This window comes from Mytilus edulis, chromosome 4, assembly GCF_963676685.1.
Source record: "Mytilus edulis chromosome 4, xbMytEdul2.2, whole genome shotgun sequence".
Taxonomy (NCBI): Eukaryota; Metazoa; Mollusca; class Bivalvia; order Mytilida; family Mytilidae; genus Mytilus; species Mytilus edulis.
In genome coordinates this window covers 83,932,310-84,004,398 of record NC_092347.1, presented here as the reverse complement: position 1 = coordinate 84,004,398, position 72,089 = coordinate 83,932,310, and the positions used below count along the sequence as shown (strand labels likewise).

At 32.5% G+C, this 72,089-nt stretch overlaps 2 protein-coding genes across 2 annotated transcripts; one reads left to right on the top strand and one right to left on the bottom strand.

The window, feature by feature from the left end:
- Positions 1–9,665: 9,665 nt before the first annotated feature.
- LOC139521573 (jerky protein homolog-like) lies at positions 9,666–11,581 on the bottom strand. The gene is made up of 2 exons (XM_071315049.1): positions 10,290–11,581; positions 9,666–9,934 (listed from the first exon to the last, which is right to left on the bottom strand). Exons 1-2 carry the CDS (start codon positions 11,419–11,421, stop codon positions 9,666–9,668), a joined length of 1,401 nt encoding a protein of 466 aa, XP_071171150.1. The 5' UTR covers positions 11,422–11,581.
- Positions 11,582–23,225: 11,644 nt separating this feature from the next.
- LOC139520784 (uncharacterized) lies at positions 23,226–44,375 on the top strand. Its single transcript, XM_071313727.1, has 10 exons — positions 23,226–23,330; positions 28,395–28,481; positions 29,636–29,710; positions 30,465–30,969; positions 31,975–32,060; positions 33,379–33,868; positions 35,658–35,700; positions 37,182–37,611; positions 39,667–39,845; positions 40,543–44,375. The coding sequence occupies exons 2-10, from the start codon at positions 28,397–28,399 to the stop codon at positions 41,929–41,931; spliced, it is 3,282 nt and encodes a 1,093-aa protein (XP_071169828.1). The 5' UTR covers positions 23,226–23,330; positions 28,395–28,396; the 3' UTR covers positions 41,932–44,375.
- The last annotated feature ends 27,714 nt before the right edge of the window (positions 44,376–72,089 follow it).

Genomic DNA, 72,089 nt, shown 5'->3' with positions numbered 1-72,089 from the left:
GACATGGTGGAGGACTTAAAAGGCTCTTATTAGCGTAAATATTGCTTTTATTTGTGATATAATTTTTGGTGAACATTATTTTTGCGAACACGTGGAAGTGGACAATTTTGTCAGCGACAAGTCAGCTACATATTTTGATTAGTATCTCATAATTATTTGGTGATAAAGTATCGCCAGTGCATGTCTCAACAACTCAGCAATCCGATATTATCCGTTTTCGTTTATTTAGGAAGGAAAAATGATGCATGCATAGACAGGGTGATAATAGTATCGCCAGTATTATAATATTGCATTCCAAATTAAATAAATGTGCAGTAAACAGTTTTGAATACGTGTGTAGACATATAATATTTTCGATGTTCCAATTAATACTTGTTTGGTGATATTTGTATCGCCAATGAGTTTCAAGTAGTGCCTATTGTATCCATTCTATTAACATGAACACAAAGTTTTGTACCGGTAAATGGTGATTATGTCAGATGAAAATTCCGAGCCTTCTATAGAACACAACGAATATCAAAGCGATTCAGAAACGGACAGTAACATACAAAGTTTATCTTCTAGATCATTATTAAGTGACGGATTCCTTGAGGATAACGAAATTGTAGGACTAACAGAGTTTGATTTACAAAATGTAGGTGATGTTAATTCTCCAGACAACACTGCAAATTTTGAACCAGAAATAAATGTGTTATTAGCCGAGGCAAGTCCAATTACATCTACCCCACAACCGTTAAATGTAACAGAAATCCCCACAGAATCGGTTGATCTACCTATTAAGATTCAGACTACTTCAATAATGAGCAAATTAGTCAGGTGTCGTGAATTTTCAGGATACCCCCAAGATAATGCGAAAGGATTTTTCAGTGAATTTGAATCTTACGCACTTCTCCATGAATTGCCAGAAACAGACAAAAGACGCATTGCAGCATTTCATTTACATCTAAAGGGGCCTGCGTTAACTTGGTACAATTCTTTGAGTGACGAGTCTAAAAGTTCGTGGATAACAATTTGTGTTTTGTTCAAGGAAAAATATATAAATTTTAGTTGGCAAAGCGCAAGTTATAATGGAAAGTGAAATTTTCCAAAACATGGTATTATCTCCGGGTCAGTCGTTAGAAGATTATTTCAGTCAGCTGTCGGAAAAAGCTCAAATATTAAGAAAGCATGACCACGAGTTAGTAGCAAAATTTATAAGTGGGTTGCCCGAAAAAATGTCGTTTTTTGTACGTGCTGGTCAACCAGTCGATGCACACCATGCCTTAACTTCTGCAAAAATGGCGGAAGCCTGTGGGTATAGACAACACGGAGACTCTATAAATGCTCTTAAACATGAAAATAAACATGCACCTCGGCAGTTGCCAGGAAAATCAAACAGTACTGATTCCAACCAGAGCGAGGTTATCCGTGATTTACAAAATCAGGTTGCTATTCTTACCGACTTAGTTCAGGGTAAACGCAAGGAGCATGTTCAGAGTGAACCATCACGTTCTGATGTTCATGACATTAGGGATCAAATCGGACAGTTAAGCGGTCTGATAACTAGTATGGCAGTCAGGGAAGTACCCCACAAAGAACCACAAAGACCTGAAAATACAAGAACGAATAATGCAAATACGTCTCGTTTTGACTCAGCTGAATGTAGGAGATGCAAAGGTCTCGGTCATTTTCAAAGAGTTTGTAACTGGAACGGGTATGGTCAATTTCAACCGTCTGATCAATGCCAACTGTGTAATCAGAATGGCCACATTGCTCAATCTTGTACCAAACTGGAGTTTTATGCACAGGGAAACAGAACCAACCCGGGTGTGGGGCACAATCGTCCGGGTTAACTTCGTCTATTGGTGCCGATTTTGATAAAAATTCAACTAAAGATAAATTTTTGTACATAACTGTTTTATTTGGTGATCTAAGAATAGCTGCATTAGTTGATACAGGGAGCTCTATCAATGTCATTTCTAAATCTTTGTATGATTCGATATCCGATCGTCATAAACTTTATTTTGAACAACTAAGTGAATCGGAAATTCGATTAGCCAACAACGATAAAATCAGAATTAACGGAATATCCAAACTTCAAGCCACAATTCATCAGAAAAATGAAATTATTGAAACATATATCATTCCCAAAACATCTCATCCTTTGATTCTCGGTACTGAATATTTACGAGAAAATAAAATTGTTTTAGATTTTAGTGATTTTAGTTGTAATCAGAAGACTGTGCCAGTTAAAACAGTTAAGAGGATAGAACTTGAACCGAATACAGAATACTTGACTTTTGGGAAGTTACCAAATTACGTTACAGTCGGATTGCAAGGGATATGCGTAAACAGCAAATTTTCAGTTAACCACAAGTTTTTAGTTGCCAAATCTTTAGTTGTCGTTCCTGTCAATCGCAAAGTTCCGATTAAATTATTGAATGCTAGTAATGTGAAAATAACGATTCCAAAAGGCAAAAATATTGCTGAATTTTCAACATTATCGAATGAGTACACCTATGTTGCAATGTCTGAAAAACCCGAGATACCCGAAGTGCAGAATATTCAGTTGGTTGCTAATGAAAATGGACTGCGGACCGATAATTCCGAACAGCAATGTGACATTACAGACAGTCCCGACAGGCAAGAAATTTTGACCAAGATTAAGACAGATTTTGATTTATCCGATCATTTAACACACGATCAAAAATCAGAATTAGCTGAATGTTTGTTGGATAATCTTGATTTATTTGTGACGAAAGAAAATCCAAACCTTGGATATACTCATTTAGTGGAGCATAAAATACATCTGAAGCCGAATGCTGTTGGTAAACATCATAAGCCGTACAGGTTACCCCCTTACAAACGTGAGGTTTTGCGTGAGCAACTGGATAACTTGCTTGAACAAGGAATAGTTGTGCCAGTTAGTGAACAAGAGGAGCTACCCATTACAAGTCCGATAGTATTAGTCACAAAGCGAAATGAAGCGTCGAATAGTAAGACTTCAACTCAAAGTTATAGGTTTGTTTGTGATTTTAGACATTTAAACGCGCAAACAGAAGATTTTAAATATGTTATACCAAACTTACAGGAACTGACGGAATCCTTTGCTGAAATAGTACCAAATTATATAACTTCGATAGATTTATCTTCCGGATTTTTTCAGATGGGCATATCCGCCGAATCTTCAAGATATACCGCTTTCAACACATGTTTTGGAACGTACAAGTTTTTAAGGCTGCCAATGGGGTTAAAGACGGCACCTAACACATTTCAGCTTCTAATGGACAAGGTACTGCGTGGTCTAAAATTCAGAACTTGTTTGTGTTATTTAGATGACGTATTGATCTGCTCTGAAACCTTTGAAAAGCATTTAGACGATATAAAAGAAATCTTTAAACGATTTCGAAATGCAGGACTAAAACTTGGACAGAAAAAATGCCATTTTGCAAGTGAGACGTGTATTTTTCTTGGACACGAGATTTCTAAACATGGGATAAGACCCCCAAAAGATCGAGTGAAGGCTATTGTCGACTTTCCAGCACCACAGAATATAAAACAACTTCGTCGCACAATTGGATTATTTAACTGGTTTAAAAAGTTTATACCAAATTTCAGTGCTATAATTAGTCCACTCACTAAACTTCTAAAGAAAAATCAAAAATTTGAATGGAAAATTGAACAATCTACAGCATTTCAAAATCTTAAAACTCATCTTGTAAATACCGATAATCTCAGTTTCCCCCGTTTCGATTTACCGTTTATATTGGCTGTGGATACTTCATCAAAAGGAATAGGGTACATGCTTTATCAGAAGGACCCAACAAAGGAAAAACCAAATATCATTCGTTTCGGATCAAAGTCTTTATCACGATGGCAGCAGTCGTATGGTCCTACGAAATTAGAGTTGTTGGGAATGGTCACTAGTATTCTTGACTGTGCGGACTATTTAAGGGGTACACAATTTATCGTGGAGTGCGACTACCAAGCACTCCAACCATTGTTTATGAAGCAATTCAAAGGAGCTATTTATGAGCGTTGGCTTGCCATTCTCCAGCAATTTACATTTGAAATTCAATATAAGCCTGCAGAACAAATGAAAGTCGCTGATGCGCTCTCAAGATGTGAAAATCCCCAAAACATTCCGATCGAAAGCCCTGATCCGTTTTTCCCCTTGGTAACAGAAAATACAGGAGAAATACGTTTACCCGGTGGAGTGAAATTTGTTGATTTATTTGAATCGAATGATAATACCGACGTTGTTGTACAGGCTATAGACATAGTAGCTGACAAGCACATCGATTTATACAGTGTAGAAACTGACGAGCATGACTCGCTAAATGATCCATATGATGCCGATACGGACGAGTCAGACTCTTATGTACATAATCGCAAAAAGAAATTTGGCAGAAATAATCAGAACGTTGAACAACTTGCTAATACTTTGCGCGATTTTCAAGTTGGTGCAAATACCTCTAACATCAAAAAGTTACAACGGAAAGATAGCGATTTAAAGAAAATCATTGCATATTTAGAAGATGATGTTTTGCCAGATTCACAAAAAGAATCTCGCCGTATTTTATTGGAGTCGTGTGATTTCATTTTAGTTGACGATGTGTTATATCACCGTAGAAAGGCAAAATCAGAAAGGACAAAGAACATGAGTGAATTTCAACTTGTTATTCCTAAGCAATTGATTTCGCAAATTTTAAAAATTACTCATGACTCCCCATTAGGTGGACATAGTGGAATTCAGAATACTTTAGACTCTGTTAGAGAGCGTTATTATTTTGCGCGAATGGGTAAAATAATCAGTGAATACGTGCAATCTTGTCATGAGTGCCAGTCACGTAAAGTTAGCAATTTAAAAACGAAAGCAAAAATAGTAGCATATCCTACTCCTAGTGAACCATTTCAAGTATGGCAAATGGACATTTTTGGACCACTTGTTTCATCAAATAATGCCAATACATACGTTTTTACAGCAGTTGATGCTTTCAGTAATTTCTTGTTTGCTGTGCCATTAAGAAATAACGATGCAATATCAGTTTCTCAGGCAATTTTCAATTTTTTCTGTAATTTTGGTGTGTGTAGCACGGTTATTTCAGACCAAGGATCAGAATTTATTGCCAAATGTACAATGGAAGTTTGCAAAATGTTGAATGTAGAGCAAGAATTTACACCTAGTATGATGCATCACTGTTTGGGTCGCTGTGAACGTACACATCGTACCTTAGCGGAGCGTTTAACGCCTTATGTTTTAGACAATAAACAATGGGAAGAAATGCTTCCTGGAATAGTATTCTCAATCAATAGTTGTGTAAATTCAGGATCAAAATACTCTGCTTTTGAAATAGTCTACGGGAAAAGGCCAAATTTTCCGTTATCGCCTTCTTACATAGTTGATTTTAAAGACATTCCGAAAGATGTAAAAACATATATTGAGAATTTGGATGCCCGTTTGAACATTATTCGAGAGCATATAAAATTGAATACCCTTGTTGCTCAACAGAAAATGGTAGAGACCGAAAATAAAAATGCACATGAACTAGATTTGACTGTAGGCGACAATGTTTATTTATCCAGAGAGCCCGTTGGACAAGGCAGGAAATTTCAGCATATTTATGATGGACCGTTTACTGTAACATGTCTTCCGAGTGCACATCTAGTTTTTTTAAGAGATCCAACAGGAAAGAGAAATTTTCGCCGTCCCGTGCACATCAATAGATTAAAGCTTGCACATATACGGGTGCCCTTACCAGCACCTTATTTTAACCTACAAACCGATGAAAGTGAAAATTCTAGCAGTAAGTCGGATAATAGTTCTAGCTCCGTTGACAGAGACACCTCGGAGAATTCTAAGTCTATTTCTACAAATGTTACGACAGAAAGTGACGCCCCGGATACAGATGTGGTTTCTCAACATGATACTACAAATTTAAATAGACCAAGAAGGAATATTCAGAAGCCTGTGCGGTACCGTGATGATAACTATATAGACCCCGATAAAATAGTGGATTCATGCGAAAACAATCAATTGAAAGTAAAACGTATTCTTGCCAAGCGAAAAGACGGTGCAAATTTCGTTTACTTGATTCAGAAAGTAGGAGAACCAGCACAGAATGCAATTTGGCTCCCTTTATCCAAATTACCACCCAAAGCACAAACCTTGCTACTTTCAAGACCACCGCCGTTGATTCAGTAGTTATATTTTTAGTAAAATTTCGCATGGTGATGATTGCATCGCCAAACGATTAGCTCAAGTCAAATATGTCATATATTGAAAAGTTATTCCAATGAAACAATCAGAGTGCCGTAGATGAAATTTCAGAAATCGGTTTAATTCCTTGTTTTGGTGATGATTGCATCGCTAAACAGAAAATGCGTGCGTTGTAAAGTGATGATTGCATCGCTTAACTGAAATTATACACTTCGTTTAAAAATAGCATTGATTGGGTGTCTTACAAAATTTAGTTGCGACCTTTTTAAAGTGATGATTGCATCGCTCAATTTATTTACACTTCGTTAAGCAATACCTATGGTTGGACTTTTGAGGAAGATAAATATATATATATATTGTTGTTTTGGTGATGATTGCATCGCTAAACTAACATAACATTCGATTGCGGGATTTACACAGTTTATATGAACTATGCAGAAGGACATAATCTTCTTGATTTGTGACCTTTTTTTTTGGTGATGATTGCATCGCTCAATTTATTTACACTCCGTTAAGCAATACCCATGGTTGGACTTTTGTTCTGCTGTTTTGGTGATGATTGCATCGCTAAACTTACATACCTTAGATCGCGAGATGTGAGCAGTTACAGTCATACCCTGATTTTCAGCTATGGACTATACAGAAGGACATAATCTTCTTGATTTGTGACGTTTTTGGTGATGATAGCATCGCTTTAATTGAATTGCACTAATGTACTTTTATTTACTGTTATTTTCGTATGATATTACGATTGATTGTTTTGATTTTTCTTAAAGATATGCATTTCTATCAAATGTTTCATTCAAAAGGTATATATATCATGAAGCTAGAAAAGGCATTAATTGAACTAGATGTGTTACATGCAACAGAATTGAAAAGTTTTTCAAATACTTGCGAAAGTTTTTCTCAGTTGAATATATAACGGTGTACAGAGTGTTAGTGTCTGCTGGAGTGAAAACCTGTATATTTTCTATAACACTGTTTATTGAGGCTGAGAGTGTATGTATATATGTCTATCAAAATTATTTTCATGAAACTTCTGGCTACTTTATAAGTGTGTGTGTGATAATGTTATACTAGATTGTGTTATTTAAAATATTTATATTAAGAGTTTCTGGTCTCTGCTAGCAGCACTGTGATTAGAGCACAAATTGTAACCAATATATAGCAAACTTAAGAGTTGAGTCAACTGTATGAAAGTTATATTCATCTTATATATGATATAGTATATATGCAAGTACAAACAAAACGGAGTCTGAGACGGAGTCAGTGTTGATGCCAGAGTGAGAAATGGTGTATACAAATTTGAAATGTATTTTTGTTTTGTTTATTGTATTGTTTTATTGATGTCTGCATTTCCAGTGACCAGACCAAAATTTTTCAAATTTTATATTTGGGCGGGGGATGTTATATACCTCTATTTGGTATTTCTGGTTACCGGAAATGTAGGACATAATTTAGCCTGTTTATTGTATTTTACGGGACTGTATACCTTTTTATGCTTGTCGGCGGCGAACAGTTAGTGTCGTCTGTCACCCATGTGTTGTGTTAGATGGCAGTAAAATAAAATTTGGAAAACGAAAAGCGTGACTTCAATCCCATAGTCCCCCCAGACAACAAAAAGGATTGAGGCCCACGACACATGGGGGAAATTCGACCATTGGTCTTCAGATCCATACATGTCAAGACAAACATAAATGGCTCCGTGTTGAAGGCCGTACTTTGACCTATAATTGTTAACTTTTTATACATTGTGACTTGGATGAAGAGTGAACTTGTCTCATTGGCACTCATAAACATCTTCTTATTTATATTCTTAAAGTTTCTATTGTTGAATAAACTTGTTCATTGTTATGTATTAGCTAATATATGAAAAGGTGAAACTGGTGTTTCTGAACCTACTGACATACGTGACAACAGTTTGATGCCTGCTCGTACAGGTACACCTTCGAGCCAATCTTTAGGCAAGGCCATTTTTGATATTCGGGAAAGGGGGGGGGGGGTTGAAAACCAGTATTTGGGCCTGATAATTAATTAAACTGATTAATTAGCTCAAGGCAGGTGGAAAATAAAAAAAAATACAGGTATGCAAAAAATGAAGAAAAAAAAGTTATGCACCCAACCTTCCTCGGGACACTCCAGCTTTCTTCTCCAATTAATACTGACATCCACAAAATATTCCAAGCGTGTACACAGGGGCTCGGTTAGCAGAAATATTTTTTTTATCAATAAGAATGAAGAATGAAAACGGAAAGTGTCAAAGAGACAACTCGACCAAAATTTACAAAACAACTCAAGGCCACCAATGGGTCATAAACATAGCGAAAAATCCCGTACCAAGTGTACAGTAGGGCTTGATAGGCATTTTTTTTTTATATCAGGATTATTTGTATTAACACATTTCACTTTTCCCGAATGTGACCTACCGAATTATTACCAGTGTTGTACTAACATGAGCAAAACGACGGGTGTCAAATGTGGAGCAGGTTCTGTTTACCCAACGAGCACCTAATATAAAAAAGAATATTTAGTGTAATTGTGTGAGACAACTCTTCACTCTTCACAAGAGACCAAATGACACAGAAATTAACAACTATAGGTCATCGTACGGCCTTGAACAATGAGCCAATCCCATACCGCATAGTCAGCTATAAAAGGCCCCGAAATGACAAATGTAAAACAATTCAAACGATCGAGAAAACTAACGGCCTTATTAATGTACAAATAAATGAACGAAAAACAAATATATAACACAGCAACCAACGACAACCACTGAATTACCTAAGATCACCCATTTTTTTTTTTGGCAGTGTATTTTTAAGTCTCGTTTTCTATTTTTTTTTTGTTTTGTGTACTTTTGTTTGTCTGTCTGTCTGTTTCTTTTTAGCCATGACATTGTCCGTTTGTGTTTGACTTATGAGTTTGAAGTCCCTGTGGTTTCTATCTTTCGCCTTTCTTTTATAACCAACTTATCAATCCATGAGACAGCAACTATGAAACAATGTATTAACATTCCAAGAGCATCTAGAGGTTGCATTCTGCTAAATTAAAGAGACGTCTACGTAGCTACATGGGTATCATGTATATTATGAAATAATAGTTCACATGACAACTGGTAATTTTACAGATTCCAATAGTATGAAAAATAGTTTTAAAAAACACCGTGACCGTATGGTATTGGCATGTTTGGTCTTGTTAGAGAGTTGCCTCATTTGCAATCGAGCATCTTTTTACTTTTACACATAAATGTAAATTACTCATGGTTGAAGACAGTTCATTCACCGATTAATCGACAGTACTAAGAATCTTATTGTTCTACTCATTTATGTGTATAAAAAACATGTGAAAGATACCAAGAAGGGGTTCAAACTCATCTAGTTTCTAGTAATATAGATAGAGAATATGTTATTGCTAAATAAATTGAAGTAATTATGGTTTTGTATTCTTGTATTATAGCATTATTCTACTATTTCATATTTTGATTTTTCAGCACTTTCTTGACTTCTTTCTTAACTTCTTTCTTTTTTTCCTCAGCTTTAATTTTTCTGTTTTCCTTCTCTCTTTCTTTTCTTTGTTTTTCCTCAAGTTTCTCTCTTTTTATTTGGATAACTGCATCACTAGTCAGAATTCTATGTGATGTAATTGAAGATGATGTTTTAGGCTTTTTTGTAGCAGGAGGGATTGTAAAAATGTCCTCAATCTCTGAGTTCCAGTTTGTATCTAGCTCAATTTCCTCTACATTAAAAGTGTGTAATTTCCATTATCAAGTACATGTAACAAACTTTCAACGTCCGCGGCGGGTACATTAAAATCGGACTCTTGACTATTAACTGATGCGTTTAACTCATCATGGACATCCACTATGCATGTAATTTGGCTTGATTGTTGGTCAGAAGATGAAGCAGCAGCAGCATCAGCTAATAAATTTAACGACGAATCCAATGATTCGATTTCATCCATTTCAACTGATACCTCCGCGATGCTCTGTAAACCGTTAACTGAAGCTGTAGGTGGCATTGGTTGATTGAACGGTTCTGATGGGAGATAAGCGCTGTCAGGTACTGCTGACGGATTTAAAGGGTATATATGCCAGTTGCTCTAAAGCCACTCTTTATGTTCTGGGGTGTGATACCTGCTTCCCAAGCCTTCTTGAAAATTCTGGGCCATGTTGCTTTATTTATCAAATGGTCAGGATGTTCTGCCATAAATTCTGTGCACTCCCTATCATACGACTTTGAAAATGGCCCAAATACGCTCTTGTCAAGCGGCTGGAGGTGGTGACTTGTGTGGGGTGGTAATGCCATTACAATTATGTTCTCCTTTTTTGCTTCATCTAATAACCCTAAGGTTTCATGTGACCCGTGGGAGTCCATGATGAGTAACTGCGGCCTTTTAGGACCACAATTTTTAAGGAAAATATGCCTGAACAATAACTCCCCAAGGATGTCGCACATCCAAGCTTTCTCCTGATAGGTCCATAAGGTACCATCTGGGCCATCAACTGTTGCCACTGATTCCAGAGATTTTGTTGTTTTTCCTTTTACAACACACAGCGGTGGTAATTTCTCACCCTGAGCATTGACACAGGCCAAAATTGTAATATTTTCTCTCGAATTTCCCGTGCGACCAGGAATGTTCTTAGCACCTTTTCTTGCCACCACATTGGAAGGATTGTGCTCGAATCCCTTGCCAGTTTCATCTGCATTCCAAATGACATCACTTTGAAGGTTGTTTTCAGTTATCATTTGACCTAGCTCTATGAAGTAGTTCGACACTACCACTCTATTCATCATACGAGACCTTGAAGTATTAAGTTTTTCAGGTTTTCTGAGTGTAACTTCGGGGTGTCTGGACTTAAACTCCCGCCACCAGTCATTTCCTGGTATATTTGACTTGAAGGGCGTTTTAATTCCCTTAGCATTACATAGGCGTGCTATTTTGATGATAACTAGCTTCTTAGTTAAACCAAACCCTTTCTCAGCTGCAGTCATGATTTGTGTTGCTACAGGATTTTCGACCTCAATCGGTATTACAGGTTTACGGCCTGGTTTAGAACCTGGTTTTATTTTGCCGTTTACACGGTCCATGATTGTAGTTTTAGGTATGCTATATGTTTGACTTGCTCTTCTAAAACTCATCCCATTGTGCCTTACTGCATTTACAGCCCTTTCTAGTGATTCTGAAGAATATTGTTGATATATGTTTTTAGATTTTCTAGGCATTTTTTAGTCTACAAAAGGGAGAAAAAACGTTATAATGGTTATAAATTATTGACCCTCAGAAAGTTCTATTTTTATACGAGTAAATTTTCAGTTACTATATTGGTTAGATTTCCTGTTTGAATTGTTTAACATTATTCATTTTGGTGCCCTTTATAGTTTGCTGTGCAGAGTGAGCCAAGACTCGGTGTTCAAGGTCGTACTTTGACCTATAATTGTTAACTTTAGGTACATTGTGACTTAGACGGAGAGTTGTCCCATTGGCACTCATACCATATCTTCTTATTTATAAAAACTGTTTTGCTGGTACTGTATATAAATACTTATAAATACTCTATTTATTTATTCAATTATATTTATATTTATATGGCACTTTGATATATATATGCTTTGGTGATACCGAGAAAAACAACGTCAACACTTCAGCCGATGATATTTCCTTTATTTTATTCACCAAAAAAACATGACACAACATTATAGCTGTTTTTTAGAACGACTACAAACTTTCATTTTTTATCACATCAATCAAGCTCTCAATGTGATCAGCATTTTTTAGTTCTATGCACTCAAAGGAAATAAGTCTTCTAGCCACAAAAACGACACTAGGTACATCGGTATTGTTTATGGTTTGTATGCAATCAAAGATTTTCTCGGTAACAGTTCTGTCTCTAGTTAACGTATAAAGTTCTACGACTAATTGATGGAGGCAATCATGATCAAAACAGAACTCTCTTTGAAAAAGTTTGTCCAATTCTGTTTGAATAATGTTTCGAAGAATTTTAAGAGATTGATCTTTTCCGGAATTTTCTCTAGCTGCGATCAATTTTACATGATTCATAGTCGATTTCTGAAAATGAAATGGTGCTGTCGTTGAAATGGAAGGACAGATATTTCATTTTAAAATAAATATAACAATCATTCTAAAAATATTTCACCTATTCAGATTATTTTATATTTCTTTACAGTACCGTTATGCATGTTTTTTTCTTATTGATTTTTCAAGGTTTTTTTGTCCAATAGTGTGAGTCAATATCCGCTTTTTCAGTAAGATACAAATTTAGGTAAACAATTTGATTTTTATACGAATAAAAACTATACATGTAAAAAAATAGTTGCTTAAAGATGATAAATGGCAGTAAAATCTAAACCAGACACAGTCTATGAAATGTTATTTTTCTGGTGGTCGAAGTTCCCCCATACTCTCTTTTCTTACTATTGGTAACTTCGACCACTTTTTTACTTGAAAATAACTTTATTCTGTTGATGTTTTTGTTAAAACAAAGGTTTTTTGTATGCTTAAAACATTAAAGAATGTGGTTAAACTAATTATAAGGAGAAATCTTAAAGTATGTATCGTAAATTGAAAGATTACTTACCTACAGTGCAAATTTAATCTTTTTCAAATTCTACCGCTTCTTTAACTTTTATGAACTTGGCGGTAGGAAAGTCACGTGATTTCTTCGGAAAAATACGGTTGAGCTAGTCGTAGTTGTAACCGATCGTGGGCGAAATATTCTTTTTTTTTATTAAGGCAGAAAAACGTTTATTGATACGTAAACCATTACAATGAAATAAAGATTATGGCCGATAATCCAGAATCCGGTCGATTTTCCCCCATGGTCGAAATTGCACCACCCTACGCAGAGACATGTAAAAAAAGGCCACAGTGCGATGTGAAATTCAAATTAAATATATGAAGTCAAATTATAATAATAAATAATCCTTTCAGTAATTTTATCTCATCACCATCAGATTAATCTTATTCCTTATGAGATAAATATCAATTAGAATAGTTATACACCACAAAACATCAACTTTTTTTTTATAAAATTTAAATTCAACATACCAAGATTAATGCTCGACGAAATCTGCAAACCGCTGGAACCAGGTAATGAATTCTTGGGATCAGTGGTTCTCCTTCTTTTGAATCGCGTTTTCCTTGTGCATCTTGTGCTGTGTGGAATTCTAAACGGGGCTCCTGATGTGAAGATTTTGTTCTGCCATTAAATTGATCACCGGTCATTGAGCCACTGACAAATTGGAAGCTGTCCCTGTCATTCGAGCATTGTATAACTTTTATGGCGAAGATACATTAGCTAAATTGTTCTATAATCTTTTCACATCTAAACATGGCGTGTGGTGACAGTTCGATTTAGGCAGCAACCATTTGATTTTCTGGGGGGGATGGGGGGGGGGGGGGGGCTATGGTTTTTTTTTCTGTGCAAACTTTTTTTTTCGCCTTCGGCGAAGAACAATCTATTTTTTTAGCGACAAACCGAAGACATTTGTTTTCTTTCAATTTTAGCATTACATATAGTGGCAGCTGAGGGTGAAACAAACAATTTTTTTTACTCAGGGTCCAAAACAAATTATTTTTTTCACCAAAACCTGGAAACAATCTTTTTTTCCAAAAAAAACCATAGCCCCCCCCCCCCCCCCTCCCCCCAGCAAATCAAATGGTTGCTGCCTTACCTTTTAATTTCGTCATTTGCTGACCCTTGCAAATGAAAATCCTTTCTTGGAGAATTACTATGTCTCTTCAATAGTTTCATATCAAAATATTAGAATATGATATGCGGATGTCAATGATTTTTTTTTTACGATTACATTTTTTGAAACTTTTACATATCTACAAGATTGGCAAGTGCAATGTAATGCTGACGAGTCATGTGACGTTGATGTGCGGGAAACGAGAACCGGATCCGAATGAGGCAGTAATCATTTCTCTTTAATTAAATTGGATTATCTTATAAATGAGATAAACCGTATTATGAGTCTCCGAGGGTATCATTACCTCAGAAGTCATTAGCTCGGTACTGATATGATTTATTACAACCTTTATAACATTGTCTGTTGATAAATTTAGAAATTAATAAGGTTTTAGCTCCATCAAGAAAAGTTAAGACTAGATGGACCTGACTTTTTATTAGGTCCTTTATGGTCATATGGCTCATTAACTGTTTCGGATCTTTGATACTAACATGACCTTATAACCAAATTTTCATAAACTTTATATATATAAAGTCTATTTATACATTTTGACATTATGAAGAAGCCAAGGATTCAACTCTCTCACGCAAACGTTTGATGAATTGACAATTTGTAGGTCTATATTGATCATATAGCTTTTCAGTTGTTTTTTGTTCTTGGTGATAGTTGGTATGGTCACAACCCTAATTCAGCTGTTTATAAAACTTTGATTTTTATGAAAAACTAAAGGTTTTCACCCAAGGAATATATTTCTTTTTTCTACATTTTCCAAAACTGTCGGAATTTATGGTCCTCAGTGCTCTCTAATTTCGTATTTTTTGGTCTTATTTTTACATTTTGTATTCGAGCGTCACTGATTAGTCTTTAGTTTAATAGACGAAACGCGCGTTTGATGTATCAAATTTAAATAGTTGTATTATCTATGCAGAGTTTATTTACAACCACTGGGTCTATGCATGGAAGTATTATACTTCCATGGTCTATGCGACTGCTGATGGAGGTACCTCCGCGGGACATCACCAGAGCAGACCTTCTGTGTTGACCTCAATTATTTTTGATAAGGTCATAATTGTTAATCAACTGTTTACAAAACTTTTAAATTTCCGACAGAATTAAGGTTTACTATCCAAGGAATACGTTTTCTTACCTGTATTCAATAAAAGTTTTCATAATTTTGGGGTTCTAACTGATATTGAAATTGATAATTTATACGGAAGCGTATTAGCGCCACACAACTTTTTTTTTCATATTTCTCCCTATGTTTGCATTAAACGCAAACCTTTGCGTTATAACGCAAACCTTTGCGAAATAAAGCAAACGCAAACCTTTGTTAAATAAAGCAAACTTTTGCTTTATAACGCAAATATTCAAAACAAGTTGTGTGGCGCTAATACGTTTCCGTAATTTTATTTGGCATTTTTATGTTATGTTGTTTTTTTTTCTCGATTCGAGCATGACTGATGAGTCTTTTAGGAACGAAACGCACGTATGGCTTACCAAATGAATTTTATTCACCAAGCAAATGAGACTCAAAATCTGTAGAGGCTAAAATATGTAACTTTTAAGACAATAAGACCATATTTAGACAACAACAAAAATATGCCAAACAAACAAAAAAAAAAACACTGGGTGTAGGATTATCTGGCTGTGTTGAACTCCAATTGGTGTTTTCTGCTCTTTTGTTGTGCACTCTTTGACACATTCCCCACTTCCATTCTCAATTTAAATTAAAATCCGATTTAGTTAACTTAACCTGGTGAGTTGCATCGCTATTTATGAAACAATTACACAAGTTCAGTTTGCACTTTGATATCTAACCATATTGTTTTCCATCTCATGTGTTTTTTTCCTATTTTGAATTTCGATCTTTGCTGATGAGCATTCCTGGGGAAGGGATTTTTTCTTGAGACGATATTTTGCTATACCTTAATTTAAAAAAAAAATGTTTGTTTTAAGTATAGGAAGACTCACACCCATCGACAATGGTTAATTTCAATAGGCTTGAAAGTCATTGTTCTCACCATCTTTTTTTTTGCCAGTCGTATTTGATCGTTTTTGTGAAAGGTAGTAAAAAATGAGAGATTTGAAAGTAGTAATCCTCATGCCAACTTGACGCTTTGAATCATATTTAACTTTTTGCAGTTTTGCTTTATTTATAATCCTAGTGGTCGCATGTATTTTGTGCATATGGCGCTCGGGTTTTTCGCTTTGACTGTTTCAGACATATGTTTGTATTTTTTTTTAGTTAGTTTTATTGTCTCGCTTGACGGAGTCAAAAAGCGAGACAAAAGAATGCTGTTTCCGGCGATGGCGGCGTCAACAATATATTAGTTTGTGATAAGATCTAGTTTATGGTGAACCTCAAGCGGTAGGTCAATCATATTTGGTATGCAGTTGTCTGGGTATTGGCACATTTCATTTCCATGGAGATTATTAGACTCTGCCCCTCAGTCATGGTCTATTGACTTTGAATCTTTTGCTTAGTTTACCTGTATTAGTTTGTGATTAGATAAACTGCTATGTTAATTAAGTATGATATTTGGTATTCAAATTTATTGGAATCTGCAAGTATCGTGTCCATGGAGATTATATAGCCCACTCACTTTTCATGGTTCATTGACTTTGAAACTTTTACATAGTTTACAAGTTAATGTTTGTGTTTTGGTTTGTTTTAAGGGAACGACTTATAATAAGTCAATGGTATTTGGTATGCAGTTGTATTAGCATTGGCACATTTACAAGGAGATTGTTGTATAAGGAGGTATAAATCCCAATTTTTCCTGTTTAATTGAAGTCGTATGTCTTATACCAAAATCCAAGGTAAAGGCAAATAGATGAGTCCGTAAAAACTCGCAGTCTCGCTCAACTAAAGCAACCAGGGGAAACACTGGAAAACAACTATCATCTTCCTGACTTGTTGTATGCATTTTTTGAAGAAAACGTTCGTTATCACTTGGTCGATAGTTTTGTTTTGTTTTGTATCTGATGAAGACGTATACATACAATAATGTGTGCTTTTATATTGATATTTTTTTCAGCGATGAACACGTTTTGTATTACTTATTTGGTTTTATTTCACAAGCCAAAGATATTAAGAAATCTTATCTCATCAACCTGAATATTCATCTCTTTGAGTTGAATATAAAAATAAATTCTCTTTCGCTCTTACTTACAAATAGTTTTAAGCGTTGTTAGGTGAAATACAGAGCTTTACCATCCTATAAAGTTTGCATCATTGTTATCCATTTACGGAAGCAAGTAAACTGCGATATTCTGCAATCAGACCTATCATATCCGTGATTTTTTTCTCTTAATCGATTTGTGACTTATGAACAGCGGTATACTAATGTTGGCCTTCTTAAGACAAACAGACATTAGTATAGATTTGTGTAGACGAATGTATATTTATAAAATCAGAGATTCCCTTTTGGGGAACAATCGGAACGATGCTTCAATAATTTTATGAGTGTTTTCTGTTCGTTGGAAACATTCTACTGATAAATTGTACAGCATACATAAAATATAAGTAATAAATTCATCTGCAATAGAATGTTACTTGAATAATTCATTCAGTGGTTTAAATAATTCTTCATATAATGATTAAATTCATGTGAATTGCAGATTAATCGATCTTATATATTATATAGATTCATTCTACAATCAATAGTTTCGGTTTCAAAATCGGATACCGTTACGATTCGGTTAAGGCCTTTAATGAAAATATACAATGAGACAGTACGAATTTTGTGTACACATACCTAAGATAACCAACAACTGTCGTTGGTATCGGTTTTTATATTCTATTTAAAGAATGAGAATTTCCCATGAAACTTTCCAGAAATTCAAAGCATTACTTAGATTATAAGCCAAATCAAAGTCTGTATTTAAAATTACGTTAATTCACTCAAGTATCGCTTTTCAAATTCAAGTCACTAATAACACCCATTCAAATGAATTTTTTAATTTGTTTTTTTTTTTCGACAATTTGGTCTATCTGTAGAAACATTAATAACCGGAATTCATAAATAAACTCATCATAGATACCAGGACTAAATTTTGTATATACGCCAGACGCGCGTTTTGTCTACAAAAGACTCAGTAGTGACGCTCGAATCCAAAAAAGTTAAAAAGGCCAAATAAAGTACGAAGTTGAAGAGCATTAAGGACCAAAATTCCTAAAAGTTTTGCCAAATCCAGCTACGGTAATCTATGCCTGAGGTAGAAAAGCCTTAGTATTTCAAAAATTCTAAATTTTGTAAACAGTTAATTTATAAATATAACCATATCAATGATAATTCATGTCAGCACAAAAGCTGTTGACTACTGGGCTGGTGAAACCCTCGGGGAAATAAATCTCCACCAGCAGTGGCATCGACCCAGTGGTTGTAAATAAACTCATCATAGATACCAGGACTAAATTTTGTATATACGCCAGACGCGCGTTTCGTCTACAAAAGACTCATCAGTGACGCTCGAATCCAAAAAAGTTAAAAAGGCCAAATAAAGTACGAAGTTGAAGAGCATTGAGGACCAAAATTCCTAAAAGTTTTGCCAAATCCAGCTGAGGTAATCTATGCCTGTACTGGTGCTGTCAAATTAGTTCCGTTAATATCATACTACAACTAGGTCAATACTTGTTTTTCTGACATTAAGTTTAAAAATAATCAGACATCAACGACATGAATTGTCGTAATGGGCATAAAGGGTGGAGTAATTTTGTGCCTTTATGTTAATTAAGACTTAATACCCTGATCCATGTCAGCCTGACAAAGGTTATCAAAAACAGTATTAATGGCCTTTTTAGGGTATTAGTCCAGTCAAACTAAGATTTAATCCCAAACTAACAGAAAATGTTTTAGTTCTCATCTATAGCATTATGCCCTTTATATACACAGAAAAAAGTCCCATAAAATCTAACTTGAGGAAAACTCAAAATCCACATTTTCATTGGAAGGGGAGATAACTCCGGAAAAATGAGCCTTTTTTTTGTCAGATTTTGGTTGATTTTCTCGAAATTTATTTAAAGTATGAAACTCTGATGGGGTTATTAGTTTGTATTTGACTAAATTATATAATCTTCTGCTCATGAAATGTACAAAACCGAAGTGTTATGGGTAGTTTTATTTATCATTAAAGAAATTGCAAATTTGAAGTTTGTGACCATTTTGAAAAAACAATGTGAAAATTTGGTATTGTTTATATCTGTATATTATTTTTTTTCAGCATCTTATTTATCTAAACGAACTTTAAACCACAAAAAGAAGAATACATGCTTAATTATTTTTATTAAATTTGAGATTCTTTACCTTGACATGTTGAAAAATTCAATAAATGGTCAACTAATGAATTACGAAATCTAGATTATAGCTTGATAAAAGATATAAAAACACCTTTAGAGTTGTTTGTTATACTCTAAAGACCGCTTAAAATCAAGAATCAATACATTCTGGTGAATAAAAGCAGTAAAGTTATAATTTTGTATCCATCTGTTTCGATATTTCTGCCTTTTTTGCAAGAGTAATCTCCCTTATCAATGCAAATCTCCATAGGAATTTTAAATGGTGATTTTTTTAGTCTTCCTCAAGTAAGATTTTATGGGACTTTTTTCTGTGTATATTCGGAGTATAATGCTCAAGATTAAAACTTAACATCTTCTGTTGCAATTACTTTCAGGTTAGGGTCAAATTTATGCTAGATTGACTGGACTAAATTTCAAGTGTTAACCTATTCAAAAAAATTATTTTAAAAGAAGAGGATAGAAAATAGTATGGACACCATTAATAACAGAAAAAACACCAAAGTGTTGGCAGAACACTTAGAATAGTCACAAAGTATAATTGATAGTTCATTGACTATGCTAAATGTTTAAAGGGGCTAGTAAACAAACTCATCATAGATACCAGGATTGAAATTTTGGATATGCGCTATACGCGCATTTTGTCTACAAAAGGTTCACCAGTGACGCCTGAATGAAATATAGAAAACAACACGTTTAATAATTTCTTGCGTCCGAAGTGCTTTTCTGGATTACCTTCATCAGGAACGCTCAACGCCAAACATTTGAAATCCGAAGATGTATAAGTACCGAAACCGTTGAAGAGCTATATGTCAAAAATACCAAAAATAAATAGCCAAATTCATCTAAATTACGAAACTGAAGAGCATTGTTAAATGTTTACATGTTTCATGGTATCGTTTAACTGGAGTTAAAAAGAAGCAATAAAAATACCTCTTGCAAATTGTTTTTGACTCATGACTGACATTGTGCTCAACGATAATTTTCAATAGTATGACTCCATTGTGAAGCAGTCGCTTTGGCACTCTTCTTGTCTACACTTTATTAACATAGAAAATAAAATAGAACCCTTTTTCTGTTTGCAGAATTTAGTGTAAATGATCTTGATATAACACTCTGGGCTGAAAACAAATAACAAACGTTTTATAAAATATCCTGTCATAGGAAAGAGAACATGAACCTATAGCTATATAGCTTTATTTCCAAGAGAGACAAAAGATAACTAAGGGCTATTTTAACTCATAATTCAAAAATCAACTAACAACTAAAAAGTTAAAAAAAAAAAAAACAACTGACAAACAGCAGTTAACAAAACACAAAATAGAAAACTGATCAACACGAATCTAAAGAAAACCATAAGTGATATCAGATGCTCTGCAAGTGGCACCGTCATATTCTTCATGTAAGTATACACCACTCGGTGACAAATCTAAATCGGTAGATCTAATTCAGAGACGGTATTGTAGTCATGACAGTTGAAACATATCTTTCGTCATCAGTGAAATTGATATTCCTTCACGGTCAACCATTTCGTGATAGCATCCGTAAAATGTACAAAACGATTATTTCTACTGCACCCCTCGATCTCTTGGTAAAATATAGTTTTAACTATGAGATAAATACTCCGTATGCAGGATGAAATGTTGCTACACAGAAATGGAAAAGTTAGGGTTTTTAGATTTCCCGCTTGCTATCTTTTCCCTATTTCAAGAAGAATATGTACGGATTGAACAAATTTTTGGGGCATTTTTTTAAATATTGCAATAACAGTGACGAGTGCAGAATTGGATAGATCGGAATAAATATAATCGAAATGAAGTTTTCAACGTTCATCGGCCCAAAGAATGAATATGACAGAGTTCTATATAAGAATTAAGCATTACCTATGAAACTTCAAAGTATATTGAGTATATATGGTATACTATTAATATGTATGGTAGATTATTTGGAAACAGATGTTTTGTTACAAATACCTTTATTAATTACATATGTAGCTCTCATTTGTAACATACACAGTCGAGATAAATATATTTTGTCAATGTATGATTACTTTAACCATTTAAAGATATATCTTTTTACGTCGAAATATCCTCAGTTTTTGGTGTGGCCATTGTTAAAATGATATATTTTTAATAAGTCAATGACTCAGGTCTGCACCTACAAAATGATTTCGATGACAGATGAGCAAATCCATACGATACAAAACAGCCTCACTAAAGTCCACATAAACTGCACAGGATTGATATTTGTTCAATATCTCTTTTCATCAATATTCCCATTACCAACTTCCATACCATTCTATATTAAAATGTCCCTTTTCTGCCTGTTGAAAATTACGGTTAATGTTAGTAGATAGAGTGATGAAACGAAGGAATTAAGGAATACCTTTCTCAAAACTAGCGCTGTTTAGGTTTGACTCTTCCATTTTCTTTTTGTTTGTGTATTAGCTATTCACTGTTAGTATAGGATAAACTCTTTACAGTCTTAAATACCAAACTATTAAGTGGTCTCAATCTCTGTTGAGAGTGGTTTATCATTTTTTATCCAGATTTAAAAATCAATATGCCAGAAATTTAAACTTTAAATTCATTAATCCTCGATGCTCTTATTATGAATTGATATACTGAAGTTTTATTAAAGATTCAAATTCGAGGTCAGATTATATAATTGTATAGCCCTTTCAAGTGCATATATATGAATATATAGAATGCGACGTGACTCAGTTGACAACAGATGTTGTTTACATGTTAGAAGTGATATTGTATTATGACATTTGTTTTAGCATAACTTCGATTTCAAATTCATTGATTGTCTTTTTCTACTAATGTGCATTTATTTGAATAGAATTTGTTGTATATTATTTCATGTAAACAGAAAGCAGTTTCTAACTAGCAACAATAATTAGAGACATATGATCACTATATTTTGGAGAGAAAAAAAGAGATTTATATTCAGTTTCTGGTACATTCAAAGTAATTGTACGATAGGCTTAATCATACAAATGTAAGTAACTCAGTTATATTTGAAATACTATTCTCAAATTAAGGTATTTATGTGGTTTATAGAAGTATTTTTATCACTTTTCATCATATTCATGTGCAGGTATGTGTAGTAGTAAATTTATTTTGTCAATCAATTACAGAAAAAAGTGTCTAATATCAGTGTACACCTTAAATTGCTTTCCCAGTACAATAGTCTATCTACAGCAAAGTTGGACAATTCAACTTGTTCAGAGACTATTATGGAATTTTTAAAAATATTTATTTGTTTTTATTGTGATTAAGATTATAACCAAATGTTGACTGCTGTACCCCCTTTTTTAAAGATTTATTCCTATTATGTCTGTTTGTTTTGTTCACGCATCGTTGTCAATATAATGATATTTGATGCGACTTTCTTACAAGTGAGAGGTTTAGCTAGCTATAAACCAGGTTCAATTCACGTTCTACGTAAAAAATGTCTGCATCAAGTCAGGAATATGACAGTTGTTATTCATTCGTCGGATGTATTTGAGCTTTTGATTTTGCCTTTTGATTAAGGACTTTCTGTTTTGAATTTTCCTCGAAGTTCAGTATTTTTGTGATTTTACTTTTATACGCCTTCAGCTGAGAGAATTTTGAAATACAAAATGTATTTTATTCAAATTTTAATATTTAAAGCGATAGATCTTTTAATATGATGAATATTTAGTTCGACATTTCCTTCTATGTTTTATAGTTTTGCAAAATGCTTACAAAATATACCGCCAACCCAACTTCTAATATTTGTATACAGTGTACGAATGATTTTATGGAATTGTACATATGATAAGTATGTTTAGGTAAAAATGATCACCTCTTGTCTATTATAACATGTATAACGTATATTCTGTACCCTAGTAAATGAATCGTTTTGAATGAAAGAATTTTTTCATAATGGCATTAAAACAACTTTTACATCCAGTCCAATTTTGATACAAGATAATACTAATACAAACTTGTTATAGTTCTGCATATTCAAATCGTATTCAATCTATTTATAGAAAGAGAATTTCCCAGGAAATTTTCAGAAATGTATATATGAAACGGCAGTAATACAAGTGCAATCATTGCGGTTAATTGTCCTTCTGTGACACATCCGGTTACAGGTAAGAAAATGTTATTCAGGTAGGAACTAACAAAATAACCATTTATAATTCTATTTTGACCGCAAAATAATCAAACATTATATTTTTTTGTGTGATATAGAAGATCAGTTCTGTAATATATATGCATGAACCATGAGAAATAATACAGTTTTTAAAGTTTCAATTTCATAAGAACCGCATATTTGTATTTTCGTGCTTGAGATGTGTCATTCATTATTTTAAATAACTAGTTGTAGGCAAAACATAACACAAATAAGTAATTTAGGAAATAGCGGCTGCAGTTCACTAGAAATGTAGAGATAAAGAGTGCATCATTTGAATTAGTGGACTCATATTCTCATCACCCCAAGGTTCTGTTGTTCAGAAGATTGAATATTAACAATTTGTAGATTATAAAACAGTACAGAACTTCCTGCGGTAACGCCTGAAAGTATAAAAATTCTAATATGATTATGAATAGTATTATACTGGAAAGTATCGTAACACTTGCATGTCGCCTGATCCCGCTAAACATTTTTGACTGGGCAACAAATTGATATAACTAATTTGCGATATATCATGATCAAAAACAAAGGAAATTTAAAGTCAAATGCAATCCTGGTGGACATAACTAATACGTCGATGGTATAGTAACAATATAATTATGAGTTGTTAAATCTCCTCTGCTGTTACCTGAATATCCTTGTAAAGTGTACTGAATCTCACTAAAATTAGCAACATCATACCGTATATGTATGATTGATCATTCAGGCGATTTCATCCATCGACTTGCTTTTTCCTCTCTTAGTTTTAGTTTGTTATTTTTTAATTATAAAACAGCAGTAGAAAATTGAAATTATTCGTAGATAGTCAAGGGATGTTGAACTAATCTATAAGGATGGTCAGATCAAGGAAAGGATTAAGTGTCATTTGACATTAGTGGGAAAACCAAATAACGGATCCAAATGGTTCAAGTTACATTTACAGGAATAAGACTATATCAAATCCCTTTCATTTTAAAAAAAGGTTATCATATAACACCAATGCCATATTTGATACTAAAGAAAACTAATACAAAACGAATACAAAATGAATAAGTCATAGATCAAGAGTTCTGGATATTTAAATCGTATTTAATCTATTTATAGAACGAGAATTTTCCAGGAAATTTTCAGAAATGTAAGGCATTTCGTATAAATATGAAAGGGCAGTAATATAATTTCATTGCGGATAGTTGTCCTTCTTCGACACGTCTAGTTACAGGTAAGAAAATGGTATTCAGATTGAAAGTAAAAAAACACTCATTTCTATTTCTATTTCGGGAACTAAATATTCAAACAAGATTATCATCTTGTGTATGATATATAGAAGAACAGTTCTCTGATATATATATTTATGAAACAAGAGAAATAATACAGTTTTTCAAATTTCAATTTTATAAGAACCGCATATCTGTATATACATGCTTCAGATGTGTCATTCCTTATTTTAGGTTACAAGTTGTAGGCAAAACATAACACAAATAAGTAATATGGGAAATAGCGGCTGAAGTTCACTAGAAATGTAGAGATAAAGAGTGCATCGTTTAGATTTGTGGACTCATATTCGCATCAACCCGTGGTTGAGTTTTTCAGGGTAGTGAAGATTAACAATTTGAAGATAATAAAACAGAACAGAACTTCTTGTGATAACACATGAAAGTAAAAAATTAATATGTATACGAATAGTATAATACTGCAAAGGTTCGTAACCCCTACATGTTGCCTGGTTCCGCCAAACATTTTGACTAGGCCAAATAATTTTTTACAATAAAATTGATGTAACAAATTTGCGATTTATCATGATCAAAAACAAAGGAAATTTAAAGTCAAATGCAATCCTGGTGGACATAACTAATACGTCGATGGTATAGTAACAATATAATTATGAGTTGTTAAATCTCCTCTGCTGTTACCTGAATATCCTTGTAAAGTGTACTGAATCTCACTAAAATTAGCAACATCATACCGTATATGTAAGATTGATCATTCAGGCAATTTCATCCATCGACTTGCTTTTTCCTCTCTTATAATGTGCATTAAAATTTATCGATTTGGCTTTCTATTGAAAATTTCGGTCTGAAAAATATAATAAGACAGCAGTAGAAAATAGAAATTATTCGTAGATTGTCAAAGAAAGTTGAACTAATCTACAAAGATGACCAGATCAAGTGAGGTCCTCGAGGCAGATTAGTGAATGCTAATTGAGTCACCCTCTTTCAATAAAGTCATTTCCTTACTTACTCAAGTGTCATTTGATGTAAGTGGGAAAACCAAATAACTAATCCGAATGGTTCACGTTACCCTTATGGAAAATAATACTTTATCAAATCCCTTTCATTTAATAGGTTATCTTATAAAAGAGATTAATCGTATGATTGTTATTGTCCGTATGAAGATATAATATGTTTATTATCAATAACATAATTCATGGTTGGCAAATGCGGATGACTTTTTTAATAACTGGCCAGTAACGCTTAAGGGGGCTCGCGGGTATAAATCAAAAAAATATTTTAATATAGGATTTCGCTATTTTTTTCTATAAATGAACTTTTTCATATACTTAATAGAAAAATGATTTAAAAAATGGGGTCACCGTTCATTTAAGCTCACAATCTGCCTTCGAAAAAAGCATTCATTTTTGTTAATGTCCCTTTTTTCTGTTGAACTAATAGGAGAAATAGAGGTAATGTCGAAATGAAATAAGAACTAAATTACTGAAATCGCTTAAATTTTACTATTTCTTAGTTTATGTACAGCTTTTTTGAAAACCATAATAAAGAATATACGTCACCGATGAGTTAAAAAAGATATTTCAATTTTAATGCACCAAAGGGAGATAATTTGGACTTTCTCAATGATATATTTTTTTAAAGTCATTTGGGGCCAAACCGAATTGATTTTCTGGCTGATTTATGTACCATATCATAAGGTATAACTAATAGTGTAATAAATAAAATGTGTATGAAAAAACTAATTTTTTGATTTTTTGGTGAAATTTTTATACCCGTACATACTGATAACATAAAAGTAGAATAAGATAATTTATGACAAAGTTCAAACTGAGACATTCTGAAAAAGATTTTATGAAAGTATAATGTCACATATCACGTGCATATCATACTTTTCGAAAAGCATTGCGATTTAATTATGACGCAGTCGACCCATTTTCTGCAAAATATTTTACGATTTACCTGTATAGATTATAACGAATTATGTATTTAATCAAGTTCAATGTCTGGTATATTCTATTTATAACACATTAAATTAGTTTTAAATTTTCAGAAAATTATATGTAGTTCTTTCTTGAAAACGACGAAAAGCCAATACGCAACATAGGAAAAGCCTTATATTGATATATTTATATATACATGTATATATAATCATTCGAATTATATAAGAAATATTTTTTGTTGAAGATCTTCCCTCTGTGAAATTTTTATTACAAATGGAAGTTTTTAACGACCTTGATTGGCTATACAGCCCTTGCACGGTCGTTGTCTTTTAATCTTAAAACACCAAAGTCTTTGTCCATCTGAAGGAAAAGTAGCTTTAGAAAAAACTTCACCTCACAAATGAATCACAATGTTTATCGAAGCCTAATACCTTTTTGGGATAATTTTATGCCTTTTTTCTACAAAAGGGACCAAAAGGATATTCAATTAGAATATTAATACTATTAGTTTTCACGTAGTACAACAAACAATTGTCCAGTTTGAAATGCAATATATCTGTGTGTCCCTTATAAACAAATCTATTTTGATAATTTATATTATACAATTTCACAGTGACTACATAATTGAGTACTTTGTGGTTCCTCATATATTGTGCGATTTCATTAGTGATGTATCACACATACACGGCGTAATTTAGATTTTCTCTGAAATGGTATAGAATTTGAGAGACGATTTTTTTTCTTGGAAAGAACAATAAGTAATCTGTGTGATTAATTTTTGGTTGACGACTTTCATAGTTATAGTTTTTCTTTAACTGTAAAAATCAGCCTGTGTTCTCTTTTGAATTGATTCATATATTTTCATCCGATGTTTTTTTTATAGATTACTTAACAGTATGAGTTAATAATAGGGAAATACCGTACACATACCTACCCGTAAGAACCTTTAGTTAATCGCCTTCTTGTTCTTTGTTCATAAGTTGATAGCTGTCACTTTTGCAGTTACACCAGTTATATTTGTTATACGACCGCAAAATCTTTGCTTGTCGTCCTAAGACATTTGGTTTCAAGACAATAACTTGAGAATATATGTATCGATCTCATTGAAATTATACTACAATATTAAACACCACACTGAAAATAAAAGTTTGGGGGTTATGGTTTTCAAATTTATCTCATGGGAGTCCAAATAGTCCAAAATTCCAATTGGTTTGAAAACTAAATTGAAGGGTTTTTTGCGATGTTGACGAATTTAGTTATATATTTTCGAATCTAAGCATGTACTTTGATTTCTAATTTGGGCCAAGTTTTTAAGTTGTCCAAATGTTTGTACAAAATCGAACTCAACTTGATTTCAACAAGGTAAACATGAATTTTTGGGGGTTCTTTGATATTTTGAATTATTTGTGTATTGCGGCCTTGTCATCAAATTTGTCAATATTGAGTTCCAAACTTTTGTTTGATTTCATTAAAACTAAATTCTTTGGTGTTCTCTGATATGCTTATTCTTACCTTGTATTCATATTTTGGATATAGGACCATAACAGGCAAATGTCCAATTACAAACTTTTGAGTTCTATAATATGTCAAATATTGACTCGAAATCAAGATATAAAGCTGTATTGCGCAAGTAATAGAAATTGCAAGTAGAGTCTAAGTCAAACATAGATAAGGCATCAAATGTTATTATCTATATCTATAAAATAAACAACTATATCCACGAGTCCACATAACGTGGATATGTCACGTATGCAACTACTCGTTTTACTATTCAACTCTATCAGATTAATCTATAAATGTATGTACGATGTCCCTTTTTAGTTATTCTATATAACCAAACCTTTATCATAATTTTGCAATAAAAATCTTCAGAAATGGATGTGGACGAGACTTTTAAATTTGAAGAGCCAGGAGAAACTGGTAGCAGAAACGAAGACTGGGAAAAAACTGATTTAACAGGTAATTCATCAATAATTTTAGGGTTTGGGTTTGTTGAAAGCTTATCAGAGTAATAAGGTTTAATATATCGGAGACAATACATATCTCTTCAAAGATGGCAAAGAAAATGAAAGCCAAATTATTCTGAAGAAAATGACACAAACATTGTACAAAAATTGTGATTTGTTGGTGGTTTAATACAATTTTATATAAATGGCAAGTATTTAGCAACAAAATGCACATATTTTTTTCATTTTTATTTCATATTTTTATAAAATTGTTTATGGGACGTATTATGGTAAACCGTTATTAGTCCGTCCGTCTGTACGTCTGTCTGTCGTCGATATGTCGGACAGTAACTCAAAAACGCTTTCACTTATTTGCATAAAACGTTGGTAAATTATTTATATCTGATAACGTAAGTTTTCTTTCGATTTTTATGGATTTCAGATTTAAAGTTTCCGAGTATTGGGATTTTATTCAATAAAAGAATCAGGTATTTTCCAGTTTTCTTTAACTCAAAAATGCTTTGAATAATTCTCTTGAAACTTTGGTCAATTGTTTATATATATTAACATACGTTCTTTTTCGATTTTACGTTTTGGGTTTTTTTTTGGACTTAATTTATAAAAAGTTTTTTTTCCAGTATTTCGGACAATAACCATCAAACGCGTTTAGCAGTTATCATGACACTGTTGTGACTTGATTTGATTTGATTTTTGGGGTATTAACGCTACTTTCAAGCACCGCATTTAGGCTATTTCGTGGCGGTCAGTTTTTATTGGTGGAGGAAGCCGGAGTGCCCGGAGAAAACCACCGACCTTCGATAGACACACTGACATTCCTAGTCGATTAAGATTGGGTTCGAGTGCACCCACACGAATCCGGGTTCGAATTCACAACCTCAGTGTTAACTCGCTAGTGATTACAGTAGTAACTACTTAGACCACTTGGTCACCGAGGCCCCTGTTGTGACCTGATTAAATCTAGTTGAATAAGCTCCTTTTGGTGTATTTTTATATAAATTTCTGATATGACACTGCGGAGTGATGGAACCTTTTAAATTGAAGATTTGTCGAAAATCGTCGTTTTATCGACGGGTGTATCATGTGCTCATGGCGCTGCTATTTATTTAAAAATGTCAACTGAATTTTCTTTTTTTTAAATTAAATTAGAAACAAATGACAGTGGTGGCAATGCTGATTCCAATAGCATCTCGAATACACAGGAGATAGCATCCGGACTCCAAGGTAAATTTTGAGATGAATTGAGGGGGCTCGAGGATATAAATCCTTTTTTTTAAATATAGGATTTCGCTATTTTTTTCTATAAATGAACTTTATCATATACTGAACAGAAAACTGAAATAAAAAATGGGGTCACCGTTCATTTAAGTTCTCAATCTGCCTTCGAAAGAAACATGCATTTTTATTAAGATACTTTTTTCAGTTGTACTAATAGGAGAAGTAGAAGTAATATCGAAATGAAAAAAACTTGATTACAGAAATCGCTTGATTTTACAATAGTTTGGTTTAATTGCAGCTTGTTTAAAACAAATAATGAAAAAATACAGGTCACCGATGAGTAAAAAAAGATTTTAGTTTTAATACAAAAAATTAAATGTTTAGACCAAAGGGAGGTAATTTGAAGCTTTTTCAATGATATTAACATTTTAAAATTCATCTGGGGCCAAAACGAATCAATGCTTTTTGTTGATTTTTGTTACATATCATAAAGTTAACTATTGAACTAATAGTGTACTAAATAACATTTGTAATGGAAAAAAAATAATTGTTTTTGCTGACATGTTTTACCCTCGAGCCTCCTTAAGCAGTAAATCTTACATCTGTAGTCAAATCTGACATTCTTTTATATATATACCATCTGTTACACTCAGAGTTCAATAATTATGTTTTAGTTACTCTGCATGTATTGTTACTTCTAAATACATTTATATTTTCAATACTTATTTAATGTATTTATGTCAAGTTTTAACTATTGTAGACAATCCGGAGCTAAAATGTGAACCATGCATGTATCGAAATCTTGATGTCGTGGCTTCCAAATATTGCAAAGAATGTGACGAACGGTATTGCGATTCCTGCACATTTAGCCACACATCGCAAAAACAGACTAAAAGTCATATCATTTTAGACATCAAAGAAGCTTCAGACACCATAGAAAAATGTGAACTATGTGAATGTAAGCAACAGAACACAGATGCTACCTTCATATGCCAAGACTGTGCAGAGTATTTATGTCTGGAATGCAAAGAATTCCACCTTTCTCAAAAGAGGAACAAGAAACATGTAATTAAACCCTTGATTGCTCCAATCTTTTGTACCACCTGCAGATCAAGAGGTCACGATGCTCTGGCAACATCATATTGCATTGACTGTGATGACCCGGAACCGTTCTGTGTCACTTGCGCAGACCAACATACGGCCATGAAAATATCAAGAAATCATCAACTGTCGTCTGAAATTGAATTATTGATGAACATGATGAAGTGAGTAATATTGCTAAGTCGAACAAATTTAAAGTGTTATATATTCTCTACTCGCCTTTTTGCATTTATGAAAGTTGTTTTTCTTTTATTCAACTTTGATACTGATATGATTTTTACCAAGTTTGTTTTAAAGTACCTTTTTAAAAATTTTAACATCCAGGCTCCTGGAGACCAGAGGATGATCTTACACTGACATCCAGTCCGATGGGATAACTATTGTACACCCCAGCTGTTCTAGATTAGATAAAAACCCATTTACAAGTACGCTTCATAAAATTTAGTTTAGATCGCCACACAATTTTTGAAATATACTGTATATATCATTATATACTAAATACCTTTTGTGAGCTCCAGACACAATGTGTAAATAAGTATAAACACATAAATTTCAACAGTAACTGTAGCTCTTTTCCGTATAAAAATTTCTAAGTTTCATTGTGGATAAGGCATTCCAGTCAAAATGTGACAAAAAAAGGGAAAGCATGCAGAACAAAGAAACTCAAGCTGGGGTGATCTGGTAGGTGCGATCCGGCTCAAATCATCCCCGGTAGAACAAAGGAGCTGCGATGTAACCTTAATTATCAAAAAGGCCCCAAACCTCACTACAGTACAGCAAAATCAGACTAACTAATGAATCACATAGCTTTTAAGTTTAAACGTATTATCAAATTCAATTAAAATAACTTAAAGAGTTAAACTCACCTGCACCATCAAAACCTCGGTGTTGACAGGTTACTGATACAGTAGTCAAATAACTAAGACCGTTAAAAAAACAAGTACTTTAGAAAAACTTGGCTATTCTTTTAAGGTTACTTTTTACGATAGTTCTGCTCCCGTGTTTAGGTATTTAAAGTATTGAGCTTAAGCGTTCTTGAAAAGGTAAATCAAGTGAAAGCTTTAGACGAAAAAAAAATAAAATAAAGGTAAAGTCACATTCTCATTAAACATGTTAAACATACATTGCTTTTAAATATGTCTATAAGAATATCTTTGATAATTTATAAGATTGAAAGAACAGCCACCAACCGAAGACAACGATTGTAGAGATGGAAGTAGTTGTGGCATTTCAAACGCTTCCGATGTCGTTACAGGTAAACATTTGTTTTTATGAAAGGTTTGATTTCTTTGTTATATGATATATTGGGTAAGAGATAACTGCAATTAACCACATTTAAACATTTATATAACTAACGTGGAGCTAGAATCTAATACATACAAACATTATGTATGTGCTTGTCCGAAGTTTGGAGCATGTAATAGAACAGTTGTCGTGTGTTATCATATTGGGTTTCGTTTATTGTGTTGTATATATAACCGGGCTAAAGTACGTTAACTATTCACTTTTCACTTTTAACTTCAAAATTCATAAATAGTGAACTGTGTTTTTTGCACTATTCACTATTCATGTTATTACCTATTTTTATCTAATTCATTTTTAATTGTTTTTAATTTGCTATTTTGAGACAATTGATAGCTTGCTGCAGTGTCGTATGGGTATAACCGTTTTACTCACTGTTGAAGAGCATGTTAAATTTGGTTATACAATTCTACGTCATTTGGTTTATTATTAAAGAGTTGTCTCATCGACATAACTCATCCTAAACTGGATGAAAAATGAGAAGTTATGATAAGAGCAATTGCTGTAGCCATGTTACCTCCTATATAATTTAGGGATATCTTAGCTTCATATCGATCTCATGGAGACCACGTATATTTAAAATGTGGTTAGAAAGCGTGTTCAATTTTAGTACACAGTTGTTTTTTTTTGTGTTACGGCCCTTTAAAGGAAACGTTTTGCTCGGTTAACAGATGAAGAAATTGAAAATGAACAATTGTGTTAATGCAAAACACATTTAGTAGGTTCTTTCTTTTGAAGACTTAATCATTTTAAAAGGCCACTTTTCCAAATGCCACCAGTTACTCTCACCCCATATGGAAATTTCTGACCCCATATATATCATATTAGCACACTTTTCAACAAATAATATTTGACTCCTGAAATAGTGAAAGCGATAGACGTCATATTGGCTTTCAAAATATGGTTAATTATAATAATAAATGAGCAGAATAATATCTCATGGACAATTTAGAAACGTCTCTTTTTATGTCACTTTGACGTCATAAACATGTCGAAAACACTTTTTAAATCAAATGTCATAATTATATTTGGTTATTCAAATTTTAATTTGTGGATAACACGTAGGAAATGGGATCTGCTCATTTGAATTTGAAATATTAATTCATTTCCCACAAATTCCATCATCTTTTAACAACTAAACGGTGTTAATATAGCAATTGTTATCTTTGTCTTGATATGTAAATCAAATTCCACTTTTTTTCTGATTAATTATTATTCACATGAAATATTTCACTTTTATATCAGATGTAAACCTTAATGCATTTTCACAGAGCATTTGTCATGTGAACCCTGCTTCCATCAAAATCTGGATAAGCCAGCTACGCATTACTGTTTCACTTGCGACGAAAAATATTGCGAAGAGTGTACTACTCGGCATAAAGCTCATAGAAGAACTAATGACCATGACATTATTGTTTTGAGCCTTTTAAATCCTGCAAAAACGTGCGATTCTTGTACCTTTATTGGTGAAGATCAGATAGCTGAGTTCAAGTGTGAGGATTGTGACGAGCATCTTTGTGAAAGTTGTAAAAAGTACCATCAGTCACAAAAACAAACTAGAAGTCACCAGATAAATCCAACTTCTGGTCGACCTTTTTGCGAAGGCTGTAGTGCTTTGGGTAATCAAGTTATGGCCACGTCGTTTTGCAAAGATTGTGATGAACCTGAGCTAATCTGTCGATCCTGTGTGAAGCATCACTTGTCCATGAAACAATCCAGAAATCATACAATATCGGATGATTTGTTAGCATTTGCCATTCAGTAAGTAATTCCAAAGTGGGTACCATTGATACTCTTTTAAAATTTTGCTTATGATTTTGAATATTCATGATAGATAGTTACATTCTGTTGATAGAATATTTTTTTCAACTGGACACTTCTCACTTCAAAAATGCCTTTTCTAACTTCAAACTTGACATGCCTAGATTATAATAAATTTTTTTAAGAACGTGACCGACTTTTGAAAAAAAAGTTATTTACGAGACTTAAAAGGAATTTGAAATACATCATTAACAATGAAAATTCTTCACTCAATGCCCCATTTTTGTCAGTACCCCAAACATCGTAAAGAGTGTCTAGTAAGAAATGATTGGAGTTGAATACTAGACTCACTATCTAAAAAAAATAATCATTTATAATATAATTTGATATTATAGCCGACTACTAGAGTTCTATTGACGAAGATATAAGAAATTATAGGTCACCATACGGCCTTCAACAATGAGAACACTCCTACTGTAAAATAATGTACAACAGGTTATACAGCCAGTTATGACATATTTCTTTCTCAATATTATGAATTCAACTCGGTCTTTCAATTATTTTGATTCCAACGTCGTTTTCAGACGACAAGCGGATGAAAAAAAAACAATAGCTGTGCTCAACTTTTACTCGGAGTTAAGTCTACATAAGTTGCGATTTAATCGGATAGTCCGGAGCTTTGTGTGTGGAGACAAACATTGGTGTTTCGGATAATTCAATATTTTTAATACATAACATATAGAAAAATGAACAGATAAACGATAATTCAAGTCAATACGAGCGTTTTTACTAATGTACTGACGTATCTTACGGGATGAAACGTCGGCTAACAGTGTCATTGATTTTGTAATTAACTTTCCTACTTAGTCTTTGAAGACGAAATACACGTCTAGCTTATCAAAATATAAACATTGTAACTTTTATTACCTTTAACATGAATTACTGCTGGTTCGGCCTAATGCTGGTTGACGTTTCATCCTGAAGGTATTGTCAACCCCGTATATAGCCAGTACCATAGTTTTATGTCATCAGCAGTCTTTTTCAACTGGACACTTCTCACTTCCAAATTGCCATCCCTAGCTTCTTTTTACATTATAAAACGTAAATCCATGTACATGAGTACTACGCAATATTGCAGCTAGAATAAGGACTAAAATCTCATAACCTCACAGTTCTGATGGATAATCAAATAACTTTCATTTGAAAAGGGCCATTAATCGGGATTTTCTTACATTTTAAAATGACATTTTAAATGCAACGATGACCATTACACCTAATCGATTAAAATGTAAATTATGAATCCAAGCTTGTCCTGCGTTATGTCACTGTAAAAAACACTTTCAATTGGGGAAATAAAATAAAACGTTTTCAATATGATCTTGATATGCAGTTTCCCAACTAGTCATTCTGGATCTTGACTGCAATTTCTAGCCCCCGTTTTCAAAATTCTAAATATTAGATTTGGCAAGATGTTGGACAGAAACCACCATTCACCCTTATTAATATTCATATTTTTGCGTCGGGAAACCGGTTTAAGTGATGCTACGTTCAAAATGACTTGAATTTTTAAAAGATTTAGTAAATTTATTTTAAATTTCCAATATTTAATTCAGTCTGTGACTTTACACTTTAGCACATGAGATCACCACAATTTCATTGGTGGTTTTTGTGTTGATCAGTCGGTAGTTTTCTATTTGGTTTTTGTCTATCATTTTTGGCAAAATTATAATCAGTTCGTTTTTGAATTATGATTTTGTTTATCTTTTGGTATTTTTGTTGTCTTTTATAGGACTTTTAAAAAGAATAGACCAGAAGAAGTGATTACAGAACAGGTATTATAAATAAATATTGAAGCCTGGATCACACCGTTTCTATTCTGTTTAAAATGTTGCAAGTGTTAATTTGAATATCTTGAATGCCTTTCTGAGTAATGGTTCGCCATCTGCCTCGTAATCCAGATTGATGGTCAAAATAAATATAAGGTTTTTTTTTATTTTTCTAACTAAATGCGTTTAAGAATCTATACAATTTTAAACAGAATAAAATGGGTAAAATTCAGCAAGGGGGGAATCTAAAACCGTAAACTTTCCATTTCTATGTATTAAAATTCAAACAGCTACTGCATACAATATCCCAGTTGATACAATATCCCAGGGATTGTATAACCTATTACGATGTTTTTGGTAGAGGGTTACTGATTATGTTACATCGTATAATGAGTAAAATTATACATAAGTTTTCATTTGGTAATGCGAATTATTAAAGTCCTCTTTTCAAGCGAAGTGTTATCTTTGAAAAATGCCTTAAATAAAGAGGAACAATTGCATCTTATGTAGATAAGGCATAAGGCTTTCGTTTAAAAATTAGAAATGTTTTGAGTTGTGAAATATAAACTTACTTGTTAAACAGAATTTGTTAATGCCATGTAAAAGATAACAGGCGCGATGCTTTTTTCAAACATTGTATATACTAATTCTTTTGGATAAATAAAAGTATTATATTTCTCGCAATCAAATTTAATGATATAAGTTCTGTTCCTTCAATCTTCATATTACACATTTTTAATGTTAAAACATTTAAATATCATTACAAATGTATTTTTTCTTCTTTACTTTACATATATATTTTTTTCTTGTCCTTTAACCTGAAGATGTTGTTTTTTTTAAATTCAGCAGGTCTCGTTTTACACGTTATTAGACCTTTTTTTTTTTTTTTTTTTTTTATCTTTTCACGTTAAGGTGTTTTAAAGTTAATTTGTTGTTAAAATATAATAAAACAATGTGTATCTTTCTATTTTTATTTATAAATGTATATATGTGAGTAAACAACGATTTTTATAGTTCGTTCTTGTGTTGCAATGTTACACCACTGTCCCAGGTTACATAAATCAGACCGTTAGTTTTCTCGTTTGAATTGGTTTACATTTGTCATTTCGGGGCCTTTTATAAGTGACTATGCAGCACGGGCTTTTCTCATTGTTAAAAGCCACACAGTGACCTATATTTGTTAATATTTGTGTCATCTGGTCTCTTGTGAGGAGTTTTCTCATTGGTTATCATACCACATCTTCTTTCTAATATATTTAATTCATAGATCTTTCATTTTTTCAATGGGTTTTGATTTTCAAAAAGGTTTTGTCTCAATCATCACGTGCACTAGATGTAGAATTATGATTGAAATACGTATTTGGTGTAATACAATTGGTACCGTTAATGTCACATAAGTCCCACAGCCATATCTACCCAAAATTGGACTTGACATATGTTTCAGTTGACTAAATTAATTTTTTTTTAAATCCATTTTATAACCTAAGGAACCTGATGGATGTTGTCCAGGGAAGCCATATGTGACTGAGACAGCAACAATGTCTAATCATTTAATAGTAAAATGGGAGGATGCAACACTTGGTGAAAACGAGACTTACCAAGTGATGTTTAGGGAAGGTATTACTGGGAAATGGAAATTGTGTAGATCAAACACAGTTAAGGCTTATATGAAGATGGAAGGGCTACAACCTCAAACACCATATGTGTTTCGCGTAAGAGTGATAAATGATATATCAGGTGAGGAGAGACCGTTTGGTCCAGACAGTGACACTATCACAACAGGAGAGTCTCCTGCACTTGGAATGATGAAAATGTCAACTATGGTGTACCATAAGCCGATCCCGGTTTATGCGCTACCTGTAACTGAAGTAAAAGCTGCTCGAAATAATCATGCAAAAACAAGAAAATTATATTTGGGTGAGTGTCTGTATATTTAAATTATATCTCTAAAAAAGAGCACGTATTTCTGCATTAATTCACTGCTGTGTATTTTAAAAGCCTGTAAATTATTTTGCATAAAAAATTGAATTCAGAAGGTACATTAATCACTCACTACAGATTTTGTGTTTTTCGTACTTTTAAAGAGCAGAGCATTAATTTGAAGGACGTGGAAAATCAAAGATGTACATTCTAACACGTTTTTTGAAACCAAAATATTCTTTATGTAGCTTATTTACAATCTATGAGTTCCTCTAGCACACATTACTTTCCTCAATGTCGCTTTGTCAATGATCTGTGACACAAACAAGGTCGATCAGTGATCAAGATTAAAGTTTAGTGTCAAGCCCGTATCAAAAGGCCAACTAAATTGGTGTATAGAATGATTATGAGGTGTACATCTCCAAAAAGCGGGTTCCATCTAACTTTGACCATTAGTTTATAGTTAATTGAACAATGCTTCTTTTTTTATTTGGTCTTTTTCTCAGGTACATTAAGCAATTGGTCAACTATATTTGATGCATGGCATACTTAAGTAAGTTGTAAGGTCTGTCTGCCAGAGTTCATATGACGAACCTTGACTTCATTGTCATTATTCAACTATTCAATGATTTTAAAATAAGCAGGCGAAACTTTTCAGTGTTTACACTCTTGTGTTCATTTCTAATCTCATTTTTTTTTTGTTTTGTTGAATATGGGCTATTTCTAAAACCACTTGTGGGTGCTACAAATGTTTTCATTTCATGAACACACAGTGACATGATACGTGAATAAGAAAAACAATATTTTCTGTGTGTACACTCTTCAGGATGCCATGTTGTATAAACTAAAGTTTGAGCTCCCTCAGACAAAGGGACCATGACCGAACCTAACTTTTTGTTGGGTCCCGTTGCTTAATAGATTGAAGATCCGTAGTAATCAGCTTAGTGTAAGTCTGTGCGTGCGCCCGTTAGACCATAACAATTGCCTTCCATATTCTAGCTTTAAATCCCCAAGGAGTTTTGAAGTAATATTTGACAGGATTATTCACCATTACTCACTCTTCTGCATGTGTAGAATTATCGTTCCTGCTTGATCCATTTGAATGTTGATAGTGAAACTTGATATTTTTATTACCCATTGATATGTGGTATGTCGCTTACACTAACACAAATCTAACTTGGAGGTCAAAGCAAAAAAAACAGTGTTCAGGTTGTATCGATCCTTTGTGCATATGTATGACATCGTTTCTGATCTTTAAAACAAAATTTCGATACAGATACAACGCAGTTATATAATATCAATCGAATTACATATTTCATTACATCTAGACACCCGGTTGTTTTGTAATGATGCATTTAAAGTTGTAGAAGAATCTGTTTTATCAACTATCGGCATAATTATTATTGTATAAGAAAACTATCATAGCAATACACCCTTTTGCAATTGATGATTTTTTTCATGAAAATAGTAATGCATCAAATCAAAATGCACATTTTTTTTTTCTCAGACAAGGACATCAAATATGCTTTCAAAAACCAATTTAAGTAATAGAGACATGTTCGAAAAAAGAATCCGGATAACATGCAAAAACTATTAAGCGATGATCATTTAAGACTGATTTTTATAATTTATTAATTGGTTGTTTTATATAAGAAAACGTTTTCTTAATAAAATACTCAGTATTAAGTCATACGTGCCGTCACAAAAAATATTTTTTTTCACAATATCGTTAATTCGACATAGTAATTTCGAAAAAGCATAGTAAACATATACAAAATGACTAATCAGATAAATGAAACTGTTACATAATGAAATTTAGCAGTGTAGTGATAGTTTTGTTCTGTCATAAACCGACATAACATGACAAATAATGATCCTCTTATAAGATTATCATTTGATAAAAGGAGGAAATCAAAAATATGATTTTTTTTTATTCATCATGCATTCACGGATTATGAAATTGTAATAAAAAGTTATCAAACCAGATTTCTTTTAGGAAATACAATTCATTACCTAATTTTCTTAAAGAATTATTTGTTATCATAATATTAGGTTCGAATACTTGTGCAGCTACTGAGAAAAACATAATGATCGTTGGGGCTACAGGATCAGGAAAAAGTACTTTGATTAATGCTATGGCTAACTATGTAATGGGAGTAACCTGGGAAGATCCGTTCCGATTTACACTGGTTAATGTAGAGACCAGTGAAGAAGGCCGAGCAGGAAATCAGGTAGTTACAAAAGACTATTATACCAAAATAAAACGATGGTCATTAATAAAACATTGACGAAAAATACCAAAGGGATATCCAATTTCAAGTCCGAATAAAACTGACAATGAAATGGCAAAAAATGAAAAATGAAAAATGAAAATGAATTAGAAGACACAAAGCATTATTCAAAATACAAGAATGAAAACTAAAGACTTAGCGAGAAACATAAACCCCACTTACATCCTGGGGGTATTGTAAGGTGCTCCGAAAGGGTATAGAGATCCCCCTCCACATGTAGCACCAGTCGTGTTTCTCATGTTTGTATAAATCTGGTGATAAATTTTAAGTTGTGTACTTTACATGTGAGGAAATGAGGTCAGGGTATCATATAAAATGCATCATCTAGAATAGTGTATTAACTGGTAGACACAAACTCATCATGCAGACGCTGGAATGTTAATACATAGAAATAAAAATTGGGAAGTTATTAAAAACTTATCATAGATACAAGGAAAGGATAGAAAATCCTAAAATTCAACGTTACTTAGCAATTTGATTAAGAATGACTATGACTTTTTCTTATACTTTCATTTGATTAAATTGTCAAAGATATGGTCATGGCGTGTCTAATTAATTATTCAACGCTGTCGTTGTAACTTATGATTTAAAAAAAAATATTATTATGTATACAATAAATTTGTATTTCTGTTTTTAGTCTATTTCTCAGACTGAATGGATAACGTGCTACAACATAGACACGAGTGTTTCGAATCGACTGAAATACAATATCAATCTGATTGATACTCCAGGATTTGGTGATACACGAGGATTAGAACATGACCAGGTCATTGTTAATCAAATAAAGGAACTTTTTACAGTCAAAGGACGTAAAGGAGTATCTACAATTGATGCGGTGTGCTTTATTCTTAAAGCTCCCGATGCCCGTCTGACACCAACTCAAATGTATATTTTTGAATCAATTTTGTCTCTCTTCGGTAATGACATTCAAGATAATATCTGCACCCTCATTACCTTTGCAGATGGCCAAAGGCCACCCGTATTAGCTGCACTTGAAGCTTTAGATTTTAAATCTCTTCCATATGAAAAGTATTTTACCTTTAACAATTCAGCATTGTTTGTCGAAAACAAAACAGACGACCCAGGTGCACTGGCTCCAACTTTCTGGCACATGGGAATGAAGAGTTGTGAAGCTTTTTTCGATCACCTCGTGAACCTTGAAACTAAAAGTCTTCAACTTACTGCAGAAGTTCTTGCACAGAGAGAAAGGCTTGGAAACACAGTTCACCATCTTTATCAGGAAATTGACACTGGACTGTCAAAAATTGGAGTCCTTGAACAAGAGGTTGAAATATTCACAAAGTATAGAAGACAAATACGTGAAAATAAAAATTTCCGATATGAAGTAACCGAAAACGTCCAAGAAATTGTTGACCTGACAGGCAAAAAGCAATATACAACCAATTGCCTTATATGTAACTTTACCTGTCACGAAAAATGTAAATATGCCAATGATGAAGACAAAGTAAAATGCTGTGCAATGCTTGATGGTGAGTGTACTGTATGCCCTTCCAACTGCCATTGGTCACAGCATCACAATACACCATTTATTATCAAATGGGTTCCAAAAAAAAAGTTTAAGAAATACTCCGAAAAGCAAAAAATCTACGAAGAAGCCACACAGAAATCTCTTACACAAGAACAAATTCTGGAGGAAATGAGTAAAGACATTGAAAGACTAGAAGACGCGATCACTGAAAGACTTTTTCGAATTGCTGAATGTAACAATAGGTTAAAAGAAATAGCCCTGAGACCTGACCCTTTGAGTACAGTTCAGTACATTGATCTTATCATTGACGGTGAAAAAAGAGAGAAAAAAAATGGTTTTGAGTCCAGGATTGATGCATTACAGAAGTGTAAAAAGCGTGCACAGTATGGAAAGTCGGTGCAAATATTTAAAGATCGTGTACAGTCTACTAGAGAGACTCTATATGCTACCGTCAATGAGGAAGAGGGTGCATCTGAATCCTTTCTTGGAGCAATAAAGAATTTTGGTAAAAGGATTATCCACGCCATCAAGGTCTAACAATGACGCGAACATAGGATGTTTATTTCGATTTTAAGTTCTTTAAGAAACCAACAAATCACTTTAGTAACTGTATTCTTAGTGTGTTTTTTAAAAACTATTTCACAATTTAAATAATTTCTCGATGTTTTTATTTAGATGCATTGTTCTATTTGACCTCATCCTTGGTGATTTCCAAGCTATCAAGATGGTATGGCGACATCTGCTTACATCACCTGTTGCGCATATCATCATATTCTTGATTTGCACAGAAAGACATATATTGATAAATGTTATTTCATTTTATTCCTTTATAAAAAGAACGAATATTTGCTTTCCACACAACTCATTTGTGATTATCATTAAAGTAATTAAATTTAGAATGCAATGAGTCGTACTTTAATATGATGGTAGTTGACTTACAATACGTATAAAGGAAATAATCCGTTGCATATTCTGTAGGCTTCTTTTTTTATTGGTATATTTGTATAAAAAATTATCAGAACAAAAGTATACATGGAAAATGGTGCAACATTCGAAAACTTGAAAAATCGACAAAATGAAAATTCATTTGTTAAGTTGATCTTATTGTATTCAGTTAATATTATTCATCTATAGCCTATGTTTGTAGTCGATATAGCATCGTATTAACCTCAACCAAAGGCTACAGTTGTTTTATATTTATAAGCAATATTTTTTGCATGAAAAAGATAGAATTGTGGATTTTTAGAATGTATTTTAGTAACATGCTGTTTTCTTTGTGCAGTATGCTGTTTTTGACCAACGAAAAGCTAAACAAAATAGTGCTGGGGTGCAAACTGAGTAAATTTAATTGTACATGTGATTAAGTTTTAACGAATCACAAATTCAAAAAATATTTGATTGATCATATGATCTAATATGTCAAATGATATGATGAATTAAAATAACGCTTTACAAATTGTAGTGAGAAAATAGTCGTTCATAGACATGATGTCATTCTCACGTTCTTCACTTTTAGGATTTATTTACATTTTTGTTTATCAGGTTTGCCGTAATGGAAAACATGCTTTCCTTTTATTCACAATTCTAACTATACACTTAAAATACTCATAATCTTTGCATCAGTATTTTGTATGCAATTTATAAATCATTCTATCAAGTTTTAAATCTGACCAAATTTGTTGCATGGATATATTCATATGACACCTTTTTGCTAACACAATTTTGTTTATTTCTGAGTTGATAATGATTGTAAATGTCGTCCACTTGTTGACATGTGATTTGTGATTAACTTCGATCATTTCTCAGACTTAAATATATCAAATTACCAGTGTCCGAGATAACAGGGGTCGACACCCAACATAAAAAAACTTCAATATGGTTTTGGTGGATCTCAATGTATAAATAAAGTCAACAGTATTATACCGATGTTCAAAACTCATAAATCGATAGAAATAAACAAATCCGGGTCACAAACCAAAACCGAGGGAAACGCATTAAATATAAGAGGAGAATAACGACATATAAAAGATGTATATAGAATAATCATACATCTCGAAATGGAAATTTTATTTGTACAAGGCTTAATAACAGACAGAAAGCAAGGTTTTGTCGCTCATTTCTATCTGTTTTTAGCCGAGTAGAAATAAAATTTATATTTCGAGACTATGCATTGTTATTCTTTATATACTGACACTCCTATAACTTTTTAATGAAGTAGATATGGTAACAAGCATCATTTTCTTTTAATTTAGAGCAAACGACATAAAAATTCCGATAACCTGTACTTTTAATCACGTTTTAAAAAACTCTACAAAAAACGCATTGTCAACGTGATAAACAATGAGATATACGGTCAGTGACTCTACATCACAAATTAATTTACGGTCAATGGGATTTCCAGGGCAAACAGCACAGCTGCAGTATATAGATATTTATGTCTACCCTATAACTGTCGTCATACACAATTAAATCTAGCCCACAGTAATGACAGTCATTACTTTCCTATTTTTATTTTATCCCTGGAATATGATTTATGTCTTAAAAAGACCATGGATTACTAAAAATATTTTCAATTTTTTTTTACTTCAATTTTTGGATAGTAGATTATCCGTTTTATCATGAAATTGATAATCAATTGAAATAGTTTTAGAAAGTATATAGTTTCATAAACAGTAATATATAATATTGACGACTCAGTTTTTTATTTGTTTTAATTCTTATTTTTGTTTTGCTTAATTTGTTTATTGCTTATTTTGTTGTGTTTTTATTTCTTCGAATTGCACCGATCTTATCTATGATTGATTTTTTTAATTTCATTTAGAAATGCCTTTTGTATATGGCTTTTTATTTAATTATATATATTGTATATAAAGGAGAAGACTTTACAAATTACAGTTACTCTTGTCCAGTACTAATGCACAAAAATAAGATATAGAAAAACATTTTTCAAGAAAAATTGTAATACTGAAAATAAAAGAATTTTGGATTATAGCTGGTTTTTTGGAATTCAAATGCATACGAGCACGCATTATATGTATTCTTGTGTATAATTCGGAGTTTAGTATGACGTCCATTATCACTGTACTATTATGCATATTTTAGGGGCCAGCTGAAGGACACCTACGGGTGCGGGAATTCTCGCTACATTGAAGACCCATTGGTTGCCTTCGGCTGTTGTTTGCTCTATGGTCGGGTGGTTGTCGCTTTGACATATTCACCATTTCCTTTCTCAATTTTATTCATTTGTTTGTCATGATAATTGTATAATCAATAAATACATGTGAACACTTCACAGTAATATAGTTTTTGTTGTAAATGTGCGAATTCAACTTGTAGACAAAAATAACCCTTTATAAATTACGTGTGTCCGAAACCCCTTTCTGGATATACCTTCATCTTAAACACACAAGACGAAGAACGCATCAATACCTAGAAACTATGAAGAGGTATATAAGTTTCAGTGAAATAAAAAAGATATAGCAATATTCTTCAAAGGTCAATTTGCCAAATGGAGTTCATCAATGGAATTTTTAAGAAAATTTTGTTATAATATATAGAAGTACTGACTTCATGACTGGTGATTCCCTCGTGCAGGTTTCAAGTTCTCCCGAAATGGCACCGACCCTGTGATAGATAATGAAAATAACCAAATGTCAACTGTAAATCATGTCATGTCTTTTAAAAGACTATAAATAGTTATCAAAGGTATCAGGATTATTTATTAGTACGACAGACGCGCGTTTCGTCTACATAAGACTCATCAGTGACGATCATATCAAAATATTTATAAAGCCAAACAAGTACAAAGTTGAAGAGCATTGAGGATCCAAAATTCCAAAAAGTTGTGCCAAATGCAGCTGAGGAAATCTATGCCTTGGGTAAGAAAATCCTTAGTTTTTCGAAAAATTCAAAGTTTTGTAAATAAAAAGTATATATGTTTCATGTTCCAAAAAAGAAACCAACTTCATTTAATTTCAACCAAGGTTTTCATATAATTTCATAATCACACGATTCTTTCAAGTACAATATCAAAGGTAATAGGTTGAAATTATTCCAAGAAGTTTATTAGTAGAATATTTCGTTTGTAAAAATAATCGAAGATTATCTAGTTGACTAAGGTCAGTTCTACAGTTGCATTTCTATACTTTAGGTTAAAGAGTTAAGCTTTACAGATACGAAATTAAACACCAACAAGAAATAAATGGCTGTATTGCAAAAGACAGGTGTGAAACTTGTTTAGTTTAAAGGTTGTCCCCGATACATACGTGTTCCTTTGACCGAATTTAATTTAGTTATCTGTTTGCAAAAAGAATCTTTTAATTCTGTAACACTGAAAAAACCTGATATTGACAAACACAAAGCTAACAATAGTTATCAAAGGTACCAGGATTATAAGATATTGATTTAACATGGCCAAAATCCCTAACGAATTAAGCCTCTACACCATACATGTCAGTAAATGTTCTTGCAGAGATATGTTGATAAGGAGTACTTTAAAAAATGGAAAAAGTAAGCTATTTTTACACTCCTCTAAATCTAGAACCCTCAAATCTATTCAATTGGAAAAATCAGAGGTTTCCCAAGCTTGAATGACTCCTCTGACCATAGGACATCTGCCTAGTGATTCTCAAACAAATCTAAAAATTAAGAGAGTACATTATAGCCCCCATGATAAAATTGGCAGAGGCTATTTATATCCTTACTGGGCTAATTGGGGACGGAGGAATTGTCCAATCATACTGCTGAAAAACATTCCCTTGAAAGGTATAGAATGTTCTATGCACAACTAAGATGTAAGTACATCTGACTTTTCCAATTTCTGAAAAATGTCACGGATAAACCCAGGTGTGGATTCGACATCTGGATTTGAAAAAAAAACAAACGGTATATATCAATGGGGGGAGTCTGTCCGACCGTTATTCCGTTCGTTTCTCCTTTTCCAAATTTTGTATCCAAAACTGCTCCTGGACTGCTAGGTAGAAATTGTGAAACTTTTACAGAATCTACCTCACGTGATGTACTTTAGAACTTATTTTTCAATTCTTCATCTGAACTTGTTATAAAAGAGGGACGAATGATACCAAAGGGACAATCTTATCTTTTGTCGTAAAGTTTAAATCTAGCTTTAGGTTGACATGCTTTAGGTTGACAAGCGCATGGATTTCGTCATATTTGTAAATAAAGACAACAGTAGTATACCGCTGTTTGAAATTCATAAATCGATTAAGAAAAAAAAACCAAATCCGGGTAACAAACTAAAACTGAGGGAAACGTACCAAATATAAGAGAATAACTACGACACAACAGAAACTCAACATTAAAATGTTACACGCACAGAAACGAACTATAATATAATAATGGCAATTTTCCATTGCCAAACCTCCCGCTTTAATGGCAATCTTAAATATAACATTAAAATGACAATATTACATGACAGGATTCAATACAAATAAATGGGAGAAAATATAGGACAGAGAAACACACGAATAATAGCTAACAAAAGGTATCAGGTTTTAAATTTTAATACGCCAGACGTGCGTGGTGTCCACACAAGACTAACCAGTGACACTCTGGTGAAAAAATTTCCAAAAAACAAGTACAAATTTGAAGAGCACTGAAGAACAAAAAGTTCCAAAAAGTTTCTGCCTGGGAAAAGAACATCCTTATCATTTGGAATAATTCATACTTTTGCAAACAGTAACTTTTATAAAATGACCACATAATAGATACACATGATAAAACCGAAGTGTTGACTAACTACAGAATAAAAACGGATACATTACATGAAACAATTTAATAAACCAGCACATCAGCCGAGTTAGCCAAAGTCATCAACGCACTTGGTGACGTCACATTGGAATTTCCAAAAAGATTTCCCAAAAATAAGATGAAAAATAGGATAGAATTCAAGATTAGATTTGAAAGAATAATAAAATTTGTATTAATTACTATAAAAATTACTAGACCTATTAATTTCAAATTGTGGTAGTAATTAGATACTTAATTATATTATCTAGCTATGTCGGTGTTTTTACTGAATAAAACTGTAAACCAAATATATCGTATGAATTTCGTTAATCCAAACTAAAATCTAATAAATGAACTGGATGATTAATTATATTTACCATAACACATGAATACAACAGAAAAAAAATTAAGATTTACAACTACAAAAGTTTATATATTAAATCCGATGAGAATAACAAATATAACATCAAAACTAAATACATGAATTTGTGATGGAAAAGTACCGTGACACGTTTTGTAGCAATACGAATTCACAATCAGCAAACAGTCACAATTGGGAATAAGTCACGTTTGGTAATTAAAAGATCAGACGATGATATGACAAACCACAATCTAATACGTGTAAACCACACGCTACTTTTCCGTAATCCCTAATCATGATATTTTTAAACTTTCAAAGAATCTCTACCCTTTTTTTCCATTTTGTACATGTTACTTATTTGGCCCTATTATTTTAAGGGTTTCCGTTTCAAAATCATGAAATTTTTCATTGTTTTATTATAGGTACCCATCTTTTTCTTCGCCACTTCTCCTTAATCCTGTATTTTAATTCATTGAAACTTTTTCACAATATTAACCATATTGTGCTATTGTGTACCTTATTGTTATACTTAACTATGGGGATATAGCTTATAGGACACTGAAATTGTTCTGGAATCCATTTTTTTGGGGGAAAAGTTAATAAAGTTGTCTACGATTATCTGTTACACTTAATTTTCTATTCATTTTCACCAAAAGATAATAAACCATAGTGTCTCGTGAGTGAAATTCCGGTCCTTGCTATTTCACTTCCATGATTCCATACAAACATTCATATATCTTTTCTAACACGTAACCTCCTTTATGTGAAGTATTTATTAAAAGAAATATCACACATAGGTTGTTCGCAAGTCGTGACGTATCTGAAAACGACGACAAAATTATTTAAACAGTTTACTAGTTTAAGCAGTCGTTTTTCAATTAACAACGTTCAAGATTGTTTTTAAATAGTATTTTTTTGTTTTCAGAAATTCTTGATGTAACATATAGATAGTCATTTTGAAACCATTGTCTATTTGCATTCGAATGCATTGATCACAGCCCAGTAGTCAGCACTTTTGTGCTGACATGGATTATCATTGATATGGTTATATTTATAAATTAACTGTTTTACAAAATTTAGAATTTTTGAAATACTAAGGCTTTTCTACCTCAGGCATAGATTAACTTTATTTGGCCTTTTTTTCTTTTTTTTTTCTAACTTTTTGGTGGATTCGAGCGTCACTGGTGAGTCTTTTGTAGACGAAACGCGCGTCTTGCGTATATGCAAAATTTAGTTCTGGTATCTGTGATGAGTTTATTGTATAGGATACACTCCGTTATGAAACAGAATTCCTTTATTACTACGTCAAACTCGGAAATTAAGGAATGAATTGCGAATATGGCATCGGACGATGCATACCCTGGTCTGAATTAAACTGCACATCGGTTAATATATTTTATTCTCTCTCTCCATTGATACGCCTGTTAATAATTCATGTGAACAGTCGTATCCACATGCTTTACAAGAGAAATACCACAATAGTTGCCGACGTAGCAATGGGGGCCTTTATTAAACTAGAACGATAATATATTAACCAATGCATTTGAAAAATAGCCAGCATTCCATATATGAATAAACAATTTTCACAATATTGGCTTTTTTATTATTCTATTTTACTTTTAATACATATTCGCTCACGTTTATAATATTGTAACATCTTGTAATTTTTCTTCACGTTTTGTAGACGTAACAGAGTTTTCAGGGTCTGTTTCTGTGAATGGGGAGTTTAATTCATCAAATGCTATTCTGATCTTCAGTGAAACTTTTTGCACTCTTGTTTTTATAGTTTTTCAGATGACTACATGATGTGTTTACATTACATGGGTTTTTTGTTTTTAAATATCTGATAAAATGGCTTTAGATTTTATTTTCTCCATGTAGACAACATTTTGCCTTATTTTTTTCTACAGTCTTTTCAGTAGATTTTTGAAGCGTTTATATTTTTGTTTGGCTAAATAAAACGTTGTCTTTTTATTGAACGGTATTTGCTGTTTATCAGAAAAAAATGATTGTCTCTATACAAAGTTTTATATTTTTCTGTAAACCGGTAGATGTCCATGCATAGCTCTAGATGCTTATAACCCGTTGGCGCATCGGGTTTTGCTATATATGTGATTCCCTCAGTTTTTGTTTCTTCCATAGATATATCTTTTTCAAATCGTTTAATTATATTTGAACATTATACACTACCAATCCTTTACTTTACCATATATCATATAAATTCAGTTGAAAAACAAGTAATAACACAATGACTAAAAGTTATTCCCCTTATTCTTATTTTCATCATCATTCTTTTCTAGGTTGTGAAACTCATTCCATTAAAACCGCAGATCATAACGTTTAGTACATGTAATTACCCTAGACAAACTGTATTACCTCGGACAACGGTGTTCTACATTTAGGTACATAGGAATGATAAGAGTTCTATGTTGAGCCTTAATAGATTAAAAAAACCTGGTCTGCAATTCCTGTGTTTTATCCATGAATAATATACGGGTATTTTCATTTTTACTACATTCAAACTATTTTCATCCTCTTTACAAGTATCGCTCTTCAAGTGGTAAAGGTCACATCATTTTCATATTCATGTTTAACGGGTTCCCATTCACTTATTTATCAAACACTTTTTAACGATTCCTACCATTAAACGGCCTGCGATCTCTTGGAAAGTTTCATGCGTACATTTAAACTTTAGTGTCATTATAATTTCTCTTCTAAACGAAAAACCTGTTCTTATCATCTCATGTGCGATAACACAGACCAACGGGCTATTGATACCATAAGAAACTAGTATGCAACCAAAAGCAATAGCAACCCGGTGATGTTCAGAGACCCGTGAATTTGGGTTCAAACTCTAATTTGGCATTAAAACTAGAAAGATCATATCACAGGAAAGATGTGTACAAATTTTCAAGTTGATTGAACTTCGACTTAATGGATGGTAGTGGAATGTCAAAATTATGCAAGTTTCATTTTGTAAATACAACTGATTCACAAACCACGCATGTGAGAAATGATAAATATTCGTGATATATATTTTGTTTCCCAGATAAAATCTTCATGTTTCTACTCATAGAAAGCTTAATAATATCATCAGTACAAATACAATTGAATAGCGGTAACTTTGAATTATCAGGTAGACATACAGAGATGGAATGAGAGTAAAGAATTTTAGTATTAGTTTGAACTCTTAAAGGTTAGAGTCATATACATTTTCAAAATATACAGCACATCACTATGTTTTGAGCGTAGCAAAAAAGTAGCTGTTCATGTGAAATATGCATTCCCTGATATACTGTTTATCGATACATAATAGTGAATTTGGCCCGGTTAAAGCAGTAAGAGGAATTCCTATGAGAAATGGTGTTGTATATATTTACTAAATTACAAGTTAAGTTAATGGATGCTTTGTGAATAAGCTTTCAGTTATGCAATATAAATGAATAACAATACCATACATATGTCGCTTAATTTTCCTTTCTGTCCTTCCCAAAAACAGACTATATTTTAGATTTGACAAAAAAAAAAAAAACACTGAAAAGAGATTCCTTTTTTGCAGAGTATAGACCTCATAAATTCAGATAAATACTATCGTAATTGATTAAACCTATCAGTTTTGTCTAATTCATATTTTTATTTTTAATCTTTAGTCAAATAATTATAAGACAAAAGACAAACTATGTGTTGTATTGATATTGCAATGTTTGTCAATTTTTTTGGTTAATGGAATAGTTGAAAGGTGTAAATGTCTATCTGCAAGAATTTGTCTCTAAGTGTCCTTGACCTCAATAGTATTCTATGGACCAACACTACGTGTAACGGTATTATTCGTTTCGCGGTTGTTTGTTTGGTGTAGTAGTTAATCTTAAAATAATATGTCTGTGAGTTGTTTTCCGCTCTTAGATTGTTTTTGTTTTGTCTCTTCCACACGTTCCTTGATTCCTTTTTTTTTGGTTCTCTTTGTAGTGTTTTGTAGACCATTGCTTGTCTTTTCGTGATGCCTCGTTTTTTGCAATTGTGTTTGTTTTTCTTTGGCGAATGCTTTTTGTTTATCCATTCGCGATCCTTTGCCTGTTTTTGAATGTTTATGTTCTGTGTTCACGTTTGAAAGAAATGAAGTCTTTGGTAATAAAAATTTAATTCAGGGAAATTGTATCATCATACAGCCATTGATTAAAAAAAATGGATCTGGTGTATTCAATAATATTGGTACCATAACATTTTATTATTACCACTGGGTCTTCTGTTGGACTGTAAGTGTCCGAAAGTACCACCAGCCTAGCAGGCAAGTGTTGCAGCACTACAATAGAATTTGGATCTTGAGTATTTCAATTTGTTACTGCAAAATTAAGAAGTTCATACAATAATATTTAGTACATATTTGTATCCGCTATTCCTTTCCAATCCTTATTCTTAATTCATTCAAACTCTAAAAGATGATAACAAATGGAAATACCATGCCATGTAAAGACTTTTGTACATAAATAATCCTAGACAAGCACTTTTGTACTAAGAAAAATGAATAATCAAGGTAGTAACAAACTTTAAAATTTTATCAATACCGGTTTATTCTTTAATGTTCCGTATATTTTTTTATATGTTTTAAAGGGATTTGAAGAAAATTGCACTGAAGGTATGATCTGTTCAGTCAACATTCGTATTGTTTTTTGAAAACTATTGTTTTAAAAATATCTATTAAATTCTACAGTATGCATAGGTTGCATAACCAAAATGAAACAGTATGGTAATTGTATGTCTGCATGTTTGACGGGTATCATCCACAATATTTTTTGTTTTACAAACAAGAATTCAACCATAATAAAAACAAAATATTACTTTTGTTAAAGAAAGATATGAAAAATCATTTACGTAAGCTAGAGTTTAATGGGAAAACGTTGATAAGCAGATTTTTTTTCTGTAATATGTTTTGTTTTAATTATGTGCATAGGTCTTTTTTTTTTATTATAAGCTAGTATATTGCTCATCATACTTCCGTTACTGATTATCGTTCTGTTTTGTATAGATTAGTGTCAATTATCATGGACATTGCTAACCATAGACTGTTCAAACCCGTATCCACTACATCCAACAGTGAGGAAAAACGTTATTTTTAAGGTAGAATTCGCCAATAAAGGTTAAGATGCTGTAAATATTAGCAATATTTTCCATCAAAAATCTGTACAAAAAACTATACCTGATTACTTCAAAAATAAAGCTACACCTGTTATTTACCATGTGATTATGGACTTTCCCAATTGATCTTCCTCTAAGTTCAGTATTTTTGTGATTTTACTTTTTTCTTATACTTACACCAAGTCTATTGCATCCAAGATTTTCAACCACAAGAGAGTTTTAGAGGCTTTTAACCTCACAGATACAAAATCCAAGCCTCCGGATTGCTCATGTACATCGTCACAATACAATTACAGTCCAGCTGGTCATATCATTACTGGTGACCTTGGCATCGTTACCAATGAACAACTAAGAGAGTTGTTAGCCAAGGGACCAAAATGTAGAATTCCCCAGCCCATCAACTGGAAAAAGAATTTCAAGTTACTGATGGATGCAGTTGAGGACTATGCAAGAAAATGGGTAAAGCGCGAACCAGACGAACAAGAACTGGACACTTTGTGTGAATGGATCAAAGCTATTCGATCAAGCATTCAGAGGCGCATACATAAACTACGATGTAATATGAGTACAAGAGTTTCTAACCCTTTCAAGAATCCGGAGGTTGTGGATGCTTTATCCTCTTTGCATGACAAATATGTCGTTGTTCCAGCAGATAAAGCCTCCAATAATATTGTCTTCATATGTAAAAAACATTATTTGCAATGTCTCACTACAGAGCTTGGAATTGATAAAACTACTGGTAATCCTACATATTCTTTAACATCATTTACCAAGGACGAAATTTTACAAAATCATAAATCTGTCCTTCTTTCTTTTGGTATCAACATCAAAGAAAACGAAGAAAACTTGCCCTCATTATACTGGATACCTAAATTACACAAAACTCCATATAAAGAACGATACATAGCTGGTTCTTCAAAATGTTCGACTAAACATCTTTCTAAAGTACTGACTACTATTCTTTCTACAGTTAAAGATGGGCTTCAAAAATATTGTGAGGAGATATATTCTAAACAAAACAAACAAACAAATAATTTACTAGAGTCTCACCTCTTTAAAACATTTGATATACAACACAATATAATATTAACAATTTATAAAAGAGCCACTCTAAAAAGAGTTATGAGAGACTGTAAAAACACAGATTAAAATACATTTATATTACATCTATTACATATAGCAATATATCTTAGCATAAAACACCATACTATTAAAAACAATTATACAAAAGAAAACAAACAACATTATAAACACTTATTACGAGTGGTGTTAACCAGATGTGGATTCTCCAAAATTCCAAAGATCTACTGCTAAACCTTCGATCACAATCTTTGCAATTTTGCAGCAACATAAAAACTTTTGATTTTTCTACGCTATATACTACTATTCCCCATGCTCAGTTGAAAGATCGACTTCACCATCTCATAAAACAGAGCTTTTTTCTATAAAAATGGGAATCGTAGATACAAATTTCTTGTTTTGGGTTACAATAATTCATATTTTGTGAAGAATCACACTGAATCTTCCAGAAAATATACTGAAGAGGATATTATCAAAATGCTGGACTTTTTGATCGACAATATATTTGTTGAGTTTGGAGGATTTATATTTCAACAGACAATCGGTATTCCAATGGGTACTAATTGTGCACCCCTGCTGGCTGATTTGTTTTTGTACTCGTATGAAGCAGAGTTCATTCAAAACCTTCTAAAAGACAAAAAGAAAAAGCACCTTGCGAAATTCTTTAATTTTACTTTCCGATATATTGATGATGTTCTATCATTGAATAACCCATACTTCAGCCAATACTTACATCTCATATATCCCAGTGAACTTGAAATTAAGGATACTACTGATACTAGAAGGACTGCTTCATACCTTGATCTTTTCCTCAATATTGACGTAGATGGACGACTTCACACGAAAATCTATGACAAACGGGACGATTTCAACTTCCCAATTATCAATTTCCCATTTCTCAGCAGTAACATACCATCTGCCCCTTCGTATGGTGTTTACATATCACAATTGATACGTTATTCACGTGCTTGTTCACACTATACGGACTTCATATACAGGAGTGTGCTACTTACGCAGAAACTTCTCCAACAAAGTTATGAGGAGGACAGATTAAAATTGACACTCCGTAAATTTTATAGACACCATCACGAATTGGTGGATCCATGCGATGTGTGTTTAACCAAACTAGCTAAGGACATTTTTACCACATGGTAGATGTGGTTTGTCATTATGTCGTCTTATCTTTTAATTACCAAACGTGACTTATTCCCGATTGTGACTGTTTTGCTGAGTGTGAATTCGCATTACTATAAGACGTGTTACGGTACTTGTCTATCCCAAACTCATGTATTTAGTTTAAATGTTTAATGTTATATTTGTAATTCTCATCGGATTTTGTCAAATGTGTTGACGTCTTTTCTATTATATTTATGTGTTATGGAAACAAAAATTAATCACCGCCGTCATTTATTAGATTTAATTTTGGTCAACATAATCTGTACGATAATTTAAGTTTGAAGTTGGATTCATTAAACTGCACATATACATATTATAGTTAATTGCTATTAATAAGTATTGCAAAATGCATTGTGTTTAAATGCAATAACAGTATTTAGTTCTATTTTATTCTTTAATCAATCCTAATGCTATCTTACTTTTGAGATATATATGTGACGTAATTTTTCTGCTGTTTCAGAAATTTCATATGTTCAAATTTTTAATGCCTTTTCACCATCGTATGTTACGTAATTTTTAATGCCTTTTCACCGTCGTATGTGACGTCATTTTCATAATTTACTGCGTTGAGGCCTGGACTGAGTCGGGTGTGTCTATTCTGTGTTGGTCATTCATTATGTATTCGTGTTTGTTTTATGTAATGAGTTAATACTTCAGTTTCATTATGTATATCTGTTATATTCATTTGATAAAATTTACTGTTTGCAATAGCATTAATTGTTCTAAATAATTAGGATGTTCTTATCCCCAGCATACAAACTTAGCCGTATTTGACACAACCTTTTTCAACTTTTGATCTTCAGTGCTGTACAATTTTGTACTTTTTTTCGCTTTCGATCTTTTATATCTGGGCGTCACGGGTGAGTCTTGTGTGGACGAGGCGCGTTTTTTGGCGTATTAAATTTTAAACCTGATGCTTTTTGTTATTCATTAATCATGTGTTTCTTTGTCTAATACGTTTTCCTATTTATTTGTATTGTAGTCCTGTAATATTATGTTGTCATTTCTATGTTATATTTAACATTGCCATTAAAGTGCGAGGTTTGGCATGCCACAAAACCAGGTTCAACCCACCATTTTTTCCTTTAAAAATGTCCTGTACCAAGTCAGGAATATGGCCATTGTTATATTATAGTTCGTTTCTGTGTGTGTTACAGTTTAACGTTGCGTCGTTTGTTTTCTCTTATTTTTGAGTGTAAATTGACATTGCGATAAGACGTGTCACGGTACTTGTCTATCCCAAATTCATGTATTTGGTTTTGATGTTATATTTGTTATTTTCGTGGGATTTTGTCTGATACTTGGTCCGTTTCTGTGTGTGTTAGTTACATTGTAGTGTTGTGTCGTTGTTCTCCTCTTATATTTATGCGTTTCCGTCAGTTTTAGTTTGTTACCCCGATTTTGTTTTTTGTCCATGGATTTATGAGTTTGAACAGCGGTATACTACTGTTGCTTTTATTTGATAATTTAAATCTTTGGTTGCAGAAATATTTCTTTAAAATTCTGTTTCATTAAAAGGCTGGTGTCGACTTAGACGAATTTAAAAAGATATCAAAATAGTTTTATGACAAATCCCACTCGATTTAAGCTTGTCTTACAAGGTTTGGAGTAAACTATATTGAAGGATTGTGATGATCGGTAATATCATTAATTGTGAATAGTGTAATTTTGTCTTAAAATTTACACAACTTTGTTTATAGAACCCTTAAATTCGGAAAGAGATTTCCTGGTTTGCCACTGCTTTTAATATTTAATATTTTTATAAATTTATAATTTATTACAAATAGAGTACTCAATGAAAAAAATAATTAGAGCTTAATCACATCCTTACATGTACCCATGTAAAATGGGGGGGGGGGCAAATTAAAGAGCTGAAAAAACTCCAACAACAAATTCGTTCGTCCTTCTGTCAAACTTCTGTATTTTAAATATTTTACCTAATGTTACTCAAGTAATGTATTTTTGCATCTCAAATTTTCATTCTTCATCTGAATAAATTATGGGTTTTACTTTTGACTGACATGGACATTAACTTTGTCATATCTGCACATTATAGTACATATTTGTTTCCGCTATTGCTTTCCAATCCTTATTCTTAATTCATTCAAACTATCTAAAAGATGATTACAAAGGGAAATGCCATGCCTTGGCAAAATCAAATTCAAAATCGACCAAAATACAAACAAGATATTATACATAATGCAACATAGAAAACCGAAGCCTTAGCAACACGAACGCAACCGAAAAGGCTGAGCTTGTGAATGCTAAAAATGCTGCCAGATCGTACTCCACATGTTTCACCCGTCTAAAAATCTTTACCATATTTTAATATAGTGCTCCACTTTTTATGCCCCACCCACGATAGTAGAGGGGCATTATGTTTTCTGGTCTGTGGGTCCGTTCATTTGTCCGTCCGTCCCGCTTCAGGTGAAAGTTTTTAGTCAAGGTAGTTTTTGATGAAGTTGAAGTCCAATCAACTTGGAACTTAGTACATATGTTAGCCATGATATGATCTTTCTAATTTTATGTTATTATTAAAACACTCTCACAATCGTTACCATATGATGAATGTAAACCCTATTTTTATCATATTGGTTTTTTTTCTCGTTTGCCTTCAACAAATCATGCAACCACAACCGTACACATTTACATCTCCTCTCCACTTAATTCCATATCATGATTTTTATAGACTACCAAGAATCGTCATCAAATGATACCATTGTTCAAATCCAATTATGTGGTTGATTTCAATTACTTTTTTTAATTTCCGTTACTAAAGCCATTTTTGTTGCTAGCAATAAAACTGGTAGTTATAAAAATTATTCAAAGCAGTTACTGGTCATACATAAATAAAGGACACTGAAATTTCATCAGTTATCCTGTTATTTTAGTACAAAGGTATTTGTCCAGGATTATTTATTACACTTAATTTCCTATTTAATTTCACAAAAAGATCATAAATCATAGTATCTGATGAAAAATATTCCGGTCATTGCTATTTCATTTCCTTGATCCCATACTACTACTGATACATATTTTCTAACACGTTAAGCTTCCTTTTTGTGAAGTTGTTTTTTAAAAATACATCATAGGTTGTATTTTCGAAATCTCTCTGAAAACAAGGACAATTATTATCAAACAACTTAATTGTGTAAGCAGTCTTTTTTTCTTCATGTATCATATAGTTAGTCATTTATGTACCTAGAAATCTGAAAACTCTTAACTAGAGTTCGATAAATTTGTATATTTTCTTCATTTGATCGCATAATATAGGATATACTAAGTAATGAAACAGGAATCATCACCTGAGATCACCCCTAGTTTTCGGTGGGGTTCATGTTGTTTATTCTTTAGTTTTCTATGTTGTGTCATGTGTACTATTGTGTGTCTGTTTTTTTTTTCATTTTTAGCCATGGCGTTGTCAGTTTATATTAGATTTCTGAGTTTGACTGTCCCTTTGGTATCTTTCGTCCCTCTTTCACTACTTCGCTCTCGGGAGTTAAGGAATGAATTGCGAATATGGCATCGGGTGATCCATAACCTGGTCTTAATTTAACTGCGCATCAGTTCATATATTTTTTCTCTCTTTCCATTGATACGACTGTTAACAATTGATGTGAACAGTGTATCCGAATGTATTACAAGAGAAATACCAGAATAGTTGTAGACGTCGTTGATGGGTGCTTTTTATGAACTAGATTTTTGTTTTTTTACTTTTAATATATATTCATTCATGTTTATAATATTGTAACATCTTGTAATTTTTTTCATGTTTTGTAGACCTTACAGAATTGTCTAGGTCTGATTCTGTGAATGGAGAGGTTAATTTTTCAAATGCTTTTCTGATCTTTTGACAAAATGGCGTAAGATTTTATTGTTTCAATATTTGCAACATATTGCCTTGCTTTTTTGAGGCGTTTATATTTATGTTTAGCTAAATAAAGCGTTGACTATTTTTTTGAACGGTATTTACTGTTTATCATTACAAATTGATTGTCACTATACAAACTTTATATTCTTTTGTAAACCAGTAGATGTCCATGCATAGCTCGAGAGGCTGATAACCCGTTGGCGCCTCGGGTTTTTTTATACATGTACTTTTTTTTAAAGTCATGTGATTCCATCATGTTTTTTTTTGGTTTGTTTCCTACATATATCTCTTTCAAATAGTCTAATGAGATTTGAACATCGATACACTGCTAATACCATAATTTATTAAATATCATATATTCATTTTGTAAAATAATGGATAACACAATGACTGTATGTCATATTCTCATTTGTCTTATCTTTCATCAACGTTCTTTACTAGGTTGTGAAACTCATTCTATCTAAACTCAGACTATTACGTGTTGTATATTAGTATATACTTTTAACCTGCAATTGGGTGCCTTACTATACAGATACAGCCCTACAGATATCGCTATGTTGTATCTATATACTGTACAGATATCGCTCTAAAGCTTCACCCATTACCGGACTACGTCTGTGTATTGCTGTTGGCGAGTGTTGTATGAACCTGTGTGACCTCAGAATCCTTATTGCAGTCGCATTCTAGTGACGTATATTGTTTGACCTGATGCGAATTCACGATTACTTTTATACGCTTTGTTTGTTTTCTAACATTTCTTTAGAGCAATAAGAATTAGACCAGTTTTCTGATAACAGACAAACCTGAACAGCAGTATTTTCTACGACGACAATCGATCATCGATTTCAAAACTTGAATGTTTACAAGTGAAACAAAATCAACCATGTCAATTTCAACATGCATGTTAATTGAATGTCAAGTTCAGTTCAAAATTCTGAAGCGTATGACATTTCTGTTTCAAATTGAACAAAGTTTTGTTATTTGTTTTTACTGTTGAAATTAGTTGTTATGTTAAAAAAGATAATCATTCACTTTGAGCGATGTTTTATTGTTGACTATTCGAGATTATTTTTTTTGCGAACCCGTCTTCAGCTGAATGTGTGATTTTAATATTACTACGCTGGCGTCAAGGGATTTTAAATCGAAAATAGATTAAAAAAAAGTGAGTTTTTGTGTCTCTCAAAGGACAAACAATATACAGAATGAATTTCGAGATAAAGACAATAACTGTTTAGTGTCTTTAAATATCAGCTGTATTTGTACTCGGCTCGAAATATGAGTAATAACTCGCTAAAGCTCGCATTACACCCGTTTCCTAGCCTCGTACAAATACGGCTGATATTTAAAGACACTAAACGGCGTGACAAAGTGTATGATCACGGATAATGGTTTTCTACATTTTGATACAAAAGGTTGAGTGGAGATCTGTGTTGCGCCAATATTAGATAAAAGGGGCTGTTCTTCTTTTCCTGTGTTTTTTACAAGAATGATGTAAAGGAATTTTTCTTTTTCTACTACATTTAAACTATTTTCAGCTTTCCTCCCACTTACCCTATTCAAGTGGTAAAGGTCATATTATATTATATTCCTGATTGAATGGACCATGTTACTTATTTATCAAACATTTGCTTTACGATTCTTACGGTTTAACGGCTTTCGATCTCTTGAATATTTTCATTAGGAAGTTAAATCTTCGGGGTTATAGTAATTTCTATTCTTAACAAAACCAACTTATTAGTTTAGTTTAAACATATTTATTTATATTGGATTGGGAAACAAGTTTTGCAACTTATATTAATCCCTTTCCACTTTGCGGGTACGAGTGCTGCCTTGTAGCGACATTAGCCTGCTTTCTTTTCGATATCTTTTCAGGATGTCTTTAACGTGCAAGAGATATGACTGTCTCTTAACACGGGTCAGCCATTTATCGTTGCCTTCCGACGTACTATCAGCGTTTCCTCAAGACCATACTCGCAAATGGTGTCAAGGGAGAGCCGAAAATTCAGTCCGTGAAATTTTCGTCCCGGAACGGGAATCGAACCAGGAACCTTTATGTTAGTAGTCCGATGCACTAACCAGTACACCACGGCTCCCAACTTTTTATAAATCATCTCATCGGCTATACACAGACCAACGTACTAGTTGTATCATTCGAAACTAATATTCAACCTACAGAGATATCAAAACTATTCTAGAAGAGGAAAACAACAATTTATACATTCATTAAGTGATCGATTTCCATAAGAGGTTTGCATTCAATCTGATATATTTTGATTATAATACTTTGAAGTGATTTGATTCATAGTTAAGCAAATTGTTTTATTTGTAATGCTCATTTATTATATAAATTGATTTATAAACGTAGAAATAAACATTTAATGAATAAAACTAAATCTCAACCAAGAATATGTTAGGACTTAATAAAAATGAAAGCGGTACAAAAGAGTTTATTATAATACTTTTTTCCAACATGTTGAGAACTGGACAGAATAACATTCAAAAAAAAACAAAAAAAAAACAACAGTGATTGAATATACATTGACTTAATATCAGCAAAAAATAGTCTGTTCATAGAGTTGATTCATTTTCATCATCTTTTTTTATAAACCATTTCCTCCTGTAAGTAGAAAAACTATGTAATTTAAAGATATGTATAAGCTTTAAATTAAAAAAGTAAAATAACAAAAATTCCGAATTTCAAAAGAAATTCAAAACGGAAAGAACTTTATAAAATGGCAAAATCAAAAGCTAACTCCTCCTTGAAAAGATTACTTTTTATGTACTTGTTTATAGACTATCATACGGAAGCGTATTAGCGCCACAGATTTTTTTTTGATTTTCTTCCTATGTTTGCGTTAACGCAAACCTTTGCGTTATAACGCAAATATTTTGATTTCAATTATTTATTAAGTTTTGTAAATATGTCCGTCTGTCATTCATTTCGGATGTGATTTACTAGTAGATAAAAAAAAACATACATACAAGGCCAAATCATTATAATAAATATGCATAGGAATAATGGAATACTTGAAGTGCAATTATACATAAATTAAGACTGATTTGTGCATCAGAAAAGTATATAATTTAACAAGAAAATAGATATAGTTTAGTATATAGTCATATTTAAATTGAAAGATCAAAAATAAGGTCATACAATTGTTAAACCTCCAAAAAAAAGTCAAATAGACAAAATGATCTTTCTGCTTTAAAATGAATTATTAATAAGGAAACATTTTTTTTTAAATCTCAGAATATGATCAAGATTCTTTGATAGAAAGTCATTGGATTTTCATTTCAATATAATGAAGTATTTTTAAGATGCTTGGGTAGCAATTTGAATAGAGAGAACATAATTGTATTAATAAAACATCTTCATTCTATACATTTATTGCCAAAGGGTAGCTTGTTTGAATCTAACCTACCTTACACAGTTCTCAAACGAGAGCTTACTTTAGAAGTATATTTATATTCGGTTATAGCTATATTAGCAGGGTTGATATTTTTCTTAAGTATAACCTCAATATACTCAATTTTCTTTGTAATATATATACTAGTAGTAACATGGATATTATTTTTGGGGACCTTTATAGTTTGTTGTTCAGTGTGAGCCAATGCTCCGTGTTAAAGACCGTAATTCGGCCTATGATGGTTTACCTTTACGAATAGTGACTTAGATGGAGAGTTTTCTTATTGGCACTCATACCACATCTTCTTATACTATTCTGCTCATTATTAGTCAGTGATATGATCAAATTATTCAAGCATTTTACTTTTTTTTTGCAATGATTACAAAGGTGATTAATTTTATTATATACAGCCTCCTCCATTAATAACTACTGTTTTCTTTGAATCTTAAATAAGAAATAAGATAAAACAAATGTTTGCGTTATAACGCAAACATAGTAAGAAAAATTTAAAAAAAATGTGTGGCGCTAATACGCTTCCGTACTTTCAAGTAATAATCGTTCTTCTATAAATATTCATAACATTTTAATAAAAAGAGATCTTTTGGCATCTTATAATGAATAAAACAATAAAAAAATAATCTAGTTAAATCAATACATTTTTCCTTAGTGTAAACAGTGTTCCATGCGACATTTGTTCAAGAGCCAAGTGAGCAGACAAGAGGACATGTTATAATTATAAATTATATCTAATATTATGTGGATTGATAAAACGCATATTAATAACATTTCAATAACAAATAAAGGCAACAGTAGTATTCCGCTTTCCGAAAGTCATAATTCGATTGAGAGAAAACAAATCCGGTTTACAAACTAAAACCGATACAAACACTAAAGTGCAACATTAAACCAAACGACAATGTAGCACACACAGAAACGAACAGTAAGATAACAACTGTAAATTTATATAAAAAAAAACTATCATATAATTGATATTCATGTCACAGAATAAAAACGAACACGTAAAACAACCTAGGGCAACACATAAAAACAGTAAGACAGAACCACGCATTGTCTATCACATGAATGGATTGACGCTACAAAATAACGTCACAGGTAAACTTAAAAAAAAAATGATATACAAAATGCAGTTCAACATTAGATTTGAAATTATCGTATATGATGTGATATATAACAATTACAAGATTGTGTAAGTAATTAGATAATCTATTGTATTATCTAGATATGTAGGTATTTCTTCTGAATCAAACCGTAAAACAAATAAAGCGTGTACGTTTAGTTGCTTTAAATTAAAATCCTACAAATGATCTGGTTGTTTAATTATCTATACTTTTACATACTAATAGAAAAAAAAAATCTACTTCAAAAACGAAAGATACCAGAGGAACAGTCAAACTCATAGATTAAAAATAAACTGACAACGCCATTGCTAAAAATAAGAAGACAAACAGACAAATAATATTACAGAAGACACAACATAGAAAACTAAATACTTAGCAACACGAACCCAACCTTAAACTGGGGGTGATCTCAGGTGCTCCGGAATGGTAGGCAAATTCTGCTCCACACGTGGCACCCGTTGTGTTGCTTATATTATTACAAATTCGGTAGATATTCTTATTCGGTAGGTCACATTCGTGAGAAGGGAAGGGTATTGTAGTTACGACATAAGGAACATATTAAGCCAGCTTGCAGATGACACCACTTTATTTTTAAATTCAAAACAGGAAGTTTCATTAACTTTGAATATTATAGAAATTTTTTGATCACTTTCAGGCTTAAAGCTTAACCAAAATAAAACAGAAGGAATATGGCTCGGCAATTTAAAGTCCTGCAAAGATTAAGTTGAAAACATTAAGTTTATCCAAGAATCGATAAAAGTTTTGGGAATAATCTGTGGACTAAATAAAAAAGAGTGTAAAGAAATCAACTTGCAATGGCAATATGAAAATATTGAAAACAAAAAATCAAAAACTAGAATAAAAGAATGTAACTACTTTATGTAAGATAACTCTTGTTATATCATTAATCTAACCGAATATCACTTATGTTCCATCGGTAACCGAAATTGATAAACAATACCTGTCAAAATTTTGAAACAAAATATAGAGTTTTATCTGGAACAATAAACCAGAAAAAGCTAAAAGAGATATAAGAGAGATAAAAATTACCATGCTGGCAGGCTTAAAATGATAAACATAGATGAATATCTAGAAGCGATAAATATTAGTTTGGTAAAAAAAAACTCATTGATAACGAAGATCTATCACCCAATTGGAAAGTCTTATCAAAATAAAATTGGACAAGAATTCCTTCTTTTTAAAAAGAATAATCATATAATGGATGAATTCAAAATCTGAAAAAGAATAAGATAAACTATCATATAAAAAATAGACAGCAGCTTATATGGGGCAATAAAAATATCAAGTCAAACGGTAAATGTCTCATTTTCAAAAACTGGATAAACAGTAAAATTCTATTTGTAAATGACACAATTTATAATAAAGGAAAAATTAATCAAAATATGATTTTAGATAAACTATGGTTTTCGGAATATTCTAAATTGATAAAAGCAATACCAAAACTGTGGTTACAAGAGCTAACTAAAGAAGAATCAATTAAAACAAAAATTGCTATTGATTTCGAATATAAATTTAAAGATAGAAAAGAAGAAAAAATGGTATCATTTTAAAATATTTCTTCCAAAGACATTCACATTTCATTCTTAAATAAACACATTATGAAAAACCAATAGAAATAAAAATATGACAACATGTTTATTTTAGAAAACAACACAAGCAAAAGACAACAAATGCTGAACTATATCTTTTACTATATACAAGATAATAAATTCAGAGTGTTAAGGTGGAAATTTCTGCACTACATTTTACCAACCAAAATTTTTAAAAAGGAATTTCTTCAATATCATGAAATATTGATAAATAAAGAAGGCAAATATGAAATCATCCATAATATGGTTGCAGCAAAAATTAAAAGATCTTTTCGAATTAGAATTTATAATATGATGTTATCTTATTTCTTTTCAGTTGCGTGTATGTCAATATTACTATATATATTATGCACTTAAAAGTACCGTAGTTGTTAATTTCGGTGTTATGTTTGTGGAGAATATAAAAAAGAAGATGTGGTATGATTGCCAATGGGACAACTATCCACAAAAGACCAAAATGACACAGACATTAACAACTATAGGTCACCGTACGGCCTTCAACAATGAGCAAAGCCCATACCGCATAGTCAGCTATAAAAGGCCCCGATAAGACAATGTAAAACAATGCAAACGAGAAAACTAACGGCCTTATTAATGTAAAAAAATGAACGAAAAACAAATATGTAACACATAAACAAACGACGACCACTGAATATACAGGCTCCTGACTTCGGACAGACACATACATAAATAATGTGGCGGGGTTAAACATGTTAGCGGGATCCCAACCTTCCCCCTAACCTGGGACAGTGGTATAACAGTACAACATAAGAACGAACTATAAATATCAGTTGACAAAGGCTTAACTCATCAGATGGACGAAAATATAAGTGGACGTGGCCGGGTACTTATACATCCCGACACAAAAAGACACAATGAACAGATCTGAGAGTACTCGCAGTTATCTGACAGCTTGTTCAAAGCCACTAAAACTAATAAAAAAATCATGCATCTAAGACTAAACTATCAATCCGTACACATCCAACATCCAATGGATTTAGTGTAAAGACATCATAAACAGCCAGAGTTGTCTCAATGGCAATCATACCACATCTTCTTTTTTATACTAACTTTATCACTGAAATGCTATATACTAACGTTGACGAGGCCGCGATAAGGTACCGATACTTTATGTATCTCTAACAATATAAAATTCATATAAAATAATATAACACTGGAAAAAAAGAGAAAAAGGAACATATCCGAAATCATCTGTGAAACGGCAATTCGATAACGGTCAACAAACTCGTGATGGCGCCTTAAAATTTACGAAAGGATAATTTCAACTTCACCATTTGGAATTCTTGGTTTAATAGCTTCCTTGTGGGCATAAATCTTCTATCAAAGAAATCATGATAGGAAATACAAGCCCGGGAATATCGTATCAATTGGGAAATATATACTCCGTATGCAGGCGCTGTTGGAATGTTGCTACATAGAAATGGAAAGTTCTCAATTGGGAAGCTGAAATCATCTCTTTTGTCGTAAAGTTTTGTTTTCATCCGACCCTCATTGTCAATTTCTAGATGTTAGTTAAAATATGAGGAGGACCTAACTGTATCTGTAGTATCCTTTATCTCTAGTTCGATGGGATAGTTTCGTTCAACATTTTGTATTATTTAGTGAGAGAACATTGTCTATATAGCGGAACGTAAAGATAAAGGATATTGTTATCTTTTAATTTTCTCCTAAGAAGTTCCTGTATAAAGCCAGTCTCTTAATAATAAAGAAACAAGTCGGCAAGAAGAGGGACACACTTGGTTCCCATTGAAATTCCGACAGTCTGTTGAAGAACACGTCCTCCAAACGTAACAAATATGTTGTCAATCAAAAAATCAAGCATCTTGATAATGTCAGCTTCAGAGAAATTTTTGTATGAATCAGAGTGATTTTTTTCAAAGTAGGATGTATCTCTCCCCAAGACAAGATCAATGTTCGCCATTCTTTTTTATGAAACAAAGTAATACCAACTCTTTCAATTTTTCTTTCAGTTTGGAATAGGAAATAGTTGTGTAAAGTGTAGAAGAGTCAAATAATTTAATACTATTGCAAGATGAGAGAGTGTGATTCACGCCACCTCTAGAGTAGGCAGTTTCACAATAACTTTGGAGATCGGCCTTGATTGCGATAAAACAGATAAATATTAATAATTTAGAAAGAGGTTTCGTGGAGCACTTGGAAGACCCAGCTATATACCGTTGTATGTAAGGACACTTATGTAGTTTAGGTATCCAAGACAGTGAGGGAAGATCCAGTTCTTCATCTTTTGATGAAATTCCAAAGGAATATAGAATAGACCTATGATTATCCAGGATTTCCTTTTTGGTAAGTGTTGTGAGTGTATATGTTGAGTTTCGAAGTGAATTGTCAATACCTAATTCATTTATAAGGTAGGTTAAGTAATGATATTTATACACACAAACGGTGTGGGGACAACAACATATTTGTCATGGAGGTAGGACAAGTGTTTTGCAACATTTGGGTCTTTAAATATTGACGTAGCGTGGGTATTGATAGGCCCATTTAGTTTCTTAATTCGTATTTGTTACAACGACCTCACAGCCTTAATCCATTCGGAAAGAGCATCTACATCTTATTTATCGCGGTTAGCTCATTGCCTGGCATAATCCTCGACTGAATCCATCAGTATTTTGAATAAATGGATTTAGGATCACGATATTTCGGACCTTAGGATACCAAATTGTGCAGGGAAGTGTTATTTACAATGTTATTGATAATTCAAACGATAAACATTTTACAATATCCGATCAGAATTACAAATGCAACATCATAACCAAATACATGAATGTTGGAGAAGAAATACTGTGACACGTCTTATAACAATGTGAATTCGCACTTACCAAAACAGTCATATTAGGGAATAGGTTATGTCCGGTACTTAAAAGACCAGATGACGTAAATGGTAAACCACAATCAAAGCCGTTGTAAAATTGTTCTTCTAATAGTTATCAAAGGTACCAGGATTATAATTTAGTACGCCAGACGCACGTATCAAAACAGTTATAAACCAAACAAATACAAAGTTGAAGAGCATTGAGGATCCAAAATTCCAAAAAGTTGTGTCAAAAACGGCTAAGGTAATCTTTGCCTGGGATAAGAAATCCTTAGTTTTTCGAAAAATTAAAAGTTTTGTAAACAGGAAATTTAAAAAAATGACCACATAATTGATATTCATGTCAACACTGAAGTGCTGACTACTGGGCTGGTGATACCCTCGGGGACAAAACGTCCACCAGCAAAGGCATCGACCCAGTGGTGTAAATAGTTCTAAGTTTAAAACGTCCACCAGCAAAGGCATCGACCCAGTGGTGTAAATAGTTCTAAGTTAGTTTAACTTAGAACTATTTACACCACTGGGTCGATGCCTTTGCTGGTGGACGTTTTGTCCCCGAGGGTATCACCAGCCCAGTAGTCAGCACTTCAGTGTTGACATGAATATCAATTATGTGGTCATTTTTTCACAATTGATACGTTATTCACGTGCTTGTTCACACTATACGGACTTCATATACAGGAGTGTGCTCCTTACGCAGAAACTGCTCCAACAAAGTTATGAGGAGGACAGATTAAAATTGACACTCCGTAAATTTTATGGACACCATCACGATTTGGTGGATCCATACGATGTTTCGTTGACCAAACTAGCTAAGGACATTTTTACCACATGGTAGATTGTGTTTTGTCATAATGTCGTCTAATCTTTTAATTACCAAACGTGACTTATTCCCGATTGTGACTGTTTTGCCGAGTGTGAACTCGCATTACTATAAGACGTGGTACGGTACTTATACATCCCAAATTCATGTATTTAGTTTAAATGTTTAATGTTATATTTGTAATTCTCATCGGATTTTGTCAAATGTGTTGACGTCTTTTCTATTATATTTCTGTGTTATGGTAAAGAAAATTAATCACCGCCTTCATTTATCAGATTTGATTTCGTTCAAAGTAATCAGTACGATATTTTACGTTTGAAGTTAGATTCATAACAAACCTGACATAGTTTTATAATATAGTTAATTGCTACCTCAGTTTTATATTAATAAGAATTAAAATGTGCTTTGTTATTAAATGCAATATCAGTATTTAGTTCAAATATATAATCTTAAATTAATCCCAATTCTAATGACGTCATTTTTTCGTCATTTTTCATTTTTTGATGCTCTGTTTTACTAATTCTAATGACGTCATTTTTTCGTCATTTTTCAGTTTCAAATAGGACGTCACTTGGCGTAAAGGTTTAAACGTATTCGGATGTGTCTACTTTTGTGTTTCAAATGTCTGGTTATGTAAATGTATTTCAGTTGTTTCCTGTAATTAGTTAATACTTCAGCTTTATCATGTACATCTTTTGAATATTCATTTTATTAATTTACTGTTTGCAAAAGTATAAATTACTCTAAATTATAGGGATTTTCTGGTAACTTAACGGAAAACCCTTGCCGTTTTTGGCACAACCTTTTTGATCTTTTGGTCCTCGATGCTGTTCAACTTTGTACTCGTTTCGGCTTTCAAACTTTTGTATCTGTGCGTCACACATAGGTCTTGTGTGGACAAAATACACTTCTGGCGTATTAAAATTTTGAACTTGTTGCCTTTTGTTGGCTGTTGTTCGTGTGATTCTTTGTCAATTGTGTTCTCCAATTTATTTATATTGTAGTCCTGTGTTGTCATTTTGATGTTATATTTCACATGGCCATAAAAGTGCGAGGTTTGGCATGCCACAAAACCAGGTTCAACCCACCATTTTTTCCTTTAAAAATGCCCTGTACCAAGTCAGGAATATGGTCATTGTTATATTATAGTTCGTTTCTGTGTGTATTACATTATAACGTTGTGTCGTTTGTTTTCTCTTATTTTTGAGTGTAAATTCACATTGCGATAAGACGTGTCACGGTACTTGTCTATCCCAAATTCATGTATTTGGTTTTGATGTTATATATACATGTTATATTTGTTATTCTCGTGGGATTTTGTCTATATGTGTTACATTTTAGTGTTATGTCGTTGTTCTCCTCTTATATTTAATGCGTTTCCCTCGGTTTAAGTTTGTTATCCCGATTTTGTTTTTTGTCCATGGATTTATGAGTTTTGAACAGCGGTATACTACTGTTGCCTTTATTTAGGCAAAGACAAATCGTATGGATCAACCAATTCGTGATCTGTGTCCATAAAATTTACGGAGTGTCATTATTACACGTCAGATTTGTGAATTTTGAGTTCATGTACCTTAATATCCATCCATTTTATATGGATTATTAGATGTCCCTTCTATTTATTCATATGGCGTTGCTGGTCCTCTAGTTGCCCTGCTATCATCGCATCTATTCATGTAACATGTGCACCGCCTTCTGTGCCATCCAGCACAGTATCCGCCGCATCGTCCTGGAATTGACTTACAGTGGTTATGACAGAGTAACTCGTTTGGACAACCAAACCCAGCATACGCCACTGAAAATAGGTATTGGCATTGTTTTAAAAAATATATATTTGCTTTTGTGTTAGCGTTTCTTGGTTTTTGGATTTTCAATCAGAAAAAAACTAGCTTATCCCTTACAGACAATGATTGTTCAAATTTGCATCTGGTTGGTGATGTGGATGTTTTGGGGTTACATGCGTCACCTTTTCAATTTTGATTAATCTGTTTTCAATATAAAAGCAACAGATTTGGAAGATTTGAATATCCCTCAAAAACACAAAAACAAATAAAATAACAACAACAAAATCTGTATAAGATATATAACTTTAAAATGTGTATCTACCTTCCAAAAAATGCTTTATTCATTTCTTTTCACGTGTCGATTTTACTTTCTAATTCTGTCAATCATTGGGAAAATGTGATCTGTATGTACTCATTTAGTTTATCATTTTAGTATTCTATTTTATTTCATATAAACAAATTTGTCATGAAGACAATTTATTTTTCAACCCAAGCTATGCTTCTGGCAAATAATGAATGCAAAAGACAAAAGTCTTTAAATAAACGTTTTACAGTAGCAGTAAACGTTTTTTCTTCTTTAATGTTTTACCTTAATTTCATTTTTAATCAAATTTGGACACATATTGGCGTTTACAGTTATTCAGAAAACATATGAAAATAATAATAATAACAGTTACATTCTGCACAATTTAAGTAGAACGATATAAATCAAGTATTGCCAGTAATATTTTTGTTCTTCGTTCGTTCAGAAAAAAATAAAAGGCTAAAAAAAAAAACAAGCAGATACAAACAAAATATATTTTTTTCATTAACCCTTGCAAAATTTCATGGAAATTAAAATTGACTTCTAGATTTTGAACGAGTATAACAACTACTTTTTTTTTGCTTAAAAAGGCCATCTCCTAAAAAACTAAAGATAATTGTGTTGATCAAGTTCATCAAAGGAAAGCATATATTCTTTCATTACTTTTGTTTTAATGGTTTTTAATGCGTATAATTAAACTTACCGTCCATCATCATAATGCACAAAACAACCGCAAACAAGACGAATGCTGCTTTCATCTTAAAAAGAAATGAACTATGAACAAAAGAATAAAAGAAAAGGAAATAGCTTTACTGCAAAATAATAATAAAATTTTGAAATCAACTATTTTGAAAACAAATATATACTCACAGTTGGTTTACTAATTAGCAAAGGTGCAACAGAGACTATATATCATGGAGTCGATTTATATACAATGTTGGAAGACAAACAGGAAAACAAGTATCCTTCAAAATGACCTCTTATGTTTAATGCGTATTTTTTATGTAATAAAACTCATCATAGATACCAGGACTACATTTTATATATACGCTAGACGCACGTTTCGTCTAAACTATCTTTAGTAACAAATTTCCTGATGTGTTTCTTCAATTATTAATAAATAAAATTAATACATACTCTTTAAGCGACTGTAGGTTAGGCATTTTATTTTAAAGAAGAAATGAAATGAACATCGACACCTGCTGACTTTTGAAGAAAATACTAAGGAAGGACCCTAATACATGTGTAAAAACAATTTATATCCAATTTTTTTATGCATTTGGCTTGTAACAAATTGGTTCATGATCTTGAATAGGGAAGTTTCAGAAGAACAGAAATTATCAATATTCATTATAAATACATAGAGGTATTAAAAATATTTTTTTTACTTTAACAATGTCACAGA

Bases quoted from the DNA above. Each gene is read 5' to 3' on its own strand.
- LOC139521573 (XM_071315049.1), bottom strand. From the start codon at position 11,421: ATGCCTAGAAAATCTAAAAACATATATCAACAATATTCTTCAGAATCA. The intron at 9,935-10,289 runs GCATATATACCC...CTTTTAATGTAG, and splicing joins GAGTGGCTTTAGAGCAACTG to AGGAAATTGAGCTAGATACA.
- LOC139520784 (XM_071313727.1), top strand. From the start codon at position 28,397: ATGGATGTGGACGAGACTTTTAAATTTGAAGAGCCAGGAGAAACTGGT. The intron at 30,970-31,974 runs GTGAGTAATATT...ATAATTTATAAG, and splicing joins TTATTGATGAACATGATGAA to ATTGAAAGAACAGCCACCAA. The intron at 33,869-35,657 runs GTAAGTAATTCC...TGTCTTTTATAG, and splicing joins TTGTTAGCATTTGCCATTCA to GACTTTTAAAAAGAATAGAC.